General features: G+C 39.7%; 1 protein-coding gene across 1 annotated transcript; it reads right to left on the bottom strand.

Annotated features, from left to right (window-relative positions):
• Positions 1-20,677: 20,677 nt before the first annotated feature.
• got1l1 (glutamic-oxaloacetic transaminase 1 like 1) lies at positions 20,678-69,987 on the bottom strand. Its single transcript, XM_028793364.2, has 9 exons — positions 69,666-69,987; positions 64,599-64,780; positions 53,454-53,577; positions 45,573-45,685; positions 45,380-45,484; positions 41,885-42,035; positions 41,047-41,212; positions 30,495-30,637; positions 20,678-21,969 (listed from the first exon to the last, which is right to left on the bottom strand). The coding sequence occupies exons 1-9, from the start codon at positions 69,781-69,783 to the stop codon at positions 21,800-21,802; spliced, it is 1,272 nt and encodes a 423-aa protein (XP_028649197.1). The 5' UTR covers positions 69,784-69,987; the 3' UTR covers positions 20,678-21,799.
• Positions 69,988-72,089: the final 2,102 nt, after the last annotated feature.

Raw genomic sequence — 72,089 nt, 5'->3', positions numbered from 1 at the left:
TTACTGAGCTATTAGTTGTTCAGTCAGATCAAATCACTTCAAAAGAGCAATGTGTAGGTCAGGACTGGATTATGTTATCAGGCCAGAGCCAGACACTCTAAGGACAATGGTCACTCCATAGCAGATTCTTTTGATGTTTGGATCAGACCTAACAATTGAGGCCAGGCTGCTGCTCTGATCTGAGCTGTCAGCAGCTGCAAAATAAAGAGAACAGCTGGAGTTGCTTTGTTTAGAGAAGCTCACTCTGCAGGTATGTGTCAGTTAAGTATAATATACAATGCCTGCAGCCCATAATAAATTCCTCCACTACTACTGCTTCACCCTTTGATGGACTTTGTGTTAAGTTAAGTGGTAGGTAGTTTGCTGTGAACACATGCATTTCCAGGGTTTATTTCAGTAAACCGCAGATTTAGTTAATTGACACTCTTGGGATCACAACTCTGAGTTCAATAGCAAACAGTACGGTATTGTGCTGACATTTTGATAAAGTTTACTCTGACCTGAGGGTGTCACAAAGTGAAATTCATCACAAGAATGTTTCAGCAAATGACAATGCAAGTCATGGCCTGGAAACAGCAAGACTGGTGGAAGGACAGAGTGGCAGATCAGTAAGACAGCCGCACAGAGAACAGGCTGTCAGACTTGTGCATATTGTGAAGAAGGAGTCTAAATGGGGAGCACAAGGTGACGTTACTGGAGTTTGTCATCCAGTAAATTCTACTGAAGGAAATGGAAGGAAAGGAAAAAAACATCCCACTGCTCCACGAGCACCTGAGTATACCTTTGAACTGCACTTTGTGTAGAGAATCTGTGCTGTAAAGGAGCTTATGTCAGAATACTGTTTGTTGACTTCAGTTCAGCATTTGATACAATCGTCCCTGAACTGTTTTTAACTAAACTTCAACATACTAGACAGAATACATTCATTTGTATGGACTTACAGTTTTTTAAACAAACAGAAAGCAGCACCTCTCAGACTATCTCTGTATCAGCACAGGTCCTCCTCCAGCTGCCTACTCTGTTAACTGTACACCAATGACCGCAGACCACTGGTCCTGCAGTAAATATCATTATGTTCTCTGATGACCCCACCATTACCGGACTTATTACTGATGGTGATGAAACAGCATACAGTAAGGAGGTGACACGTATTTGTCTTGGTCTAGTACTCAATACCACCAGGACAGTGGAAACGGTAATCAACTTTTGCAAAAAGCAGTTACAACTTCTCGCTGTAGAAATTAAGGATTCTACAGTCAATATGGTTTAACCCCTTAAGTTTTTGAGCACAACTATCACAAACACTCAGATGGGACATTAACACTCCTTCCATCACTAAGAAAGCTCAGCAGTGGATTTATTTTTTATACCAACTACAGAAAATGAATATTTACAGTCCATCATAGTACAAGGCTTACTTGAAAATGTGATCCCATTCTCCATTGCTGTCTGGATTGGTTCAGTAATGGTCCCTTCCAAAAATAAATTACAGCATGTTGTGAGGTCTGCTAAGAAAATAATGGGTTGTTCTCTTCCATCTGCTGCAGACCTGTATGCATCTAGTCACTAACCATGTCAAAAGGATCACAACTGACTCATCTCACCCAGGTCATCACTCTTCTACAAACTGCCCTCTGGTAAACACTTCAGGTCAATTTAAACTAAAGCTAACAGACACCTAAATAGTTTGTTTGTCAAACCAGTAATGTAGCCTGTCTCCCTCACTTATTTGTGTGTTCTTTAATGTGTATGTGTATATGTACAGTATATGCATATGTATGTGTGTCTGTGTGTGTAGACACACTATACACACCCTTTCATTTGCACATTTCCTTTTATAATTGCACTATTCTACAACTGTTTATTATGTATGCTGTTTACCTTATGTTACAGTATTTATGTTAGTTGTATGTGATTGTGACCACAAGGGGCTGCCACTGAGCCCCAAACACAGACACATTAGAACACTCTAGACGAGAACAGGCCATTCAGCCCAACAAAGCTCGCCAGTACTATCCACTTATTTCTTCCAAGAAAACATCAAGTCGAGTTTTGAAAGACCCTAACGTCTTACTGTCTACCACACTACTTGGTAGCTTATTCCAAGTTTCTATCGTTCTTTGTGTAAAGAAAAACTTCCTAATGTTTGTGCGAAATTTACCCTTAACAAGTTCCCAACTGTATCCCCGTGTTCTTGATGAACTCATTTTAAAATAACAGTCTCGATCCAGTGCACTAATTCCCTTCATAATTTTAAGCACTTCAATCATGTCACCTCTTAATCTTCTTTTGCTTAAACTGTAAAAGCTCAGCTCTTTTAATCATCCATCCATCCATCCATTTTCCAACCCGCTGAATCCGAACACAGGGTCACGGGGGTCTGCTGGAGCCAATCCCAGCCAACACAGGGCACAAGGCAGGGAACCAATCCTGGGCAGGGTGCCAACCCACCGCAGGCTCTTTTAATCTTTCCTCATAATTCAACCCCTGTAGCCCTGGAATCAGCCTAGTCGCTCTTCTCTGGACCTTTTCTAGCGCTGCTATGTCCTTTTTGTAGCCTGGAGACCAAAACTGCACAATGGAGACACAATGGTACCAAGACAGTCCCAGGTTCAAAAGTAAGAAATGTTTAGTACAAAGGAGGACCTTGACATGTTCATACTTCCAGCACACAATACCAAATGATATCATTCTTTTTCTCACTCCTTCCCACAGCTCTCCAGCAGTGTCATCCTCCTCCTCCTGACTCTGACTCCTCCGATAGACTGTAGCTGAGGACCTCCAGAACTCCATTCCATTGAGGAGGTGGTCGCTATATATTATATGTTAGTGATAATGCCTCGTTACACTCAAGTCAAGTAAAGCAAGTGACAAAAACTTGCAACCTGATTGGCTGTCCAGCAGAGCTACTGAATTGTGTAGCTGCGGAGGTCTGCAGCTGAACCCCATCTCGACTCCTCGATTGAGGTGAGGTGGCCTTTGTTATGTTGGAGTCATGCAGAAGCTCCCAAAAACAGAGAGAACTTCTCCCGGCGGCTGCCTCTGGTGGTACCCAAGGACTCCAACCGGGCTGGTCTTCAAAACTATGAGTCCCTTCGTGTGGGGATTCTGTTTTATTAGGTTTTGTCTTTTTTTGTTCCTGCTTACTTTTGTAACTTTCTGATATCTTCTCTTCTCTTTTTCTAGTTTGACTATAAAGTCAATTGTTGTATACGTTTGACTTGATTGTATGCAATGTTCTTTTCTTCAAGTACAAGTTCTATGCAACCCTGCGGGATTCCAAAATGGAACCTTGGCAGAGGCACACTGTCGCCTATTGTACAGGGAGATGAACTGTCCCTGGTGAACAGACTCCCCCAGTCCATCCATTAATCTTTCTCAATGACTCGGATTACAACTAGGAATCAACTGGGCCTTGTTGCACCTCCATCCAGGTGGTCCTTCCATCGTGACCTCCCAGCCAGGTAACGTGCCACTCTCCATCCCAGTCAAGACGCCTGTCCATCCATTACGGCATCTACAGTGGTAATGTATTCTGTTATAAGCAAGAAATAAAAAATGAATCTGATTCTGATTTCTGAAGCCTGCCACCGAAAGAGACTCACCAAGTCTACATGAGTAACACACAACACAGGACATCATTGCACGTCATCAATTTAAAATGGCAGTGCTGTATTCTTGTATCTTTTGGATACAATTAAAACCTTTTGCAGCCTGTACTCATGTTTGATTTTGCACAGGGATCTCCTCTTTGTTAGTCTGGTGGCTCAGTTTTGTTCAGTTCTTCTGGTTACGCTTCTCTCTTAATGCTTTGGGATTAGTTACCGCTCTGATATTTGAAGCCATGCAAGTAATTAGACTGTTACTTTGAGTCTCCCCAAAAACCTCTTCACATCTTCTGATTTACTTCTTTCAAAAGCTGATTCATGGGTTCAGACTGCCTGTCAGCCACATTTTGCTTTTGTGGCTTTTCTTCATTGACTTAATAACATGACTGACAAAATGGAGGAACATTTGTCAGAGAAAGTAAAAATTTGAAACAGGCTTTTATTTTCCTCTATTAAAAAGACATAAAATATTAGGTTATATTATAAAAACTGTTGAATATCAATCGAGGGACATCATGCTTAGACTACATAATGTACCAGTGAGACCACATCTGGAGTTTTGTGTGCATTTCTGGTCATCACACTACAAGAGAGACAAAACAGCAACCAAGTGCATCCCTGGACTTCAGGACAGACTCAGTGAATTAAACCTGTTTAGTCTGGAGCTGAGGAGACTGCATGGGGATCTAATCCATCATGTACTCAAGGACATCAGAGAAAATTAAGGGAAAGTGCTTTCAGGACTGAAGCCAGTAAGCACTTCTTTACTCAAAGAGTTGGGGGACTCTGGAGCTTAAAGAAGAAACCTTGGCAATTTTCAAGAAGAATCTGGATGAGATTTTGTGACAGCATAGCTACAAGCTAAACAAACAGATGTGATGGATTGAATGGTTTTGCCTAATTTGTTAAAGTTTATATGTACTTATGTTTATTTTTTTTACTTACAATCTTAGCTTACGATTCATCCTTGGAGCCTCCATGTTATTTCACCAAAGACAGTTTGCAATTTCAGTGTGTCAGTAGATGAAGCCGTATGAAATCTCATGCTGAATCTAGGCCAAACACCTGCTACTGTAGTTTGGTCCTTATTCCACCAATGGTCATGCCTTTCTCAACTTTTTACTTTTTTTACTTTCTTGCTTGGCTTATCCAATATGTCCGAATCTGGCCTGCACTCTATCCTTGGTCACAACTTTCCGGCCTTTCTTGAATCACTCACTGCACTTGGTTTGCAATTCACCTAACCACAGCCATGATTATTTTTCTGATCTAAATGGTCAAGCCAGACAATGATCTTCAGGACACATTCTTAATAATGTCACACTTCTGTCAGGATACCTCCTCTGGCTGGTGTCCAAATTCTTCTTTTATGAAATTTTTGGTTCTTTTGTTTATATTAAAATTGTTAATTGTTGAGTTTCTATGTGTCTATGAATCTTCTGCTCTGTTCTTTGTTTTGTGAGTGGTTCTCCAAGAGGTGGGGCCTCCAGCCCATGACTGTCAAGAGGCTGCCCACACTTCCAGTTGCAGTTCTTTAGAATGCGCTTGGTGGTGTTTTAGTGATTATTTTGCGATTTCATGGATTTGTGACCTTTATGCTCCATATTTTTGACCATTCGTGTTGGATTTGTGTTTTTGGGATTTGTTTTCTTTCAGATATCCCTTCAGGCAACTCCTATTATGCCTTTTTTTTTTTTTGCTCCATGGAGTTTTTTTGTTAAGAACAGCATTTTTTGGAAAATAAATATTTAATTCATAAAAAAATCTTTGTCTTCCCTTTATGCATACAAGACGATGGCTGATGAATCCTGCCTCTTGTGGGGGCTTGTTGCTACAGCTTGTCAGGACTTCATTTTAAGGTTCTCCCAAGTTCACAACAAACAAAGGACAGGTGTGCAAGTGTTGGGATTTGCAGCACTGAAAATGGTGAATATGGGTTGTAGGCGTTAAAAATACAACCAGGGAAAAACTAGGGGGCTATTCCATGAAATACGGTTAACAAGTGGGCCTTGGCAAAATCGAGATGTTGGCTTATCTGAGCTAGTTTTAGTTCCACCAAAAAAGATTTGGGCAGTTTGTGTTTGGTAACAAAGGGAGCTAATCGGCATATCTTAGCCTGCTCCGTACCAGGATAAAGATGAAGCTTTGTGGAGTGTTGTGGATTGAGAGGGCATGCAATTCCTGCACCTGGTGAAACAAAGCCACGGAGAAAGGTCCTGGCATATCTATTTTTAGCTTATCTAATGTTGCTGAATTCTTATTTAAAATAATCTTACATGCTCATTACAAAATGGTAAAGCATTATAACCTAAAATATCCACTAAAAATAAACAATTTAATCATTTCATTCATTACCACCTTTTTTGTGTGTGGCAGGATATTGAAGCATATTTAATGTTGCTGCATTCTTAGTTACACTATTATTTAATTGAATCTGCTGTTTGTTGCAAAGCAAAAAAACATTAGAAGCTATACATTTTATTGAAAAACAAGAATTAATAAAATATCATATTTAAATTATTATGCCATTCATCCCTATTGCTCTATCATTAGTTACTGTTTTTTTATTTATTGTTAGTTGCTGGATATACTATAAGGAATTTAAGTTTTATTTCTAGACATTTTAACTTGAAAATGGTGATTAAAAGGAATAAAAGGTCTAATAGGTTCCAGGAATTAATCACAAAAAAATGAAATGATCAGAAACATTCAAAACTGGAAGACAATATATTAATAGAAAAGGTAATTATGCCCCATACTCTCAATCCAGGAGCTGCAGCCATTGAGTTAATTTCACTAATCACTTTACAGTTAAGAAAACATGGAGGGCGGCAGAGGAAATAATACAAATGAATAACAGTGAGTATGACATACAAGGCATAACTAAAGGCTGTATCACATCTGACAACATTTCCAGCAACTGCCAGCCATAGCCGTCATTTACACAATCTTAGTGAGTCAGAGGCAGTTGGTGGCAGCACTGCATATACTACATTAATCACTGAACGGTAGTATAAAAAAACTGGACTCTTTGTTCACAAAACCATATACTTTATTACAAGGACTGTATTGCCCAAACTAAACAGGAACAGAAGAGGATATGGTTAGCACCAGCACCCCCTCTCCACCTGGAGTGGCACTACATAACTCAGATGAGCCCTGAAGGTGATCGTGACTCTTGTCACTGTATTCTTTACATTGTACATTGTACTAACTAAAGGCAAAATTAAATCTGTTTGATCTTGTTTACACTCTATTACACTCACATTATTTCTTCCAGTGAAGGTAACACCAAGTCATTGTTTTCACTACTTAATAATATCACATAACCCCTGGATTCTTTACCTTCTCACCTTTACTCAACTGATTTTTGCATTTCCCTTTCGTCCTTTTTTAATGAAAAAATCCAGAAGATTCACCAGTCTCTCTGTACGGATTCCTTCAGTACTTCATTTGAATTTCACCCACCAACTCACTCATTTTCCTCTTTCCAGCTTCCTACTTTCTCAGAAATCTCAGATCTTGTCTGTAAGTCTAAGCCATCCACCTGTCAACTGGACCCCCTCCCTATAGTTCTGGTCAAAGCCTGCCTCCCCTCTATAATCCACTCTTCTCTCACTACTGGTACTGTTCCTTCATCTTTTAAAACTGTTGCAATAACCCCAATACTGAAAAAACCTGGTGCCGATCCGACTAATTTCAGAAATTTTCGTCCTATTTCTAATCTACTCTTCATTTCCAAAATTCTTGTAAAAATAGTGGCTATTCAACTTCATTCTCATTTATCTCAAAATAATCCATATGAACAGTTCCAGTCTGGTTTTCGTCCATCCACAGTACAGAAACGGCACTTATAAAAATTACTAACGACCCCCTTATGGCAGCTGATTCTGGTTTAATTACTATTCTCGTCCTCCTTGATCTGAGTGCACCCTTTGACACTATTTGTCACACTACTCTTCTCTATAGATTATCTTCGATTGGCATTACCCACACTCCACTAGATTGGTTCAGATCCTACCTCTCAGGCCGCATTCAGTTAGTTCAGCTTAAAACTTTCACATCCCAACCCACCGCTGTTACTTCAGGTGGGCTCTGTCCTGGGGCCCCTCCTTTTAATTTTTTATCTCTTTCCCTTTGGTAATATCTTTTGTAAATATAACATTAGCTTCCACTGTTATGCTGATGACGCCCAGCTCTATCTCACTAGCAAACCTACTGCTTCCTTCCCACCCTTCTCACTTATGGATTGCAAGGCAGAAATCAAATCCTGGTTTTCTTCAAATTTTCTTAAGTTAAATAGTGACAAAACTGAGGTTCTCCTCATTGGTACAAAATCAACATTATCCAAAGCTGATCATTTTTCATTTGTTATTGATAATTCCTCTGTCTCCCCTTCCCCACAGGTTAAGAGTCTGGGTGTCATCCTTGACAGTACTTTATCCTTTCAGTCCCACATCAATAACATCTCCCAGTCTAAATATTTCCACTTGCGTAACATTAATCGTATTCTTCCCTCCCTCACTCCCCACACCACTGCTATCCTTGTTCATAGCCTCGTCACTTCTCGTCTGGATTATTGCAATTCCCTTTTCTTTGGTCTTTCACACAAATCTCTTTATAAATTCAACTGGTCCAGAATTCAGCTGCCCACATCATTACTAGAACCCCCTCTATTCACCATATCACTCCCGTTTTGCAGCAGCTTCATTGGCTTCCAGTTAAGTTCCACATTCAAGTCAAAATTCTTCTGTTAACTTTTAGCGCTATCCACAACCTTGACCCTCCATATATGTCTGACCTCCTTCATGTTGCCATTCCCTCCCGTACCCTTAGATCCTCTTCCTCCATCCACTTGACTATCCCCTTCGTCCGTCTTACCACTATGGGGAGCAGAGCATTCAGTTGCTCTGCTCCCCAGCTCTGGAACTCACTACCATCTGAGCTTAGAAATACTGAATCATTCTCACTTTTCAAATCTAAACTTAAAACTCATTTGTTTAAGACTGCTTTTTCTCTTTGACTACAATTGCTCTGTCTGATTTAAATTTTGTATTTTAGTTTTGTTTATAATCTGAGTTTTATCTATCGTTCGGTGTCCTTGAGTGTTTAGAAAGGCGCCTACAAATAAATAAAATGTATTGTTATTATTATTACTGTGGAGACAGTCACCTAATGTGACATAACCAGTGACTCACTCCAACTAGTCAGCAACTCACTGCAACAAGATCAAACAGATTTCATTTTGCCTTTAGTTAGTACAATGTACAAAGTAAAGAATACAGTGACAAGAGTCACGATCACCTTCAGGGCTCATCTGAGTTATGTAGTGCCACTCCGGGTGGAGAGGGGGTGCTGGTGCTAACCATATCCTCTTCTGTTCCCTCCACAGTGCGGAGAAGACGTCCAGTGAGGGCAGCAGACTCCACCCCTTCCAGTCCCCTGCCTATAAAGCAGAAGGTCGCTGAAAGGAGGCATCACTCTCTCAGAACAGAGCACACTGCAGGACGGAGCTCCTATCTTAGGACTTTGGAAAAGAGAGAACTTCTTAAGCCTAAAATCTCCATTTCTTTTTCTTTCTTCATTAAGATTTTCTTTTGCTTTTTATTAAACAGGGATGGCCAGGATGGCACACAACATTTAACCGCTGGACTTGTCATTTCTCAAAAGACCACACGAGGTATAAGGATCATGCATATTTTGAACCTCACAAATAGAAGAGAAGATCGTCTTTCTGATGTCTTGTGTTTTACACAAGAGAAATAGCATCAAGACCATGGCTGAACTCGCTGTACCTGTTAACCTGTTCACACTTCATACAGCGCTGGCTCTGTCAGACAGCTCATCTGGAAGTTCAATACATAGAATGCAGTGGCGAGGAATAAGGAATGCGAATGTTTTGAACCTCACAAAAAGAAGAAAGACTCATTTGATCACATCTGATCTCTCATGTTTTACATACCATGAGAGAATGGAAAAAAGAAAAAGAGGGCTGCTGAACTTACCACAGCTGTTAACCCTTCATAGAGCACTGGCTCTGTCACTGGCTGTCACAAAACATGCATGACTGTCATTGACGCTCGGTCAGTAAACTAGACATGCCCAGTGATTTTCATTTCAATTGACGTGGTGTAGCATCTGTGTCTGGCAATTCTGACACTAGAAGTCATGGACATGGTTTTGCATATAGTGAAGGAGGAATGAAAAAAATCTATATTAATTCCTTAGGGGAGAAGAAAATTGTCCATTAGAAGTAAACAATTAACATAAGGTACATCTGTGATGGACACATTGAAGTGCCCGGAGATTATTGTGTGCACAGAAAAATACTAGGAGATGAGAACAAGAAAAAAGACAAAAAAAGACACAGTCAGGCAAAACAAGGGTTAAAACTGTGAGATCAAAATTAAACCAGGGCTGCCAAGAACAAAAAGGACAAGACAATACGCGAGAGTCAAAGATAAAGCAAAATAGAAATCAAAAACAAAATCCTATCACTGGGGCACTACTTAGGAAACAAGTTAACTAATGTTAAGATTGTTTTGAAGTTGTTTCATCCACCAAGGGATATGTAACATTTGAAAACATTAGAATGTGCAGAAAAATACAGGTATGTATAAAATGTCTTTTAGTAATAAAGCCATCTTGGCCTGAGAATCTATTCTGAAGACCAGAGTATATTCAGAAATTGAGACGAAAAGGGAACAGAGGGTCAAATGCGATAGGATTTTACACTTAAACAATTAAAAGTGGATCAGGATCGACAATTGTGAAGTTTCTAGCAATACAATTTCCCACTATTTTCAAATTAGACATTTTGTTACAAGCAAACTATCCAATTTTCCAGACCATCTCAAAGAACCTTCCTTTCAATGGTCCTAGGTAACGGTGGGAGAAGGAGTTTTCAATTAACATCTCAGAAAAGTAGTGGAAGGCAGTCATGCATAGAATGCACTCTAGCTCCATATTCAATAATACAAACCTTTCAACAATCACACTTACCTGTTTGTTTAAAATAGTCCAGAATGCAGCCAGGGCAAGATCCATCCTTCAAACTTTGCAATTGCGTTCCAGCATCCATGAGCCACATGTTTTGGGAGGGCAGCAAATGAACATCATTATGGACAACATTCCTAGAACACCTATCAGACACCATTGGTGTCACAACCACTCGTAACCCATTGACAGCTGTGTTTGGTGGACTCCCCGATGGGCTTAAAGTGGAGAAGCACAACTTGATTATAATAGCCAACACCACACTACTAGCACGTAGACTAAGGCAGAGTTTATACTTGACGAGATGCAACGTGTGCTCCAGCAGTCGGTACTGCTACGAAAGCGGTGTACTGTTTATACTTACGTGAAGATGTTACGCAAATCTGGAAGATTCCACCAGGTGGCAGTGCAAGATATCGTCATGGTGTGAAAACATTCAACTTCCCTGAAACATCCGTTATGTTTAATGATTACATCCATCAATCCAGGGATGTGCCCATTCCAGCGAGCATCGGGCGTGAGGCAGAAACAATCCCTGGATGGGGCAGCAGTTCATCGCAAGCTGAATACAAGCACACACACACACACTAGCATCATTTTAGCATCCCCAAATTCCCAAACCTTAATGTCTTTGGAAGGAAACCGGAGTACATTGAGGAAACCCACCAGGAAAAAGCGCAAATTCCAGGCTGGGAACACCAAGAATGTGTCTCCCTGCAATGCAGCAGCGCTACCGCTCCACAACCATGCTGCTGCCACATGTGTAATTATTAACAGTATTAATTATTTAAGTAAAGTTAACGACTTATCTGTACAATGTAACATACTGTACATGCTTTAACACATTTCATCATAAAAGTAATATCAAGTATAAATCTAAGGATTCTAAATATGCAGACAGCTGGAATATCATAAATTTAATGAGTTCTGTGTGGCGATTGCTGCTTGCCGCTGCTGTCAGTTTAGGAATTAAGCCCCAGAAGCACGTAGCGATTCACAACTGGGCCAGTTTTAAGATAACGTTTATGATGGTTTACTTTAATGATAAAATAAACTACGAGATTAAAGTGGACATTTCAAGATTAAAGCCAAAATTTCCACTTTAATCACAAAATAGACCTTTTCAGTCCTAAAATAAAAGAAGATGTGAGACTTTTAAAATGTATCTTGTCATTACATTGGGGAAAATGCAACCCTTGAATATAAAACCATCACGAATGTATTCGTATGTCGGCATTTTGCTTCACCACATCGAACCATTAATTAAACATCGAAGCACGCACATCGATCCTGTACGATCCATAAAGCGGCTTTGTGTCACATGTAGATAGTAAACAGAGACTCTGATGTCACATTCCGACTTGATCACACTGCGCCCCCTGATTTTTGGCTGGTACTGCAACTCGCACACGCATCACGTTAATTTCTGAGCATAGACATATATAGATAGACGCCGCATTCACTGTGTTTCCCAGTCGACACGATACGTCAGCGCGTCCACCTTATTGCAAGTGGCAAAAGTGCCATTTAAACTAATAGAGGTAGATGTGGAAACCGGGTTTTCTGATGAAAAAACAATAATGTTTAAAACAGAATCGTTTACATACAACAAATTTTGGCCAATCATTTAAATGAAATTATTTATATGCTTTTATACACTAATAATGACAATATAATTATAATTGTTATTATTAAATAATTCCTCCTATATATGTAACATTTCTCTGACTGCCTTCTTTCATCTCCAAAACATTTCTAGACTTCGTCCTGTTCTTACGCAACACAGTACTGAAGTATTGGTTAACGCCCGAGTCACCTCACGTATAGATTACTGTAATGCTATTCTATTTGGCATCCCACAAAAACATCCATCGTTTACAACTTCTTCAAAATTCTGCTGCCAGGATAATAACCTGCTGTTCTAAATCCACTGAACCTATTACACCTCTTCTCTCTCAACTTCACTGGCTCCCTGTTAACTATAGAATACAATGCACAATACTGCTCTTAACATTTAAAGCTCCCCCTTACCACACTGATCTCCTCCAGACTTACACTCCTCTCGCTCACTCACATCCTGTAATTTGAGAGTACAGTGGAACCTCGGTTCACGAACGTCTCGGTACACGTACAAATCGGTTTACGACCAAAAAGTTTGCCAAACTTTTGCCTCAGTTCCCGACCACACACTCGGTATACGAACAAGCCAATTTCCCTTTCAGTTTGTACGTGTTCAGTCTCTCCCTGTGCATTTCCTGTGAAGCGAGTGAGCGAGAGAGCGCGACACACACGAGAGACACACACACACACACAGATACGTGAGAGAGAGGCGCACACACAGGCACGGCGAGAGAGAGGCGCACACACACAGGAGCGCGCAAGAGAGAGACATACACACACAGGCGCTCCAGGCTCGTGCGAGAGAGACACACGCACACACGAAAGAGATAGCGATCGAGCGAGAGAGGGAGGGCTGGACGCATAAGGTAGAGAACACTTGCTTTTGTTTTCAGTTCTGTTTACAGCGATCGGTTCGTAGCGTGCATTGTTGCAATGTTACTTTTCCTGGTGATTTATTAAATTACGGATTTTTCAAATGTTCATTTTTTTCCCTATGCTTAAAAGTCATAAAAAAAGTGTTTTTAGCGAGCGGTTCCTAGCACTATTCCTATACACTACTTCCTTAGAAGACTGGCGTCCTTCAACATCTGCAATAAGATGCTGCAGATGTTCTATCAGATGGTTATGGCGAGTGCCCTCTTCTACGCGGTGGTGTGATGGGGAGGCAGCATTAAGAAGAAGGACGCCTCACGCCTGGACAAACTGGTGAGGAAGGCAGGCTCTATTGTATGAATGGAGCTGGACAGTTTGACATCTGTGGCGGAGCGACGGGTGCTGAGCAGGCTCCTATCAATTATGGAGAATCCACTGCATCCACTAAACAGTGTCATCTCCAGACAGAAGAGCAGCTTCAGTGACAGACTGCTGTCACTGTCCTGCTCCACTGACAGACTGAGGAGATCGTTCCTCCCCCACACTATGCGACTCTTCAATTCCACTCGGGGGGGGGGGAAATGTTAACATTATTCAGTTATTGTCTGTTTTTACCTGAATTTTTATCACTGTTTAATTTAATATTGTTTTTTTGTATCAGTATGCTGCTGCTGGAGTATGTGAATTTCCCCTTGGGATTAAGAAAGTATCTATCTATCTATCTATCTATCTATCTATCTATCTATCTATCTATCTATCTATCTATCTATCTATCTATCTATCTATCTATCTATCTATCTATCTATCTATCTATCTATCTATCTATCTATCTATCTATAGCGCAAACTGTTGCAGTGTTAATTTTCTCTGTTGTTCAAGGTTTTCTCAGTGTTATTCAATGTTTTTACATTTAGTTTACTATTACACTGTGCATTCTATGGTATAATTAACTATGTTTGTGCTTAAAAACTAAAAAAATATATATTTACATACAGTTCGCACGGTATAGAATGGATTAATTGTATTTACATACAATCCTATGGGGGAAATTGCTTCGGTTCACGATCAAATCAGTTTACGACCAGAGTTTTGGAACGAATTATAGTCATGAACCAAGGTTCCACTGTATTCAGTCTGGCAATATGGTGCAGCCTTAGTTTGTGGAAGACAGACACAACTAAAGACATGAGCATAAAATGATGGTTGTCCATTTCAAACTGTGTTTCCTCAATGTGCTCCTTGAGAAAAAACATCATCAAGTTTGAGAAATGTTAACAGCTAACAACAATCTACATAGTGACTAAATACGTTTAGCCAAAACGTTGTTTGAAGGCCCACTGGAGCACATAAATGCATAGCTTTGCTAGTTTAGCCTGGCGTAGCTAAAGTAGAGATTATAAAACGGGATTTTCTAATGGCCAAATATAACCAAAACAATTGTTCAGCCTTACCTATGAAATGTAATCCCCCGGGATCTGGTTTGGAGCGTACAGCGGTTTGTAAAATCCCAAGCAGCACATGTGTGAGGCATCTTATCCATTACTTCACTCCACAGCAGTGCCACTCGCAATATGGTGGCGACGTTGACGTACGATTCTGCTGGTCATGAGGCGTCTAGTTATTCTCTGTCTATGTTTCTGAGCATGTGCTCAGGGGACACGTCAAATGACTGCTGGGAACGTGTGGCAGCCATAATGCATGGGCGTACAGTATGTGTTCTGAGCATGAAGCATAAACCGTCCCTTAACCTGCTTAACTGGAAGAATCCCAACCCACCTTTTATAAGTCAGTGGGCAACTGACGTTCTTTCCTATATGAAATTGTAAAAATGGAGTTATTGCTTAGAGGATTACTCTAAAACTTTTTTAAAACATGGCAAGACTTAATTAAAATTTTTTGAATAAGCATGGGGGTTGAATTTTTGTTTTTTTAGATTTTGTTTTTTCTTCTTGTTTTCTTTTTTTTAATTCTCTGGTGGTTTTTTTCTAGATCGATTTTAAAGTTATTTGTTGTATAATCTCCATTATACTTTCTTGAAATAGAATTAATAAAAAAAAAAAAAAGGATTGACAATTGAATGTGAGAGTAAAAGTCTAGCGGCAGCCAATTTTTTAACAAGAAGTGTTCTGTGAGAGGCGGTCAAATACAGATAATGAGGAGGACATGCAGAGAGTGCCAAAGAAGACAAAGTGGCACTCTTCACCGGATGCCCTATACGTGTGGGGAGGTAAAAGATTACATAAATCTTCAAAACAAAGTGTAGTGTAAATTGCCGTTCCTCAGATCTGTTAGTCAAGGAAGTGAGCAAACTCCAGACAAGTCCTGCTGCTTAAGAATGGTCAAAGAGACTTCGGCTTGCCTTTAAGTATTTAAGCTGAGTGCTTTATGGTTTGAATAAAAGGACGAAAGGAGAGCGACTTCTGTCTTTCTTTAAAACTCACCTTGAGACTGTTGAGAGCTCTTGTTGATTGAGATAGAAGCAGTTGTTCCTGGCATGCATTTTTATTATATGTTATATTTGCTATATTTTAAAATGAATAAAACAGTCATAATGTAACAATCATCTTTATTAATTGTTGTAGAATTTCTTTCCAAACAGTTTTAATCTAAAAGTAATTTAAGTCCTCAATTAAGATCCCAATTTACTTAAACATGTTGTTATGCTGTCTCTGCTTGCATCTTGCCAGGTCAGAAATAGAATGTGGTGATGAGCACGCAGATGTGATTGACTTTAAATTCAATTTCTGTCTGCAGAATATGCTGTTATTTTCACTCATGCCGGCTCATCATTAATTGCTTTATTTATTTACTCATTTTTGTATTTCTTGAAGTTGTGTATTCCATTACTGGGTCATGAGGGGCTACACAAGGCAGCAACTAAGCATGGGCAGGAATGTTCAGTGGAGTCCCATGCAGACACCAACAACAGTCATCCATTAAGTTAACAAGCATGTCTTCATTATTTATAAGGTCATCCACAGTGGCACAGGACTGATCGATAAACTCCACACACAATCTGTACTTGGAAACTCCGATCCTTGGAACGGCTTGCGAGGCAGCAGTGTGAACCACTGGGGTGGTCCCTGTCTCTACATAACAACATTATCTTTTTTGCAGATGAAATACCAAAGTAAGCAACTGTCCACTGCTAACCATGACAATTTTTGTAATTTATTAATTTTTATTTCAGTTTTCTCAAGAAACATTTGCTGATGTATTGTTAGTTTGAAGGCTAGGTGGCACCAGCAAGCCCCATACCCCACACATGAACACACAAGACAGTCTCGGGTTCAAATAAAGGGTGTGTTTATTATAAATACTTTGTAAACACAAGGTTCTTCTTCCTTTCTCTTCCTCTCCCCTCTCTACTACCACCGCACTGCTCTCCTTCAGTCAAGCTTTGCTTTCCTTCCTACCAGCTCCGACTTGTCTTTACAAGGCAGTGCAGTCCATTTTATTGAGGACCCGGGAGTACTTCTGGTGTAAGGGCTTCGCTGTTGGAAGCACTTCCAGGTCATATGGAAGTCCCAAATAGTAAGGAGTGTATCTCCCTGCAGTACCCTCTTGTGGCACCCCCAGACCTCAGCAGGGCTGTATTACCGGACTACAATTCCCAGCATTCCCTGCTGGTGTCCGAATGGGCACAGATATCCAGGGCTGCTGCCATCTAGCATCCCTGGGAATAAATCAGCCCCCAGAGACACTCCTTTCCTGTCCTTCCCTTCTATCCCAGACAGGAAAGGTATTGTAGGTACTGTATAACCGGTTCGGACGCCTGTCCATCCACTTGGGGCTTCCTGTCTGGGCAAGGGACCTGCTTCTCTCCTGGACAGGACTCCCATTCATGTGCTTGGGGCTTCCTGTCTGGGTAAGGATTCTTACCCTTTCTTAGCCGGGATGCCCATCCATCCTGTATGATAGTTACATTAGTCATCAATTCACTTTGCTAATCCCCGACAGGGACTCTGAGGGCAGAATGAAGGTGAAAGGGGATGGGAATTAAGAACTCTTAAGTGTCTCAGAGTGCCTGTCTGCAGAGAGGAGCCGGAATTCCAGAAACTAAAAGTGGCTTCAAAAGGGTCAGGAGAAGTACAGAAATGCAAGCTGGCCTTAGAAAGACCTTCTCTTCTAATTACAATCCAGGGAGGGACACATAAAAAGAGCTAATTGGTGACAGATCACTTTGACTTCAAAATGAAGAAGCACTCTGTCTGAAAGGCTGCTCCAGCTACTCCAATAAAAGGATCTACCCAAAGTCTGAAGTGAGGACTTCAAGCAAACGAAGACCTTTTGCTTGGGTCATTAAACCACAGAGCCTAACAAAGTTAAAAATAAGTATCTGTAATGGGGAATAATATCTAGTATATAATTTAACAGTATTTTTTTAATTAATGTCTAATAAAATCATATTTTAAAAAGACAGGGATGTTAATATCTAGTAATATCTAATTTTAAAGAAAAAGAAGCTATTGCAATTTCCTCCCCTAGAGTTTCACTGATAAGAAGAGCACCATGTGTGATGGGGAGAGAATTGACTGAAGTGGGCTAGTTTACAACTTAATTACCTGTATATCCTTTCTTTCTTATTTGTGTGAAACTACATGTCTGCATCCATTTTCACTGTAGAAAATGCTGAACTGAAGAAACATGACCACAATAAGAGGAGGTCTGCATGTTGAAGGACCTCGCTGTGCCATTTTCCATCCTGAGGTGTCCATCTCTCCCAACAGACATATTTAGTCAGGCCATGCTGCCTGTTTCTGACACTCCACTAAAACGCCGAGGGGGTACTATGAACAGACACCAATCAACATTATAAGACAGAAAGCATCCTGGTAGACTTTTAGCAGGTTTTATTATTTTAACCAATACTCACATTTGTACCCTGCTTATATTTTGGAAATATTATCTATAATACATAATAAATAAATATTTACCTTTTGCTCCTGCCTTGTTCTGGTGCTTTGTCTTGTTGCCTGAGGTCATAGATATAAAAGACAGTATAACATATGACGGATATAGCGGGAATCTGGTGTATTTTGTTATGTCTATGTAAAAAAAGAGTATAAATGAGAGAAGAGGATCACCCTAAGACCCCATCACAACAAGCAGCACCTAAGGTATGGCTAGATTTGCAACATAAATTTGGTGTACTCTCTGTCAGTTTACAGAGCAGCCCCTAGTTGTCACAGGATACTGTGATACAGCGGGACTGTGGCATATTCATTTTAAAATAAATGGAGCACTCAGGTTTTTGGGTAGGGCATAAATAGCGTGGTGGAGTGACTCTGGGGCAGATGTGAGAATGGGTGACCCTGCATTCACATGAGCACATATGGGACTGCCCTGTTCTCTTGTTAGGACCGGAGTCATGATTGCTGCACCTGTGTCCCACAGTAGTTTAAAAGGAAGTCGAAGCATGAGAGCAGCGTAGAACAATAATAGAAAGAAAGTTTAGGATTGTAGAGGAGCCGGTGCTGCAGGAGCAAAGACAGGCAGTCAGGAGTAGCCCCGGAAATAGAGTTTTGGTCAGTGGTTGAGGGGTAGAGCACCTTGAAGAGCTGAATGGACCATGTGCTCATGAAGGCTTCTGTGGATGTTGCGGCAAGGCTCAACATGGTGCCATGCAGAACGCCGAAGGATTGGTGGTAAGGGACCTGAGCCAGGATTTATTGGTTGACTGTGCCTGCCGGAAAGACGTCTCCTCATGCTGCCTGGTTCCATTCAGGCTAAGCAGAAGAGACGTTAATATTTAGAGGAGAAGCACAGTGACTCAGATTTTAACCTCAATTTTAATGGATTATTAATTGTCTAATTGTGGACATTTTAACCTCCACTGATCATTTGGTTTTATGGATGGATTATTTATTCATTTATGGACTTGCACTGCAATTTTGCATCTTTGGGTTTTTGAGACTATGACTGCTTGAAAATAAAAGCACTTATTCACCTTTACTAATATCCTTGCTGACTCATTTGCCCAACTTGTCCTTGGTTTCATTATCAATGGTTCCAGGTTCAGGCAGCCAAAAGACATGGAGCTGATCCAGATTGTCACAGATAACCAGTCAAATATGGTTCAAGCAACATTGGGAAGATGAAAATACAAGTTTACATCAATGTGTTTGCTAAAGTTATGTCACTGAGTAATTCTAACCGCCTTGTCTACAGCAATACTGGGACCATAACTGAAAAAGTGGAAATATCAGATAAGTTGATTTGTGTTCTCTATCGATTAAAATGAAATCATATGCTTTGAAATATTTTGTTTATCTTGTTTAATCATAGTAAGCAAGAATTTAGCCATAATCTGCATGCATGACAATACCAATTACTAATATTACATTTACTTATTTGGATGACGCCTTTATCCATTTCTTTTTGTTTTCCAGTTGGAGCACCAGCAGTTGAAGTGACTTGCTCATGGTCACACAGTATCAGTAGCAGAATTTGAACCCATAACCTTAGTGTTTGAAGTCTTAAATGCTACACTACACTGCCTGTATATTACTACTAAACATTTTTTAGTATAGTAAGTCCCCTTAAAGTTAAGAACTTTCAAAGATGTGAATGTGCATGTCCAATAAATTAAAAATTATTTAAATAAATGAAAAATTAAAAATTGAACCATAACTTCAAATTTTGAGGCAGTGTATAAGGTAGGTTGCATGCCTGCCACTAGATGGAGCATAAAACCCACGCTATTATTGCTTACATTCTCAGTCATGTGCGTGTATCTTCTAGAAGTGGTTGTGCTTTTGGCTGTATCTCTGCTTATGTTGAGTTAAAACGCTTTATTTCAAGCCACAGATGTCTGGAATTAAGCGTAAAAGCAATGGTGATGTACTGCTAAGAAGTGTCAGGCGATAACGACAGAAACCAAATTGAAAATAATAGAGAGAGTGGAAGGAGGCGAAAAGATGGTCGACATCGCTTCTTTGTATAACGTGAACTGTTTAACCATCGACATGATTCTGAAGAACAAGTACAAGATCATGGAACATGGGTCATGGAATACCTTTTTCCTACATATGGGTCAAGTCAGGTTGGACATCTGGGAGACGAAGGCAGAGAGGCGAGATTGCTTTGGTTTGGACATGTGCAGAGGAGAGATGCTGGGTGTATTGGGAAAAGGATGTTAAAGATAGAGCTGCCAGGGAAGAAGAACAGAGGAAGTGCCTAAGAGAAGGTTTATGGATGTGGTGAGAGAGGACATGCAGGTGATGGGTATGACAGAGGAAGATGACGAGGACAGGAAGATATGGAAAAAGCTGATCCGCTGTCTGCGGTGGGCTGGCGCCCTGCCCGGGGTCTCTTTCCTGCCTTGTGCCCTGAGTTGGCAGGGATTGGCTCCAGCAGACCCCCGTGACCCTATAGTTAGGATATAGCGGGCTGGATGATGGATGGATGATCCGCTGTGGCAACCCCTAATGGGAGCAGCCGAAAGAAAAAGAAGAAGAAGATGCCGGCTAGCCAGCTGACTGAAAACATGATAAAAAAAAAAAACTTGGTTATTTGTTGTTAAAATGCATTCGAAATCAATACAAAAATACTGTACGTAAATAATATGTTGGTCACAGACTTGCACAACAGATGAGCCCAGATTTCTAAAAAAAACATCAGTTTTATTGTCATCTCAAAGTTATCGAAGCCTTAGCTGTCTCTTCAGCACCCTCAGGAACCCCAGCACGCACGCAGTGATACCGTCGTCATCTTGCAGTCGCTCCCTTCTCAGATTAAAGGAGTAGACAGACTTCATGCATAAGTGTGAAAACAGCAAGTGAACACACGGCCAAGTCAGTGGCTGCTTTTAAATGTCCCCCACATCAACAATCTGAACTTGCAGTTGCATCGGCAGTGGACAAGCAATCCCTGCTTACGTTAACAGAGCGTTGTCGCACAGCGCAGTTGGGGGGTTGTCAGGGTCTCAAAAATCTCACAGTAAAATATTAACTTTTAAAAGCAATTAGTACTGTACATACAGTGCAAATATTATGTTTTTGAGAAGAGTTGAGGAGAGAGAGGTATGCTAGGTCAGCATACATAGGCTTGTTCCCTAGCAGTAAACGAGTTTACTGTACTGACATCAGATGATGGAAAACAGTGGGAATAAAAAATAACTTTCAACTGTCTGCTGTTAAAATGCACTAGAAATCTATAACAAAAAATACAGATAAGAACTTTGAAAAGCACTTTCTTATGTACAAATAGCTGTGCCTGTACATGTTTTCTAAAGGAGCTGAGGGTTGGGGACTGCATTGCATTCATTCAGGCTAACTTTGTTGGACTTACAAACAAATTGCACTTGTGAACACACTCTTGGAACAGAACTCGTTTGTATGTAGGGGACTTACTAGTTGGACATTTTTAAAATAGGACCACAGTAAAACATCTTTCCAAAAGAATAAGATAAACTGCTCTCACTTTCTTCCTTCACACATATATGCGGAAAAGGAAGTCTATCAAGAACAGCTCATGTAGTTAACAATAACCATTATTTGGATTTCTTTAAAAAAGAACATGGAAGACTATATAAACTGTTAGCAATTATCTATTTCTTTCACATTACATTACTGTCTATTTGTACCAGAAATATAAAAAAGTAACATGGAGGTGACTCAAGAACTCTACTTAAGACAAACAATCTCATCTGCAGTGGTGAAGTTCTGAGTGTCCCTCTGGCCTGGTGACTGAATGCAGCTTTACAAGTGAATAGTTGACGGTTTGTGAAGCAGATCTTCCTTTGTCACAGCAAGATACATTGTCTCTGCCACATAGTCCACAATCTGATGGTTGAGAGTGGAGATGTTTATATTCCCACTAGATGGCAGGTAGACATGCTGCCTCCTCACCAAGAACTCCACTTCATCGTCTGATGGTAAAAAAATAAAATTACATTAATTTGCATCAATTCTGAAGTGTAACTGTCAAATTATAGACTTTATTAGTAGATTTGAAGAAAAATCACAGTCCTTTAAAAACAAATTTCTTTTCCCAGTTTTTGATTTTTTACCAATAGTGAAAGATGAGAAGAACACAGATATTGGGTTACTGGCTTGACAGGAACTTCTGAGAAAAACTTGAATCAGCAGTAATTTGAAGATATTGCAATTGAAGAGTATAGCCGGTGTCACGCACATGCTGATGGTGGGACAGTCTACAGGCTCAAATAGTGTTATTTGTCAGCCAGACTGAGGGTTGGCGCTCTGACCTGATCGTCTCTCCTCTTATTTGTCTCCAGCCCAGCTGAAGATCCTGATACTTAATGACATCACCATTGATCCACCCACTGTTGCCATCACTTCCAGCCAGTCCACTACCCAGAATTCCCCTTCCTGCCACATCAGTTCCTGTTCCAGCTGTCTTAACTCAACGTCTTCCTCTAAGTCAAGTCAAGTTGAGGAGCATGCACTGGTACAGTGCGTTGCTGCACCCACTACACAACGAAACAACTCAGGATTCCGGTTTGCAACCCCCCAGTCAGACACACGGTCCAGTCCCACCCTCCGGAAATGACCCCTCTATCTGCCGCAGCCAGGTGTTACGTGGGTGACACCTTGGTCTGGTCCAGCCACTCGGGTCCCCAACAATGAGGATCTTACAAGCTGGATCACCCTTGGGGAAACACGCCATATGGCCACGGTGCCGTAACTGATGCTCCCTCACAATGCAGGTAAATGTGCCTCAAAAAAACAAAATCATAGTCAGAGAACAAAGCAAGGATTCTATTGAACCAGAAAATCAAGAATGCACACTCAACAACAACAACTTTGGGTACCAGGGTGTCTATAGAGCTGACTTTTATGCCTTTGCCCCTCCAATGACGCATGCACTGTAACCTTGGATGTGCCCACAGCTACACCATAGCAGCTGCTACAATAAAGATGGTGGCATCCATGTGAAACAGAAACATGCTCCCAACCTCTCTTAACACAACAGAAACCCAAAATACTAAAAACACAAATGAACTCAGTGGATAAAAAACATCTTTAAGAGGAAAAATGAAAAAGAAATGAAAATAAAGCCAGAAAAAGTGAAATGTGAAACCAGACCATGACATCTACAAAGAAGTCATGAAAGTAGATAACTGAATAATTGTATGGCATCACGGAGACTGACCTGTACCAGGCAGACGAATGCGCAGAATTCCTGGGACCCTGCTCCATTGTATCGTCTCCAGTCGAGAGTGAAAATGGGAGCGAAGGTGCAAGTGATACAGGTCGCGACGGATCGCCGATTTCTGAGGATCATTCGAGACTAGAAAGAGCACTGCAGGACGTGCTCTCACCTACTCATCGCGAGCCTGCAGCGCCTGCTGTAACAGGAGCTGCATTTCCACTCGCGGAGCACGAAAGCTGAAGCGAACTGTCCGAACTGAAAGAGATGATCGCTACACTGGCCACTGCCATGGTTACGGCCATGAATGAGCTTAAGAAAGATAACATGAATGATCTTAAGAAGGTGACCATTGAGCTCAAGAAGGATAACAAAGATAAGGAAACGCGTCTATTTAAACGTTTTGACGTGAACTTTAAAGACATGTTGGAGAAATTAGTGGAACACATTGAAGAAACTAATTCCAAACTGAAAATGCTTGATGACCATATTAATGACGTTTCAGATCAGCTGGAAGACGTTAAGCAGGGACTCACGGCTCGAGTGGAAACAGCGGAACAACTGGCATCTAACGCCGATGAAAAAGCCATAGCTGCGAACTCGGAATGCAAAAAACTTGGAGACAGACTTGCAGCCCTGGAGGATGGGTGCAGAAGAAATAATATAAGAATTGAGGGTATACCTGAGAAACGAGAAAGCTCAAGCCCAGTGAAATTTGCAGTAGAATTACTGTCTAAAATAATTGGAGATGACTTTAAACTCGACATTGAGATAGCCACGGCTTATCGCACAAAGATACCAAGCGCCTTTAAACCTAGGTCTTTTATTGTCCGCTTCGAGCGACTACGATGTAAGCTTGATGTGATGGCACTTCACAGACGCAAGCAAGAGATTATATTCGAAAATAATCTTATTCGTATTTTTCCCGACTTCTCACCATCAACAGCTGCAAAACGCAGATCCTACATCGACATTAAAAAGTTGCTACGAAAAGCCGATATCAAATACAGCCTCTTGTATCCCGCCAAACTGAAAGTGGAAGTTCAAGATCAACATTATATTTTCTTAAGCAAAGAAGAAGCTGAAAAAGAACTAAAGAAGCGGTTTCTGACACTTTTTTGAAAGTTAGTAAGTTGAAAAGTTGAAAGTTAATAAGGAGCCATATTCTATCAAGGCACGGGAAGGACCTATGACCTGCTCTCTGGATCCATGTTTAAAGAGACTGGTATTATAATTATACATCCCTTTTTTTTTTTTCTTTATCTAGACTTTATATGTTTCTGTTTTAATCTGAGTTATAGAATTATAGACGTGAGTGTGAAAATGTGGAAGTAATTAAAGTAGGATTCATTTTTTCTTTTTTTTATTTTACTATACCTTAAAGTAGACTGTTCAACTTCATACCCTTGGTTTATTGCTTTTTCTGCTATTTATACTATTACCATTATACTATTACAGTAGGAATTACCAGGCTTATCCTAGACTAGTTTTTAAAATCATTCCCAGGGTTGTTTTTTTTTTTTTTTCTTTTTTTTTTTCTTTTTTTCTTTTAATATTAATATCTTAACTTAAAAGCACTGAAGATTATTTCAAGCTTAAATATTGTTAATGAGAACATCTTTGGCAGATAGTATTAAGAATTTAACTGCAAAAGATATCTCTGTTTTAATTCTGTAACGCCGCTGCAGGGTGGGGTTTGTTTTGTTTTGGACGTACTCTGTCTCTTCGTATGTCAGAGGACTGGAACATCGTGAAGTGGGATCTAGCCTCATGTGGGGAGGCAAAATGGGGGGATGGGGGGATAAAGGGGGGAGAGAAGGAGAGCAGGTTATATCTAATCTATTCTTGTAATTCTTATAATTATAAATATCAATGCAACAATAGGCTAAAAGGCAATAACTCATGGGGAATCTTGAAACTAAGATTAAACACTGCCATATTACCAATTAAAACTATAAATGACATTAAAAACTCAGAATCAGTGTCTCCATGATGGGACAGTTAACTTTGTGAGCTGGAATGTTAAAGGCCTGAATCACGAATTAAAGAGAAAGAAAGTATGCTCTCACCTACCAGGCTTAAACGCTAAAATAGTATTTTTACAGGAGACCCACTTACTAACCAAGGATCAGTTCAGATTACAAAAAGACTGGACTGGCCAAATGTTCCATTCTAGCTTTATAAAGAAAACTAGAGGGGTGGGAATTCTCATACATAGAACAGTTCCATTTGTAGCATCAGATGTAGTGTCGGACCCTGAAGGGAGATATGTGATGGTCATGGGCAACTTATATAACAGTAAAATGATTTTGATAAATGTTTATGCACCCAATGTTGATGATAAGGAATTCATGCAAAATCTATTTGCATCCATTCCCAATGTGAACACTCATAAAATTATAATGGCTGGGGACTTTAATTGTGTTTTAAATCCACTCTTAGATAAGACTCCTGTGACAGGGGGGACGACATCTAATACTGCAAAGATAATTACACAGTTTTTGAATGATCACAACTTATCAGACCCCTGGAGGTTTCTTAACCCAAACTCAAGAACATATTCGTTCTACTCACCAGTGCATTATAGCTACTCAAGAATTGATTCTTTCTTTATAGATAATAATTTCCTGCCTACAATTAAATCATGCAAATATGACACAATTATTATCTCTGACCATGCCCCTCTAGTCTTGGAGCTAAAATCAATAAGCCCCTCACACTCACCTCGCAGATGGCGTCTTAACCCTCTTTTATTGGCAGACGAGAACTGCACAGAATTTATATCCAAACAAATCAGCTTCTTCCTAGAGACAAACACGTCCACAGAGGTTTCTGCAGGAACACTCTGGGAAACTCTAAAGGCCTTCTTAAGAGGACAGATTATTTCGTATCTTTCCCACAGAAATAAATTAGAAACCAAGAAAGTGTCAGAGCTAAGAAATGAAATTACTAGAATAGATGAAGAACAAGCCAGGCATCCAAATGAAGTTCTCCACAGGAAAAGGCAGGCCCTACATACAGAACTTAACATCTTAACAACTAAAGAAACTGAACAACTTATTTATAAGTCTAGACAGCATTACTATGAACACGGAGAAAAAGCTAATAAGCTTTTAGCTCAACAAATTCATAAACAAGAAGTTCACAATGCAATACCAGTAATCACCAACAAGAATGGAGAAGAAATCATCGACCATAATAAAATAATGCACACATTTAGAGATTACTATAAGTCTTTATATTCCACTGAGCCCAAAGAAGACAACACACAATCTAATGCATTTCTGGATAATTCACAAATACCACAAATAGATGCTTTAAGTGCTGAGGAACTGGATAAACCTCTAACGCTAACAGAATTACTAGACGCTATAAAGTCACTACAAAGCGGGAAATCATCAGGCCCTGATGGTTACCCCGTAGAGTTTTATAAGAAATTCTCCACTCAGCTAGCTCCACTCTTATTGGCAACATTTACAGAAGCTAGAGACAACCAAATACTGTCTCAAACATTTCGACAAGCATTAATCACCGTCTTTCCTAAACAAAATAAGGACTTGTTACAATGTGCATCATATAGACCAATTTCACTCCTGAATAATGATGTTAAGATACTCTCAAAAATCCTAGCTAGAAGGATGGAGAAAGTGCTGCCCTCGGTAATATCACAAGATCAAACTGGATTTATTAAAGACCGACACCTATCTTCAAATCTCCGACGCTTGTTTAATGTTATATATTCACCAGCAAAATCAAACACCCCAGAGATATTATTATCATTAGACGCAGAAAAGGCATTTGACATGATCGAATGGAATTACCTTTTCACTGCATTGGAGAAATTTGGGTTTGGCCCGAATATTTGTGCGTGGATCAAACTACTGTACACCAATCCAGAAGCTTCAGTTTGTATTAATAACATTTGCTCAGACTACTTTAAACTAGAATGTGGTACCAGACAAGAATGTCCCTTGTCGCCACTGTTGTTTGCAATCGCTATTGAACCACTGGCGGTTCACTGCCGAAATTCTTATCAGATAAAGGGGATTGTCAGAGAAGGACTGGAACAGAAAAATTCTCTATATGCAGATGATATGGTCTTATATATATCAGACCCAGAAAACACTGTCCCTGCTGTTTTAACAGCACTAACAGAATTTCAAAAGATATCTGGTCTTAGAATTAATCTGAATAAAAGTATACTCTTTCCAGTGAATTCACAAGCATATAATATTAGATTAGACACCCTACCTTTTACCATAGCAGATCAGTTTAAATACCTAGGGGTAAATATCACAAGTAAACATAAAGCTCTTTATCAACAAAATTTTGGCGTCTGTATGGAAAAAATTAAGCAAGACTTGCATAGATGGTCAACCCTTCATCTCACTCTAGCCGGAAGAATTAACATTGTTAAGATGAATATCCTTCCTAAACTTCTCTTTTTATTTCAAAACATTCCAATATATATCAATAAATCATTTTTTAAACAGTTAGATTCAATAATATCCTCATTCATTTGGAACTCAAAACACCCACGTATCCGAAGAGCGACCCTACAAAGACCTCAGGCAGAAGGTGGCATGGCTTTACCTAATTTTCAGTTTTTTTACTGGGCAGCAAACATACAAGCCATAAAAACCTGGACACAAATAAATGAACATATACAGGCTTGGTCCGCAATAGAAGTAAAATCCTGTAGTACTTCTTTATATTCCCTGCTCTGCTCTCCAATAAATGAAAGTTATCGCAAATATACTAATAACTCAATTGTGCTTTACTCACTCAGAATATGGAACCAAATTAGGAAGCATTTTAAGATGGAAAATCTTTTATCAGTGGCACCTCTGCAAGAGAACCACCTCTTTCAACCTTCGCTAGTATATCCAGTTTTTAATACCTGGAAAAGTTTTGGGATTAAAATGCTCAGAGATCTTTATATAGACAACATATTTACATCTTTAGAACAATTACGTTCAAAATTCAACCTCCCAGCTACACATTTCTTTTACTATCTTCAAATTAGAAATTTTGTTAAACAGAAATTGCCCGATTTCCCCCACCTTGCACCCTCCACAATGCTGGAAAAAATACTGCTCAATTTCGAGGAAACAAACACTATTTCCGCAATATATAAAATCTTATTAGAGTCCCTACCTTTCAAAGATCCAAGAGGACATTGGGAAGAAGATCTCTTAATCAATATATCAGAAAAGGAGTGGAAGGTAGCAAAGCAGAGAATTCACTCGAGTTCTATATGCGCAAAGCATAGAATTATTCAACTAAAAATTATATATCGAGCCCATCTGTCTCGCTTAAAACTGTCCAAAATGTTTCCAGGGCAGGATCCAACCTGCGAACGCTGCAACCAAGCTCCTGCCTCACTGGGTCACATGTTCTGGGCCTGCACTAAACTAACATCATTTTGGACAAAAATTTTTAAGAGCCTCTCAGACAGCCTTAGTATCACAATCCCTCCTAACCCACTAACAGCTGTGTTTGGTGTCCTTCCAGATGGACTTGAATTGGAGAAGGACAAGCAAACAGTGATTGCATTCACTACACTTTTGGCATGCAGACTTATTTTGTTAAATTGGAAGAATCCTAATTCTCCTCTTATAAGTCAGTGGGAAACCGATGTTTTATATTATTTGAAATTGGAAAAAATCAAATTTTCAGTTAGAGGATCTGTACAACATTTTTTTCAAAACATGGCAGGATTTAATCAATATTATTTTAGAATAAGAGAAATAACTATTATTGCATTTAACTCCCTTCTCCATCTCTTATTTACATAGATATTTACTTCTCCCTTTCTTTTGTTTAATGTTGCCTTATTAAAAAGCCTAAAGCAATTTTCCTTTAGCTAAGCTCTCCTTCTCAGGGGTGGGGTTTGATTTGTCTTCAATTTTGTTGGGTTATAAATTGATCTGTTTGTATGGAATGATTACAATGAAAATTAATAAAATAAAAATATTAAAAAAAAAGATAACTGAATAATTAAGGGGGTTGACACAGACATCTGAGAGGAAATAATAATAATAAGAAGAACAAGAAGAAGTTTATTTATATAGCACCTTATCATACATTTTCATGCAACTGAAGGTGCTTTCCACAGATTCCATCCATTATCCAACCCGCTATGTCCTAACTACAGGGTCACGGGGCTTTCCACAGATTAATGAACAAAAACAAAGATATACCACATTTACTTGGATTATTATCATTAAATTATACTATGATAATGTCTAATAAATGTAAGTATACTAAAAACAAAAATCAACCAGTTATTGTTAAGCAGAATTCATCCACTAAAGTACAAAACAAACCTTCACTCTTAAAAGAAAAAAGGTTTTCTACTTAAAATATTTATACATTAAGATTGACAATAGAAAGTCAGATCTAATTAATATATGTTTCTAATATCAAAAAATCCTGTGATGAGACGAGACTTTTTGGAAGATTTTTTCAAGTCCCATGAGATGAGACTTTGGCCATGCGATTTTTTCAAGTCACGCCTGCACTTTTGAACACTAGCTTGTTATTGACTTATATCTACTTATATAATACGCTACTGTGGCTGTTCGTTTGTCTGTCCAGGATTTTAAATCACCTGTAGCTCGCAAACCATTTTGCCTATTGACTTGAAATTTGGTACACATACACTATGTGACGTCTACTATCCGCTTTCAGGGTGATGATTTGTATTACTCTTTTTATTTTATTTTTATTTCATTTTATTGTTGAATCAATTCTTGACACTGCGCAGCAGGGCGGCCGTGCGGCGCATGCGTATGGGAGCCGTTCTCATTCCCCACCACCTTCGCTAATCATTCTTGAGGCAGATTGAAGACTTAAGTGCCAGCTTAAGTGAAAAATGAAAGAAAACGTACTAAGTAATTGCAACACAAAAACTAACTTAATCAGTTTTAACGTGAAAAGATGCCAACGAAAGAAGAGAAGCAGCAGGCCACTAGGGTGGAGAAACGAAGAGTTGCTCAGGAAGCAGCAAGTGCATCAAAGTCTGAGCAAACGAATGGTAAACATACAGAGAAAGAGAATGAAAACTAGGAACGCTCACGTCAAGTGTATTCACTGCACTTTAGCATGCAGTGCGCCATTACTGGTTTTAAATAAAAGCACAGGGGCACTTTTGCACCTACTCCTTCCTGTATCTGTTATGTCTTCATGTTCATTGAAATGAGAGTGATGCCACTGCTGCTAATACTGTATATGGTTTGAGTTTTTATGGCCAACAGACATATATGAAGAACTACTCACCCCTTAGTCCTGTGCAGCAATACAGCCCAGACTGTTGGGAAAGGTGGTCCCAAGAGCCAGGAATGCTCAGCATCCTTAGTTTCTCCTTCAACATTTCACGCATTAACATTGTCCGCTCTGCTATTGCTCGCAACCCCTCTTTCCTGTAAATAAAATATATCAAGATAAAATTAGATTAATAGAGAAAAGTAGATTTAACCTAAACATAATTTTTAATAGGACAGAATGGCAACATGGGAAATGCTTTGGGGGCTCAGATCCTTAAGGAACATTTGACATGCAAGGACACTGGGGTGGGTGGGTAGACTCTGGCCAGGTGTTGATGCTCTTACAGAGGACTGACCACCACTCAGGAAATCAGTGACACCCTTGAAGGTATGTAAAATCCATATCTTACCAGGAAACACTGAATTTGAAATCAAGGAAGGAGTTACATAAATATAACCTTTTCTTGTCCATCAAATGATTTGGTCATAGCTAAGGTGTCCTAATTACCTCAAATGCTAAGTACCTATCTTGCTAATTTGTTCCTGATTCTCCCAACCTTTTTCTACTGGTGCCTTCAAATACGTGGTTCACTATTCACATTCATGTCTCTGGTGACTCTTCCTATGAAGTCAGTAGACGGATTAGGAGAGCATGTGGGGGTCATGAGGACACTGGAAAGGGGTGTGTGGCGCTCTCATTATCTATGTAAAAGCATTAAAGTCCAAGTCTTTATTGTCCTTGTGCTTCCTGTCTTGCTATATGGTTGCGAGACATGGACGTTATCCAGTGACCTGAGATGAAGACTGGACTCCTTTGGTACCGTGTTTCTTCAGAGAATCCTTGGGTACCGCTGGTTTGACTTTGTGTTGAATGAGCAGTTCCTCATTGAGTCCCGAATGAGGCACATTACTTGCATTGTGAGGAAGTGTCAGTTACGGCACTGCGGCCATGTGATGCGACCAAGACAAGGGGACGCCCATATAACAAGTAGAGGGTAATTTCCGGTGCGGGAGACTGGACCGCGTGTCTGCCTGGGGAGTTGCCATCAAGGATCCAGAGCTGTTTTGCCGTGTGGTGGGTGCAGTAACGCAATGTACCAGTGTATACTCCCCAACCTGACCTGACTTGACCATTTAATGAAAATAATTCTTCTGGATCAGCTTTACTGATACATTTGAGAACTCTGAAGACCTGGATTAGGTCCCCACACAGCCTTTTCAGCTCGAGGCAAACCAGGCTAATTCCCTTGACTTAAGGACTCCTGGTTGTTCTTCTTTGCTATGTGTGGTTTGTTGTGTTATAACAATCCCTCAACACAGTACTTCAGGTGAAGTCAGTTTTTTATATTATGTAGTATGAAGGTTGTCCAGGACAAGGGCACCACCATGATTTGGGTTTAAAAAACTTTCATGACAAGAGCTAACATTGAGCCTGTAGATGGGAGAGGAATTGGGGCAAAAAGTTCAACTAACAGCCAGGTTCTAAACAAAATAAAAGATACATATGATGAGAATAGGAGTGACTCTGTGTATTTGGCAGCAAGAAGTGATATATGGGCAAAATTAATCCTTCAAAACCACTTAAAGTCTCCAAATGAAAACAGTGGTGGGTCCATGAAAATACATTTTAAAACATGTTAGTCAGTCACTGGTACATGAGGCTTCCACAAGAGCTTTCCACAACAGGGGAGTCTGCTGCCTTTTTTCCTGGCTGTTGCCCATATCAGGCCACATCCTTTCTGAGCTTTCTCCACAGATCAGTGCCTTGTCTCTCTGGGGCTGCCTCTTGTGGTGTCCAGTGTAATATAACCTTAGGTAAAGCATCCGGTTGCATAAACAGGACGTGGCCCAAGCATGTCCACCTACTCTTCTGGATAACTGCTGGAAGTGGCTCTTCATTGGCTGTCTGGAGTAGGTCTTCATTTCTGATTGTATTTGGCCAGAATACTCCTTTGATGCATCTGAGACATTTTGTCTGAAAAACATCTAGTTTTCGGTCCTTGTTGTCTTTCGGCATTCTAAGCTATAATAGGGGCTCATTTGACTTACATGTATTGGTGTTACAGTATAGGATTTTATTTTTCCATACAGGTTACGGTGAAGCAAATGCCTGATTGCTTTGGTGAATCTTGCATTCCTTTCTTTTTCATATCTCCATTTAAGTTTGATTTTGTAACCTGAAGTACCAACAAGAAAAGCCACAGAGACACAGAAGTCTGTGCAAATCTAAAGAAAAAAATCCCACTGCAGCAGAAAAAGGGGATTTATAAAACTAACAGATATTCTATATCTATTTACTTTACAGTGTATGGTGAATTAGGCATCTATCTATCTATGAATTCTGTAGCATATCAGAGAGTAGTTTGTACTTTTCTGCACCAAACTGCATTTTTAAATGAAGTTACTTCACACCGCGGATGATATTGTACTGTAGCTGCCTGCCTACACTGTGTGGTCAGTTGTATTATGCATCAAAAACATCCATCTCTCTTTTGACTTTCTGGCACAGCTATTCCAGTTCTGGAGCCTTTCCCTGCATCATCAGGTACAATTCAAGAGGAGGAGAAGGACATTCTCTCAAAAGCATACTAAACATTTCATTCAGCCCTGATTCATTTTGGAACAGCCTGTTGAAATGCAAAAGCTGAGGTGACACATTGAAGGATGCTAATGCACAAATGAGAAAGTGGGTATGAATTATCCATCAAACTGTCCCCATATTTAAAAACCAACAGAAAGAAGCTCATTCAGCCTACCATGCTTGTCTGGTTAAGGTAATAGCCAAGGTATCCCAATAGCTCTTCCAGATACCACTGAAAAGATTTCAGAGCCTTAGTTTGAACTACATGATTCATTAGATCATTCCCGATTTCATTAGTTTTTGAATGAAGAAGCACTTTTTGGATTCCATGTAAAATGTACTTTCCCTTAAGCAACAAAAGCATACAGTCAGAGTGGTGCATGTATTATTTATCTGGATTTTCAGAATGCCTTTGATAAGGTACCTCATGAGAGGCTACTGATCAAACTTAAAGAACCTGGAGTTCATGGTATAGGTTTAAGTAGAGGAAGCAAAGGGGTTTTGGGGAGAGAGACTTTGTCAGAAGTAGGTGTTATTAGAAGTGCTGTTTTTTTATTATAAGTGAATGATCTTGATAAGAATGTGAATAAAAAGTTGGTTAATTTTTCAAATGATATGAAACTATGTGAAATGACAGACAACTTAATACCAGTCATATAATCACAGATGAGCCAGGACAGAATTCAGACTTGGGCAGACTCATAGCAGGTGAAATTTAAAGTAAATAAATTTGGAGTATTATATACTGTAAGAAAATTAATAATAAATTTGAACACACAATTTGAGGCCTGAAATTTGAAAGTGCCCTTTATTGGACAGTACTACATGTTGGAGTGGACTTTCTACTGTCCTTATCCAGGCATTGAACAGAGGCGATTAAGAAGGCTGATGGGATGTTAGGTTACATTCTACAATGTATAAAATACAAGTCATGGGAGGTTATGCTTAAACTGCATAACATATTAGTGATGCCTCACCTGGGGCACTACATGTAGTTTTACTCTCCATAATACAAAAAGACGTGGCAGCACTAGAGACAGCCCTCATTCTAAGAGAATGTGCTCAGAGGACACGTCAAAAGAACGCTGGGAATGCATGGCAGCCATGATGTGTGCGCTAAAGCAGTGATTCCCAACCACTGTGCTGCGGCACACCGTGAGAGATCATCAGGTGTACCGTGGAAAATTATCCAATTTCACTTAAATGGTCTGAAAATTATTATTTATTTACTGCAAATAATTTGTCTTCTTCGTCTATACGACAGTGACAGGCAGAACAATTAAACACTCTTCCACTAGGTGGCAGCAGATGGCTAATTAATCTGTGTATCCACCTGTTGCCATTCAAACAGTAGAATTAGTGATGCTTCGGCTGTGACAGCAGTGATAGCAATGAATAAATATCTGAAAAGAAAAAATACACAATGCGACCTGGGTCCTGGAGAAAATTGTGACCCAGATGAAGGCCCTAGTATGAGTAGTGGTCAGAAGAAAGCAAAAAAGGTGACCTCAAGACAATACAATGAAAGTTATCTTTCCTTTGAATTTACTTTTACCGGGGAACCAACCAAGCCGATTCCGTTATGCTTGGTATGTGGGGAAAAGTTGTTCAACAGTGCTATGGTTCCTAGCAAACTTAAACGCCATCTCCAAACAAAACACCCGTCACTTCAAAACAAGAACAAAGACTATTGTGAACAGACTGAAAAACAGGCAGCTTTAGTGAGGAAAACCACAAAGATGCATTAGAGAGCTCTCAAAGCCAGCTACCAAGCTGCTGAACTTGTCACCAAATCAAAACAGCCATACACGGTGGCAGAGACATTAATACTACCTGCCTGCAAAATCATTGTAAATGAGATGCTCGGCCCTGGCGCTCTTAAAAGAAATAGCCCAAGTCCTTCTCTCAAATAATACAATTGCCAGATGTATTGATGACATGTCTGCAGACATTGAAAGGATCGTTTTGGAAAAGTTGCACGTTAGTGGAAAATTTGCACTGCAACTCGATGAATCTACGGATATCAGTGGACATGCACAATTTTTGGCAAATGTGCGCTTTGTAGACGGAGACACCATCAGAGAAAACTTCCTGTTGTGCAAGGAATTGCCAGAAAGAACAACAGGAGAGGAAATTTTTCGAGTTGTATCAGAGTACCTTGAACAAGGAGGACTTAAGTGGGAAAAATGCATAAGTGTTCGGGTGCACCAAAGGATTTGTAAGCAGAGTGAAAGAGCAACATCCAGATGTTATTGTGATGTATTGTGTTCTGCACCGTGCGGCACTCATTTCCAAGACATTACCAGCAGACCTAGCTCTTGTTGTATTGGACGATGTTGTGCGCATGATAAACTTTGTGAAGACAAAACCTGTAAAAAGTCACTTGTTTGCATCATTGTGTGAGGAAATGGGAGCAGAGCATAAAGTGCTATTGCTGCATACGGAGGTCCGGTGGTTGTCCCGTGGCAAAGTTTTAGCCCATGTGTATGAGCTGCAGGAGGAACTAAAAGTGTTTTTGACAAATGAGAAGTGTGATGACGCTAAGTTGCTTTCAAGTGATGAGTGGTATGCATATCTGGCAGATGTTTCAACATTTGAATGACCTGAACACACGGATGCAAGACCAAAATGAAAACCTGCTCACAAGTGCAGATAAAATAAATGGATTTTGTTCAAAGGTGCAGCTCTGGCAACAACATGTGAAAAGTGCCAACCTTGACATGATTCCACACACCCAGAAATGGCAAGGTATTAACATTGCTATATTGTGTGAGACAATAGGCAAGCATTTGAATACTCTTGAACAGAAGTTGTCATTTTATTTCCCTTCAGTTTCCACTGATTGCCTTGACTGGGATAGGAACCCATATAGCTCAACTGCAGTTGGAAAGGACATGACTTTGCAGGAGCAGGAGGAAATAACTGTACTGAGAGAAAATCATGGGTTATGGCTGAGCTTTGCTGATCTACCTTTGCAGAGGCGTAGCTAGGGTTTTCAGTGCCCGGAGACAACTGAAGATTTTGTGCCCCCTCCTGTTTGCCAAAATGCAATGGGAAACATCAATTTGGCGCCCCCTGGATGCTGCGCCAGGGGACAGATTTCCCCCCTTGTCCACCCCCTAGCTACGTCACTGTACCTTTGGACAGTTTTTGGCTGACTGCTACCAAGGAGTTCCACATTCTGGCAAACAGAGCTATTTCAGCCCTGTTCCCATTTCCCACAACCTACGTATGCAAGCTTGGCTTTTCAAGTATGACTGCTATTAAAAACTAAAAAAAGTGAGAGACTCAGAGCTGTTGAAGAAGATCTTAATGTGTGTCTTTCTTCAATTCCTGCGTGTGTATCAGCGTTGTGTTCAACTAAACAGGCCCAGGTTTCACACTGAGTAAGTAAATTGTGAGTAAATTGAAACTAGAAGATCATCATATTTCATTTCATATACTTTTTGTGACATTTTTGTTTGGTGGTGCACCATGGGATTTTTCTAATGTAAAATATGTGCCGTTGCTCAAAAAAGATTGGGAAACACTGCGCTAAAGTGTTCTGAGCGTAAAGTATAAACTGGCCCTAAGACTGCAAGGTAAACGTTACAAGAAAGTTTGAAGGATTAGAACCTTTGTAGTTTAAGCAAACAGAGATTAAGAAGAGAGAGACATGAGTGATGTTTTTTAAAATTATAAAATGAATTACTACAGTGGATCCCAGTTACTGTACTGTATTTACAAATGCAAATCAGTTTTTCAGCAAGAACACAGATAAGCACTTTTGAAGTTTAAATTTGCACCAATGTTAGAAATTTTTTCTTTCCACAAAAAACCATAGACACATGAAATAAATTGCTCAGTAATGTGGTAGTTAGTAGGACATTATGCCCTTTTATATGAGAGTTTACATTATTTTGGAGAAGTTAGATGAATAGGATTGAAAAGCCTGCTCTCGTTGTATTATTGTTCTAATTTTCTCTGGGTATTGTCAAGTGAAGCCTCTACATGATTTATTTTTTAGCAATTTACAATTGTCAGCTTAATTTAGATAATCTTAGCCAAGCCTGTCGATTCCATTGAACGCTTCAACTAAAGAAGTCCACCTTCAATTGTTTGTGAGTTTCTTCAGTCTAGTCCTTTTAAGAATTCTGAAGCCCTCAATTCAGTCCTGAGCCTGCCCTCTCTGATCAGGACTGCAGAGGTTTGATTTCCTTAGTCTTTTAGAGTGGGACATTATTGCAGGGAAACATTTGGTTGACCATTAGAGCTAAAATGTATTATTCATAAAAGGAATTTTTTACCCAAAACAGGCTGTGGGTGAGATGAACCTGCAATCTTCATTCTGGTCAAATAGTTCTTCAATATTTTACAAAGATTCTATAGGCTTCAATTAGATTAGATTCCATTAGTTTAGATTAGATAAACTTTATTAATCCCATGAGGAACTTCAAAGCCAATAGTCATGCATTCATTTTCCAATCCATCTTTTTATCCTACTGTATATGGTCTGTAAAACAATCTAGTCACCAAGTGGGCAAACCAGCCGAACCTAGTGCTGGTCCCAAGCCTGGATAAACAGAGAGGGTTAGTGTCAGGAAGGGCATCTGGCTGTAAAATTTTAGCCAGAACCTTAATGATGAAATCAATCCAATCAGCTTCGGATATGGTCTGTAAAATCAAGCTGTGCACACAATGAAGCATTTCGAAAACTAATTTTTAGAAATGTACACCCACAGATGATTACATTAACAGATTATAACATTACAAATAATTTCAAAATGTATACATATTTTGACATGTAACAATTTTCTCTTTGTGTGCAAAGTAACAGTTGGTTGGGTTGGATTTTTCAGGTTGATTTTAAGCACGGCATCATTGAAGAAAATCCATCTTGTGCCGCAGTCATATTCTTGCAAAGTGTAGGTATAGAAGATGACACAAATACACCTGGAACTCCAGGTGCCTCACTTATAATGTGACAGCAGTATACTTCCATAAATATTCTGGTTGCCATTAATGAGTTTGAACAACACTGACAAAATTCACATGAGCGCTTAATGTGGAATTCACACACTACTGAGGACTGAACAATATTCACACACTGCAACTGGATATGCGTGCTTAGAGCTGGGGCAGAGTACCGATGCCTTGAGCCAGATCAGATTGGATGAATTAAAAGATAATAAAATAAATAAATTAATAAACAAACAGTGGTTTCACACATCACATCTATTTAAACACACAAAGCAGGCCTATACATTTAAAATGCTTTGTAATGGCATTTTGAGGTTCATATGGCCTTTTATGTGGAGAGACGTGACTTAATAATCACAGACTAAACTGACAATCAGCTACAGGTATTGAAAAGTTTGTGAAGTATAAAATGTGATGACAAACCACAAAGCTCTCATTACAGCTCCTACAGAATGAGCTATATAAAATACAGACTTGTTATACCTTTCAGGGATTAAAATTGTTCATCTTGACCTTTATTACTAAACATTACTGTTAGGCTTTCATTGTTTGTATTACTGTGTGAATGGCACTTAGCAGCCTGTACATAACCTACCCAAAATTTCCTCAGATATTTATTAATTTAAGAGTTGATTAAGAACATGTCAGCTCTTTGGCTCACCTGTAATGAGCAAACAGTAATATGGTATAGCTAACTCACTAGCATTGCTGTTCCTGACAACACACAGAAAAGTTAACCACAATTTACACGTGCTAACTCCTTTGTGCATCTCTTGTTCTTCTTTATCTGTTTTAATGAACTTAACTGGAAAATGATACTGCAGTCTGAGGACAGTTCATGGTTGCATACTTGAGTCTGAGCAGTTTTGCAAAGAAAAATTGAAAAAAACTATAACAATAAAATGTGAAAACTTCCAAGGGGGAGAAAACTTTTTATATGCACGATAGAATAGTATTTATTTATGGAGTTACTACCAGTGTGTTTGCCACTCTCCAGCTGACCTGCCAGTCTTATAGATTTTGAGAATGTCGTCAGCTCTGATTCCGGAGTGTTTTAAATCATATCCACTAAGCTGTGGCAGCACAGAATAGAGCATAGAACTGCTCAACATCAATGAGATCAATCTTAGAATCATTGGACACAAGCCTGGAAGCAACAGCGAACAGTGTGCCAGCTTACTGCATGGCACACTTGTGTACTCACTAATACCAGTAATACCAGGCCAATTTATACTTCTGGCCAGGTTTATACTTTACGCGACGCATGCTCCAGCGGATACTCCTGCTATGCAAGCGTTTTACTGTTTATACTTGCACACGTACTTTACGTAAATCTGGAAGAAGAAATATTATCATGATGAGAACAGCTTCAGTTTTGCTGTGCTGTGAATTGCCTGGAACACCCATTAAATTCCGATGACACCTTACTGCAATATCTCTGAAAAGGATGTTTAATGATTAAATCCATCAATCCAGGGATGTGTCCATTCCAGCATTCCAGCTAGCATTGGGCACGAGGCAGAAACAATCCCTAGACGGGGCATCAGCTCATCGCAAGGCGAATACAATCACTCACATACACTGGCGTCATTTTAGTGTCACCAGAGCACACTGTGGAAACCCAGCAGGAAAACATGTAAACTCCAAGCAGGGAACACCAGTGACATGACTCCCTGCGAGACAGCAGTGCTACCGCTCCACCACCGTGTCACCCCCATGTGTGTAATTATTAACAGTATTCATTATTTAAACAAAATTAATGATTTATCTGTAAAATGTAACATGCATACTGTAATGCATTTCATAATGAAAGTGATATCAAGTATAAATCTAAGGATTCTAAATGTGCAGAGAGTTGGAATATCATACATTTAATGTGCTCTGTGTGGTGATCTATGCTGTTTGCCACTTCTGTCAGTTCAGGTGGAAGCCCCAGAAAAAAAAGATGGCACAAAAGACAGTATTGTGAGACTTTTAAAATGTATTGTGTCATTACGATCGGGAATATGCAACAGTTGAATATAAAAGCACCACAAATACATCTGTATGTCTGCATTTTGCTTCACCACATTGAACCATTCATCAAACATCGAAGCGCGCACATTGATCCCGTAGGATCCGCATAGAGGCTTTCTGTCACATGTAGATAGTAAACAGAGACTCTGACGTCACATTCCAACTTTTATCACACTGTGCCCCCAGACTTTCTGCGCACGTGTCACGTTAATTTCTGAGGACCTACTCAGAGGACGCATCAAATGAATGCTGGGACTGCGTGGCAGCCATGATGTGTGTGCGTCCGCAGAGCATGAAGTATAAACGAGCCCTAATAGACCTCACACGCACCTTCACTCCATGTTTGACAGGATTTTCTTTTGGGTGTTCCAGTTTTTTACCCACAATCCAAAGACATGCAAAGGCATTGGTAACTCTAAACTGACCTGGTCAGTCCTGGTTAGTCCCGGTATGAGCAGAAGTGTGCCCAGCGATAGACAAGTGACCAGTTCTGGGCTGGCCTGACTAGTGTCCAGTACTGACTGGAGACTGGATAAGAAGGACACATCAATGGGTGTATCTTGCTTTGGTTGTAGCTCAAGGCTGCTTTATAAAACAATTTATCCAGTCTGTATCTCAGCCCCACGTCTCTTACAGTAATAAAGTGTCAAATTTAGAATTATGAGTAAAATACTGTATTTTTTGGGTAAAATACTTGTATTATTTAATATTTAAATCCTCATTCACATCTTTATGTTAAGTTTAGTTTTTATACATCTTGAAGTGTGTGTGGAAACGGGCGTACACAACATTTCTCTGTGTGCGCACTGTTTATACATTGAACCCCCTGCTCCTCTTCTAGCCTTCAAGCTGAATACATTCACTCACTCATTTCTTGATCAAATGGTTACTACAGTCACAAAGATTAATGAACTTTTCTGGTAATGAATTGAACAAAATACAATGAAATAAAACAAATTCAAAACTATGTATTTATCTTTTCAAAGAGAAAAGTGCATTGATTACTTACCACTCTACCACAAGGGCAGGATTATTAAGTATGATAGTGACCAGCCTTGCCCCCCAACATGGGGGACGAAACCACAATGTTTGGACAACCTTCTCAGCCTGGGACTGAACAGACAAAAAGGTGGGACTGTCCTTGAGCACCAAAATAAGATTTCCAACCCGTTCATCTAAAGAAAGAGAGAAAACAAACAATGAGGCCCAACATATGAGAATAAAATTACATTAGAGAAAAAAAACTGACAGAGGGGATGCAAATAAAATCCCAGGAATATTTGTATTATAAACAAACAAGTATTACTGGATATTTCCTAATGTATGTTTATCTTCTGTATTTATGTATTCTCACACAACAAAATAAAGAGGCAGTTTAAAGAAATACTCCAGCCAAAAATGAAGACAGGACTCCTGACCAATGAATATGACGGAAAGGCAAGTCGTTAGTTCAAAAGGTGGCTCCTTTTGTTACTCTCAAAGGAACTATTAAACAATATTTAATTTGCAATATTGATTTGCACATTTTGAGCATACAAATGGATAACTGACATGTGGATTATGCAACATAAATATCATTAATTTTCTTCTCTCCATTCTGTGTGAAAACATAATGATTAACATTTTTTCTTTGCCACCATAACAAACTTTATGGGTTACGTAATACATTAAAAATATAATTTTTGGGTGGTGTATTCCTTTAACAATGAAAATTATTAACTAATTTGAGTTTAACATATTTGTGTATTTGAGTAATGAAGCCTTACAAAACTCAGGCCTTCATATTACTTCTCGTAATGTGGACACTTGCAGTGCTCTATTGCAGTTAAGCACAGGTGCTTACTTACTATAAAGTCCAAAATTCTGAGAGAAAGATTGTGCGCAGATAAGCTCAAAACCGACAGAAACAAAGTAGCGCAGTGATGCTGCATCTTCATTGGGGTCTCCTGAGCAAAGACCTTGAGACGGCAGGAGAAAGAAAGGGAACAGCCTGTGCCTCTGAGAGAAAGAGAGAAAAAATAAATAAATGAACATGCTGACCTCATCATTTCAATTGAAAATGATTTCATCTCTATTTGCATCATGTCTTGACTGTTCAAACCGAGTGTGTCAGTGAGATCTTTATTGATAAAACTAATAGTAAGTTTTAGACATTTTAAAAGCTTATACACACAATTCAGTTTAGCTCATTCTTATAAAATCCATTTCCACTTATAGACCCAGAGTGCTAATCCAAGTTTTTCTGTAGTACACTTCATTAACGATACACTTTGAAGAGTTACGCAGATGTAGGTAGGGGCAGAGTGGTCATTGGCAGCACCAGGAGATTTCCTGATGGGCCAGCAATGTTTCCAGGCTGGTCAAGTTGCCATGCACACCCTTAAAATCCCAAATTCTCATAAAAATACACATACAAATCCATAAAGAGATACTCCCTCCCCAAATGGTACAATTCTATGTGAGTTAAACTGAAACTAACCATCCATCCTTCCACCCATTTTTTTTAACCCACTCCCCGCATTTTACCATTTCATAATGGAAACTAAAGATCAAGTAAAAAAGAAAGGTGGTGCTGAGAAAGCAAAAATTGAATGAAAAAAAATGGCTCTGGAGGAGGATGCATCATAATGTATGGAAATATCAGCTTTATTTAGAACAGGTGAGAAAAGGTATCATTCGTTAACTTTACAGCATAGCATTAATTCATGACTTCAGCAACATTACATTCTTAAAAATAAAGGTGCCAGAGTGGTTCTTCAGAGCGATGCCATAGGGAAACCATTTTTGGTTCCCAAAAGAGCCATCCACATGAAGGTTCCAGAAAGAACCTTTATTTATTTAGATCCATAGCAGTACAGTAAATAACCATGGCTAGATAGTAAAAGATCTGTAAAATACCAACAGCTGATGATTTTAAAAGGATGCTCGCTGTATGCAATAACACAGGATGAGTTCAGGTTTTCTTAAACTGTTAGTGTCCTGCTAGGTAGCCAACCATACATTAAAGCACAAACAACCACCTTCATATACAAAGAACCCTTCCCAGAATGAAATGGTGCTTTGTCAAGCAATGGTTCTAAGAAGAACCACATAAACCAGTTACACGAGAATCTTAAAATGCCAATAAAGAACCAACATTTTTAAGTATGTAGGTGACAGCAAAGAACCTGGCTAGCTACAACGGCAAATGTGATAGGCCCTATAGTCTGTCATGTTGCCTAAAACGCACTGAGTTTCTAGCATTATTAACACTCTGTGTCTAACTCAATGGGTCAAGGGTTGCCGGTTGCCATCGCTGGGTGACAATTGGCTGTTTCAGCTGCTGTTGACCTCTGAAGCGATCAACAGTGCTGCATTGAGTGCTGTTTCTAACCATGCTCATTTCATGAAGGGGAACCTCTCTCCTGCTCTTCCAAACGCGCTCTTTTTACCAAGGGCGAAAATTCCCTGATTTTCAGTTGCTTCCTGTGGGTCGACATTGAACTTAAAAAGGTAAAACTGGGTACCAAGACCATATAAGGTTAAGAAACACTGGTCCAGCTGACATTGACATGTGGTGCTTCACATGACAACACAGTTAATATCAGTTCACTAAATAATTTGGCCAACAAGAGTAGCTGTAGTTTGCCACTGTTACCCTACTTTTGTTAGTAGCTTTAGTCTTCAGAATTTTGTCTATGTGTAGCGCATTAAAAAAAGGGAAAATGTTTACTGAATTTATGATGCAAGTATTAAACACCCAAAATGCTACCTGCTATGAATGCCCAGGGAGAAGAGAATGCTGTCTGTGATTTACAGTTCTGCTCCAACTAGCTGTTCTGTAGCAACCACTGAAAGTCAGCCGAGTTATGCTGATGAGGCAGGGGCAGCAGGCAGTAAAGAATGGGCAGCAGCAGGTAGGTGCAACATTGTGGGGCTGTGGTGTGATGATTGGGTGTAGGTTTGCAGAAATTTTCAATATTATAGAAAATTGTAAAATATTATTATGATAGCAGGGTATGAAGAAATTATCTATGGAAGGATACAATAATACATTATAGCTACACAGTTATCATGTATTATGCAAAGTTATAATTTGCCATGGTACATAGTAGTACACACTACATAGTAGCAGTCCTAATGATTAATTAATATCTTTGTTACTAAAGATGAGGCGGGTTCCGTGGGAAGGGAGGAAGTTAGTTCAACTACAGAATCCTTTTGTACTTCCGGGTACATGACAGTGATAGCAACAGCTGAGGAGGATAAAGAAAGAGATAACCAGTTTGATGAAAGAAATATAGAGAAGGAAGCTACAAGCATTGATCCATAGTCCAAAGATCTTGATCTGTTTTTCTGCTCTCAACCCTAACAATCCCCAAAACAGAGTGTGCTGTTGACGTGTTAAAAGAGATTGGAATTGTCAATCAAGGGTACAAAGCTCAGGCTTCCTTTGTTCTACAGAAATGCATTGAAAATAATAATATTAATAATAATTCATTACATTTATATAGAGCTTTTCTCACTACTCAAATAGTGGGCCACTTCAAACTCCACTAGTGTGTAGCATCCACCGTATGATGTAATGGCAGCAATTTTGCACCATACATTATCTATTAGGAGGTGAAGTGGTGAGAGAGAGAGATAAGGGGCAGGGGATGATTAGGGGGACAGAATGATTAGGCCGTGCATGGCAATTAAGCCTGGACATCGGGATACCACCCTACTCTTTACGACGGATGCCCTGGGATCTTTTATGACCACACAGAGTCAGGACCTCAATTTTATGTCTTATCCATCATTTTTACAGCACAGTGTCTCCTTCATTGCATTGGGGCATTGGGATCCACATTAAGACCACAGGGCTAGCTCCCCATGTAGGCTTCAGCAACACCTCTTCCAGCAACAACCTGAGCTTTTCCTAAATGGTCTCCCATCTAAGTACTGGCTGGGCCCGAACATGCTAAGCTTCAGGTGGATTACCTATTCTCACGTGCATGCAATATGACCAAAAAGAGACAACTAATTTAGGAGTTGCATGTCTCTTTTCTTTTGTTGGCAGTTATCATGACGGTCTAGTAATAATACCACCCCTCTCCCCCACAGTGGGGGTGGGCTGGTCTGTATCATGTCGGTCCTGGGCTGAGAGACAGTCACACTCCACCCCTTGATGTAGGCATACATTATAGAAACAGAAAAGTGCGTAACCATGAATCATTTACATATGTAAGCACATATACCTATTTAAAGGAGCAGTAACATATCCCTAAACCTGGCTAAAAAGTTGTAGAAATGGGTGTCATGTAAAGTGGGTAAAGGATATTACTGATTGCATTTGAAAATCAACCATTCCATTAACTCACCATCATGACATCAGCAATCTGTTTCCACTGGTCCAGTGTAGGGTCGGCTCCAGTGGGGCAGTGCGCAGAGGTGTACAACACAATTATCGATTGTTCTGGCACTGACTATAACAAGAGACCAAGATAGAAAAATAACATTAAAATGAACAAGGAAAGACCAGCCTTGTGACAGGCAGTGACATCTCTTAAGTACCTCCAAGAACTGCAACATCTCCTCAAATGCCAGACACCGCCTCTCTGGGTCCCAGTAAGGGTAGGAATGAATATCCTTTATCTTTGTCTCTTGTAGTGTGCTCACCACAGCATCTGGAAAAATGAACAACACAAAGCCAGCACAGTAATCAATAAATCTGTCTTGCTGGACTGTGTATTCTAGCTAAGCAATACCACTTCACAATGGAGGTTTCAGTTTGGTTAGTAACAGCTCAAAGATCTACCAGAAAATTTGTCTCTACCAGCATATGGCCATGGAAATTCAATGGTAATGTTATAACAATCATATGAAACATACCAACTGAAACACTGATGCCTCTCCTGAAAAATTATAGATCTTGTCAATGTTATTTTTTAAATTAAAACCTAGAAACATAAAATCCTCACCAAATTAATGACCAAGCCATAAAAAAAAAACAAACTACGAGGGTTTGTGACGATGCGGGTCTTGCTCCATACTCCCATCTCTCCTTTGGGAACATCTTGAACCTGACACCATTGGTAATGTAACTGGATGAGCTGGACAATGAGGACCAAATGAAGCAAGGGGAATGTGCAAAGTGCAAAAGTGCTTTTATTTTTTTTTACCTGGTGGCTCCCCTGCTTCTCCCATGCGGGCCCTGCAACATGGGAGTCACCCTATCTGCAGGTGCAGCTGCCTTTTTCTCTGGTCCGGTAGCCTTCCGTTCCCCGGCTACGTAGAGCTCCAGGTGGACCGAGACTTGGGTTCCCTAGCGGCCAGGGCGCTCACGCTGGGGCTCAAATCTCCCAAGCCTCCCTGACTGCCGCTACTTTCCAAAGTGACTCGTCCACTCTGCTGGTCACTCTAGCTCCTCCAAACATACTCAGCTGGAGCGACCACTTCATTCTACCCCCCGAGTGTCGGCCTAACACTCTTCCTTAGGGGCTCTCCTACCAGCTGCATGCAACTTTCAGCGAGCCTGTTCTCACTTGCTTGCACTGGCTATCCTTCTCCAGCCTTCTTCTCCCATAACCTACATCCTTCTCTTTTTTTAGATCTCCTCTCTGCACTAGTGCTGCCCCTATTTATAATGGGGACATGGCACAGGTGTGGTGATTAGCAGCTCCCGGCATCAATTCTGGACACAGGCGATCCCATACCTGTGAACTTCAGTGTGGAAACGCCCATACCCGCATCTTGCCAGGGAACTGCTCCAGCTATACTACTATGCCCCCCTCTAAGCCGCGAGTGGGGCGATTATTTAAAACTGGCCATTCTTTCCAAGCCACATACCCGCTATATCACAGGGTTCTCCTGCAATACCCCAGAAACACTGCATCCAAAGAAGAGTCAAACAGAATTGAATAAACTCATTAAATGATTCAGTTGGTTCGCTTTTAACAACAAATCAGCAAAGTGGATATTTTTTTGTTTTAAGGTCATTTCATAAACACATAAAAATGTTACATTTCCTATTCTAGGCCATCCAATATAAAGTTACCTACAGTATTAAAATAAAAAAGGAGTGTTTGGAAGTTAATGTGTGACAGTCCTTGAGCTTTACTGATTACAAAGGCAAGACAAACTGAAAGAGCCCATTGCACTAACAATAATGATCTACAGCTCTGTTAAGAAGACAGAAGAAGAGTTTTTGAGATTTAAGGGCTGTTGCAAGGTGCGAAAAAAAAGAATATTTAGTAATGAATAAATCAGTGCTGTCTACGCATTACAGGCAAACAGTGAGTATCAAGTCTGCACTCACTTACTGAAATTTCATCTTATGATTCATTGTGAATGCACTCTGGAGTTGGTGAGGTCTTATGCCTTTTGCTGTGCATTTATCTGGATTTTGACCATTTTCCTCCAGCTTCTTTGAGGTCTCCTCTAAATATCTCTGTTGTGACTTGTTTGCTTTGGATTGACTTTGTGTTACAGGCCATTGCATTTTGCCCTTTGTATTCCACGGTGCCTTTTTCTTGTGCCTCCGAGCAGTTTGTAGAAATAAACCTTTTTATGTTTATAATGATTCTATAAGGCTCTTTTTTTTGTCTAGCTGGCATTTTTGGAAGTACTTTCAGAACTTACTGGGGCTCTCCCAGTTCATGACAGCGTGAAAATAGATTAGTGTCGAAAACGTAATACAAAGCACAGGATCAACATAGTAGTTAGCAAAAGAAGTTCAAACTAACTTGAGTTTATTTTCCCCTAACCAACACTACTATAAAATTTAATTTTTTTTTTTTTTTTTGGAATCCAATACTTGCTGCTGTCTCATGGACTGAATTATAGAATGTGTAGATCAGGGGTCCCCACTGCTGTCCTGTAGGGCCCCAGTGGCTGCAGGTTTTAATTCCAACCCTTTTCTTAAATAGAGACTTGTTTTTCCTGCTAATTAAATTACTTTTATTTATTTTAATTGACTTGTTTTTTTGTAAGATTTGTTCCCCTGAATTTCTTCATTTCTTTTCTTAAATGTCACTCAAACAGAAAGGAAATGATATTAGTGAGCCAGCAGAAGACCAACAAAGTCAGCGTGTTAAACTCCAATCAATTTCACTCCAAGCAGTTGCTTAATTAGATGTTGATTCTTGTTATTAATTCAACCCACTCTTTAATTCCATGGCTTATTGCTGCTCTTATTGGGCAATAGTAGACATTTCTGAAATTGTTGATTTTCCCTTTTCTAAGTGCACTGTTCAAATGTTTTATGGGGACCTGAGCAGATCAACATTCCCGAGACCTTCATCTTTCTTTATTTTCAGATATTGTATAATGGACACAGTTTGCTGGTCATGTTTTGGTTCATTTTGTATCTCATTATTATTTGACAGCTAATTAAAGAAAAAGAAACAATTGAGGGATCTGAGTCTTCACGAACAAGTCAATTCAAATTAATTCAAAAGAAGTTAATTAGCAGCAAAATCATGTAATTAAGAAAAGGGTTGGAATGAAAACCTGCAGCCACTGCGGCCCTCCAGGATAGCAGTGGGGACCCCTGATCTACACATTCAATAATTCAGTCCATTGCAGGGCACATTAAGACAAATACTCCCACTCACTCAGAATGGAACAATTTACTATCACATAGAATAAGGGAGGAAAATCAGAGAACTTGGCAAAAGAAACACACAGAGACACAAGGAGAATATGCAAAAAAAAACAACAAAGGCAGTAACTTGGGCTGAGATTCATATGCAAGACACTTGAAGTATATGACAAGTGGTGTTAACCACAAAGTATAACACACTTAAGCCTGAGCACATAAAGACAGACACAAGAAGGGGTTGTAAGAATGCATATTAAAAAAATAAAAAGAAAAGCATAGAATTATTCAACTAAAAATTATATATCGAGCTCATCTGTCTCGGTTAAAACTGTCCAAAATGTTTCCAGGGCAAGATCCAACCTGCGAATGCTGCCACCAAGCTCCTGCCTCACTGGGTCACATGTTCTGGGCCTGCACCAAACTAACATCGTTTTGGACCAAAATTTTTAAGTGCCTTTCAGACAGCCTTGGTATCACAATTCCTTCTAACCCATTAACAGCTGTGTTCGGTGTTCTTCCAGACGGACTTGAAGTGGAGAAGGCCAAGCAAACGGTGATTGCATTCACTACACTTTTGGCACACAGACTTATTCTGTTAAATTGGAAGAATCCTAATTCTCCTCTTATAAGTCAGTGGGAAACCAATGTTTTATATTATTTGAAATTGGAAAAAATCAAATTCTCAGTTAGAGGATCTGTACAAATTTTTTTCAAAACTTGGCAGGATCTAATCAATATTATTTTAGAATAAGAGAAATAACTATATATATTTATTTCTCCCATTCCTTTGTTTATTGTTGCCTTATTAAAAATTCTCCTTTGGCTAAGCTCTCCTTCTCAGGGGTGGGTTTTGAACTGTCTTCAATTTTGTTTGGTTATAAATTGATCTATTTGTATGGAATGATTACAATAAAAATTAATAAATAAAATTAAAAAAAAAAAAATTTTGGGATATAAGAAAAAGAACTGTTTCCTAGGAAGCACTTGGTAGGACTACTAGACCAGCAGATAGGGATGAAATTTTGTGAACCAAAGAAACTGTGTCAAGGATGCCCTGGAGATGCGGCTTTAATTAAGTGCAATCACACTGACAGAAATCAAAACATCTTGTAATGAAAATATGTTTACTCCATGTTGAAAAAAATGCTTTGTACTTGAGGTTTCATATTTAAATAGAGTCTCATTCTGCTGGATGCAAGCAGACACTGAAAAGAGGGGAACAGAAGGGAATAGAGGACAGTAAAGGAGAGGACATGAACGCCTAAGCATAGCTTATAAATTAAAGTTAAAGCCTTTGGGTCAACAAAAATGTAACCTTTGGGGTGAAAGAACCTTCCCTATCTTTTGAAATACAGCCATTATACCTGCTCAGACAATCAGAAGGAAAGAGACGTGATAAAGTACTGGTAAGTACGGCCACCAGTGGGGCTGCACTGTTAGTTATGCCGTTGTACTGATTGGGATATCTCGGTGAAGACTTCATATCTATGTTTTAAAAAGTACTTACTGTTGATGAAAATGTATAATGGTGCACAGTTTGGATTTACTTATGGAACTAAGTGTCTGACTCTTAAAGAACAAACAAATCCACACGTGAATAACTCAATGTAGAAGTAAATACATGATGGATATAATGCTGCAATTAAGATTTCATTAAATCTGTCATTGAAGGCTTCAAGGCACAAAGCATTTCTGATAAATTTTGGAGCATGGCACCATAAATACAAATGAATACAAGTGCTTTAATTCTAAGAATGTCGCAGGCTATAGGTTTTCTTTTCAACCAACTACTGCTTTTAAGTAAAAACATAAGACATTATGGAGCTCATTCTGGTCCTTTCAGTTTGTCAGGTCATGTAGTTTTCTAACCAGACCGTAGTCATCAGTTGTGAGTGTTGGGGGCTGAAGCCTATTCCAGAAAGCATAGGACACAGGGCAGGAACAAACTCTGGACAGGACACAAGTCCATCACAGGGCGAGTACACATGCATACAAACACACACCCACCAGGGCCAGTATACTGTTGCCAGTTCACCTGACCTGCATATCTTTGGACAGTGAGCGGAAACCCACACAGACAAAGGGAGAATATGCAAACTCCATGCAGACAGGGATGGGACAAGAGCCCTAGACTCCTTACTGTGTGGCAGCAGTGATACCACCGCATCATGTGCCACCCATATTCAGTTTGTTAGGTTACCAAATGGCAAAATTTCATCCAAGTATTTATTACAATATAACACAATACAACTTAGGTTTGCATAGTGCTCTTCACAAGCCCTTATTAAGGGCTACACTGGTCAACAAGCATTTTGCTACTGGGATTCTTTCACCTGCACTTTAACAAATTTCACTTGCTGACTCCAAATCTGAAAGCCATTTTCGTCCAGCACATCCCATTTTTTAGTTATGATGTTCCAGGTCTTGGACAACTAGGGTGACTGGACAGTAAAGGTGATGCGTTTCAGCATTTAAGAAATAAGTTTGGTCTCAAGAAAAATGAAGCCAAAATTAAGGAAGGTGTTTTTGTAGGCCCTGAAATACGTGAACTGATGCTTGATGAGGAGTTCAAAAGGAAAGTGAAACCAACTGAATCGGCACCCTCATTTGTGCAGGTTGTCCAGAATTGTCTTGACAATCACAGAGCAGAGAATTATGCTGAACTTGTGGAGAACCTGCTGAAAGCTTATCAGCTTATGAGAGCCAGAATGTCACTGAAGACGCATTTTTTACATTCTCATCTCGACTTTTTTTCCACCAAATCTAAGCGATGTCAGAGATGAGCATGGGGAAAGATTTTATCAAGATACGAGGGCAATCCCAAAAGTAAGTTCTCCTATTTTTTTAGAAATACAAACAACCATTTATTTACTATAATGTTTACATCATTTTAAAAGTTAAAGACTTATTTGTTTTTCTACATAATCACCATTTCAGTCGATGCATTTTTGTAGACGCTGTGGTAGTTTTAGAATGCCCATGTCATACCAGCTCGCCGCCATGTCCTTCAGGAAGCGTTGAACCTCATCTTTCACCTCTTCGTTGGAGCAGAATTGCTGTCCGGACAAATGTTCTTTCAACTTAGGGAACAGGTGGTAGTCACTGGGTGCCAAGTCCGGACTATAGGGTGGGTGGGTGATGAAGTTCCAACCGCCGATCTTTACGCATGTTTTCCTCAACCTTCGCGACTGTCTCGTCAGAAATTGACGGTCTCCTGCGCGAACTTCGCACTTGGCAGTAGCGTTCAACGGGAGCTCCATTTTCAAGGGCTGCCAAGCCAAGATTGAGCATCCCAGCGAAGCCGCACATGCTTGTTTGGAAGTGGAGGAAGCACCAATCACAACAGTGTGGCCAACAGCCGTACGAACAGTTTCTCTACGTCCCCACCGCTTTGGAGACCTTACTTTTGGGATTGCCGTCGTATAAAGGTGATGGAAAACTGATATCAGGTAAAATTTACTCTGAGCATGATGGGTGACTACTGTTGGTTCTTGCAAAGAGAGACGGATGTGCAGTACAAGCGCAAAAGCGAGTGCTTCAGACAATTTTGAGCACACTGACCTCGCTTTTATATTGAGGTAAATTGACATAAATATTCTTTAAAGTGTCTCTGGTCTCGTCTTCTGGTTTGTTTTCAGAATAAACACATTCAAACAATTTTGGTGGGACAGAATCCAAACTCTAGATATCGTGTTGAAATATTATATTGATATTCAAAAGTGTCAAAACGGCAATGATGTGTATCTCAAAAATCTGATGTGCTAGCTTAATTCCAATTTCATATATGAAATCAGTGTAAAAAACTTAATAAAGAGCTGCTCTGAAGTTCCCAGTAGCAAACAAAAAATATTTTTTGTAGACCAGTGATCAGAGTATCCCCTTCTACCACATGAATACCCACAACACCTTACATGAAGAACTCCCTTAGCCAGTCAGAATAGGACTTGTCCTTTAGTTCAAGAATTAATGTCTATCACAATTAAACTGTTATTCCACAGTGTCAGTTTCTAGTCAAATATAAACCAGCTTATTTAACCTTTTATTAATATCTTTCATTTTATGCACCATTTTTCTGATTCTGGTTGTTAACCTGTCATTTTTATTTGAATTCTTTGAATTAATAAATTGCAGTGGGCTGGCAGGGTTTGTTTCCTGACTTGCGACCTGTGTTGGCTGAGATTGGCTCCAGCAGACCCCCATGACTCTGTAGATAGGATATAGTGGGTTGGATAATGGATGGATGGATGAATTAATAAAACTGCTAACTAACGAGCAAACTAAATGACACATTTCTGGGGTTCTTCCTGACTATTCAGGAAGATCAGAAAAAAGCCAATTAATGAAATAAGGCTGCAGTGGGTTGGCACCCTGCCCAGGATTGGTCCCTGCCTTGTGCCCTGTGTTGGCTGGGTTTGGCTCCAGCAGACCCCCGTGAACCTGTGTTTGGATTCAGCGGGTTGGAAAATGGATGGATGGATGGATGAAATAAGGAGTCTTGTTTAAATGCATTGGTCCAAAAATCCATTGGAATAAAACATGGAGCTATCCATAGATCAAGTCTGCAAACCAAAAGTTTAATACACAATTGGAACAAATGCAAACTGAACGCCCTGTTTTCAGGACAAAAGACACGTCAGGATAAAGCTGTTAAGTGAATGCAGGCCAATGCCAATTAAGGTCTCAACTTCATTAGGAAGCTTTAAGCTTTTGGACCTTCATTAAATCACACAACATCTCATTGCTATATTAGTGAAATATTTGTAGATAAATTTAGAATAGACAAAAAGAGAAAATCAAACCACTCTACCTCAGATAAAAAAAAAATTCTCATCTGGTGTATGAAGTTAACTTACCATCACACTGAGCAGGAACATAGACAACCCAAGGCCGGGAGCCACCTTCATTGTACCAATGCTTTAACAATTCGGCCCCTACACGAATGGCACCAATCCCACCAAGAGTTTGTACTCCCCCTGTCTTTGGGAACAAAACAGACATTATTGTCACCAACATGGTGTGATAGCAGAAGTGTTTTTCTTATTTGACCAGAATAAGCAAACACAGGATGGTAACATAAAAAAACAAAGTAAAGCAAGTTTAAGAAAAGACAAAAATGGTAATATATACAGTACTGTGCAGTATATACACAAGAAAGTTTAATAGGCTGCATTCACAGGCAATCGTTAAACCATCAAAGCCTGATTCAAAATTTCAAAGATGATCTAATCAAAGTTACAAACAGGAAAATATTTGGAACATGTTACAGTCAGGGTTGTTTTGCCTAATATTCTATTCTACTTCTCTGTTTGGTATTGTGCCTGTGGCAAATGGCACCGCAGTTACTTTACCAACATACTGTGCCTGTTCATGGATGGACATGAGAGTAAAGGGGACCCTTACTGTTCACCAGTCACTGACACATGGCCTCTCCACCTCAGATTTCTTTGGTGAATGCAGTTGTGGAATTCAGAGTGTGTGCATGAAAGAGCAAAATGTCCGGAGGAAGAGGCTGCACAAGTGGCTTTAGTCATCACAACTGTGACAGCTGTGTACCCTCCAGTGCACCCTGTTACTAAGCACTGGAATAAAAAGGATAACAACATGGATAGATGGATGTTCTAAGAATACAATAACTTAACTTTAAGCTCAGCAGCGCCACCACTTTGAGTTTGTCTTCAGGAATGCTGTTAAATGGAGTATTTTTTTCTCTCATCTGCTGTCAACTGCCAATATCTCAACTTTTATATTACAATATATTCTTTATATTTCAACCAATGAGACCATTATTTCTGTTTGTTTATTTTTCTTGACTTTTGTATTCAAGTAATTGCTGTAAGATTATGTAGTTTATTGTATCCTATGCAAGCACTTCAAGTCTCATTAAGGATTAACATATACAGTACTTTTAACTGGAATTTAAAGGTACTAAACTTTACATTATTTTACTGACACCCCTTTCCAAGGAGACTTACAATATTTGAGACAGAATTAATTACTTTATTTTTGTTTTTCTAGACAGGTGAGGTGACTTGCTCAAAGTCATATGGTGTCAGCAGTGGGATTTAAACCCTCACAGTTTGAAGTCCAAAACCGTAAGCAGTTCACCACACTACCGTGTTTCCCCGAAAACAAGACCAGGTCTTATATTAATTTTTGCTCCAAAAGATGCACTAGGGCTTATTTTCAGGGGATATGAATGGATCTTATATTTATTCGTCCATCCATCTATCCATTTTCCAACCCGCTGAACCCGAAGACAGGGTCACGGGGGTCTGCTGGAGCCAATCCCAGCCAACACAGGGCACAAGGCAGGAACCAATCCCGGGCAGGGTGCCAACAAAACCACAGGACACACACAAACACACCAAGCACACACTAGGGCCAATTTAGAATCGCCAATCCACCTAACCTGCATGTCTTTGGACTGTGGGAGGAAACCCACGCAGACACGGGGAGAACATGCAAACTCCACGCAGGGAGGACCCGGGAAGCGAACCCAGGTCCCCAGGTCTCCCAAATTTGAGGCAGCAGCGCTACCTACTGCGCCACCGCGTCACCTATATTGATTCATGTACAACAGTATACATTTATCCAAATACAGTCATGTCATCTTCTTCTGGAATATTGTCATAACTCTCCACATTCAAACCCTGAATTCTAGCCTGAATTTCTTGATACTCCAGCCGCTTTTAGGATCCTCCAGGGTCGATGTGTGCGTGTATTCATGTTGCTTTGATATTCAAGCGTCGCATATTCCCCAAAGTAATGACGAGATACATTTTAAAGTCTCACATACCATCTTCTGTGCCGTCTTTTTTTTTTTTTTTTGTACCTTCACAATACCATCAGAATGTTTGGCGGCATATTTGAGCCACAGAGAAAAAGAAAATAAGGACTTTTGTTTATTTTGTGATTAAAGTGGAAGTTTTGGGTTTAAACTCGAAATGTCCACTTTAAACTCGTAGTTTACTTCATCATTAAAGTACACCATTGTAAACGTTATCTTAAAACCAACCCAGTTGTTAATTGCTACATGCTTCTGGGGCTTCCTCCTGACCGGACAGCAGCGGCCAGCAACATCGTCACACAGAACACATTGCATTTATAATATTCCAGCTCTCTGCACATTTAGAATTTGTACTTGATATCACTTTCATGATGAAATGCATTAAAATATGTATGTTACATTTTACAGATAAATTGTTAACTTTGTTTAAATAATGAATACTGTTAATAGTTACACATAGGGGAAGGCACGGTGGCAGAGCGGTAGCGCTGCTGTCTCGCAGGGAGTCACGTCCCTTGTGATCCTGTCTGGAGTTTGCATGTTTTTCCTGGTGGGTTTCCACAATGTTTTCAGTTTTCTATCCAAAGACATGAAGGTTTGTGGATTTGCTGAAGCTACAATGACGCCAGTGTATGTGTGTGCTTGTGTTCACCTTGCGATGTGCTGATGCCCCGTCCAGTGATTTTGTTTCTGTCTTGCGCCTTTGCTGCTGGAATGGGTACATCCCCGAATTGATGGATGTAATAATTAAACATCCTTTTCAGAGATATTGTGGCAAGGTGTCCTCAGAATTTAATGGATGTTTTGGGGACACGCGTCGCATCGCGTGAAGTATAAACCTGGCCTTAGACACCTTACTTTTCTTGACTAGGGCTTATTTTTGGGGAAGGGCTTATATTATAGAGCAGCCTGAAAATCATGCTAGGGCTTATTTTCGGAGTAGGTTTTATTTTCGGGGAAACATAGTACATACAGGCGTCCCTTCAATGTAAGGTTTTATATGGATAATATACTCCTGTGTGCCATCCAGTCGGTGTATGTGTTGAGCATAACCTGTCTTTGCAAAGCTGTTGTTAAGTTCACGTCCAATGTGGTATCTTGTCTCCTCTCTGCCAAGAGTCCATCTTGATTTCTCTCTAGTTTGTGATTGTTATATATAGGACATCAAGGCATGACTGAGGACAGGACAGTTTCCAGTTTGTGAATCTAAGGGTAAATCTCTGCCTCTTTGTAGATGATGATGTCCTCCTTAGCCTCGTCATTCTGTGATCTACAGAGTGCACTGCAATGGTTTGCATCTGTGTGTGATGTGGCTGGAATGGGAATTAGTACCAAAAAAATGAGGTAATGGAGAAAATACCAGCAGACTATCTAAATGAAAAGACTGCTTATCAAGTGAAAAAGAGCTAATAGGTTAGTTAAGAAAGTGTTGAATAAAATGGAAATATGTTGTATAACCCATTTATCTAGTTAAAGGTTGCAGAGGAGAGGAATGAAGGTCAGTAGGAACAAGACAGAATACACTTGTGTGAATGAGAGGAATGTAAGTCGAATGGTGAGGATGCAGGGAGTAGAGTTGGAGAAGGTGGATGAGTTTAAATACTTGGGATCAACAGTACAGAGTAATGGGGATTGTGGAAGAGAGGTGAAAAAGAGAGTGCAGGCAGGGTGGAATGGGTGGAGAAGAGTGTCAGGAGTATTTGTGACAGACGAGTATCAGTAAGAGTGAAAGGGAAGGTCTACAGGACAGTAGTGAGACCAGCTATGTTATATGGGTTAGAGACGGTGGCACTGACCAGAAAGCAGGAGACCGAGCTGGACGTGGCAGAGTTAAAGATGTTAAGCTTTGCATTGGGTGTGATGAGGATGGACAGGATTAGAAATTAGTACATTAGAGGGTCAGCTCAGGTTGGACGGTTGGGAGACAAAGTCAGAGAGGCGAGATTGCGTTGGTTTGGACATGTGCAGAGGAGAGATGCTGGGTATATTGGGAGAAGGATGCTAAGGATAGAGCTGCCAGGAAAGAGGAAGGCCTAAGAGAAGGTTTATGGATGTGGTGAGAGAGGACATGCACGTGGTAGGTGTAACAGAGCAAAATGCAGAGGAGAGAAAGATGTTCCGCTGTGGCAACCCCTAACGGGAGAAGCTGAAAGAAGAAGAAGAAGATCTAGTTAAGGGTTGCAGGGACTGCAGCCAGTTCCAGTTTTATCGGGTGCAGGACATGACCTAGGGTAGGGCACCAGTCCATCGTAGAACATGCTCCACAGAATCATGCCTGGTAAAATGAGAGTCACAAATTAACAGAAATGTTCCCCTCTTCTCCATGTGGCTTTCCTGTCTGTGTATTCCAGATTTTAAGGTTACTGCAGGTTATTATAACAGATACTACTTAATTGCTCCAATATCAGTGAGTGTGTGTTGTGTATGTGTGTGTAAATGTGCCTTGTGATGAAATGGCATCCCATATAGGGTTGGTTTCTGCCTTTTGCCCAATATTGCAGGGGTCTAGCACTCTGTTACTAAGCACTGGAAAAAGAAGGATCACACCATGGATAGATGGAGGTACTAAGAATACAATAACTTAACTTGAAGATCAACGACACCATTATTTTGAGTTTAAGTGAAGGCTCAGAATCAGCAATGGTATCAAAGACGAGAGAAGTACAGAACGACTTTTGAGCAGTCTTTCATTTTAACTTGAAGGAGAGTCACTGGTATTGAAGCGAAAAGTGTGAGGATCAGTATGGTATATGAGAGTGAGAGACGGCTGACAAAGGTGTGCAAAAAAAAAGCTTTAAAGATCTGTGATGAGAAGGTCAAGTGGCTGACTTGCGAAAAGGAACAGACGCAACATAACTCATTAGGCAGCAAGGAGAAGCAGTGCTGTGGCGTAGGCATGTGGGGAATAAGGTACAGAAATTCGAAATTCATTAAGTAATGTCAAGAGGCACTTTCCCTTAATGGCAATATCAAGGTCAGTAGTGAAGGACTGCTGATTAACATGCATTTTAAAAATCATGGTGCTCTGTCATTTATGTGACACTTTTGTTGTGAAATATATGTTATGCACATTATCATATATTATGGTGCAAAAGCCACTCAAGAAAACTATTCTTAAAGTTAGGTAACCAGATAGTAATTGTTAATCTGCTTATGAAAACACCATACAATATTAGAACAAAGTAAAATAAACATTAATGCAATAACAAAGTAATCAGAATTTCTTTTGTTGCCCATTTTGTTGCTCTATTAATATCTTGTGAGCAAAGACGACTAGAACATCTCAGGGTAGCTTTCCGCTGTTTGATGTTGTAGAAGGCTGCACATTTAGCAGCTGTTGCGGAAGAGAAATCAGGGAAGATACAAATGTGGTTATTTTCAAATATAATTTCTTGCTTGTGTCTGAGGAATGCCATCACATCCAGCTTACATAATAATCTCTCAAAGCGGACAATAAAAGACCTAGGTCTAAAGGTATTTGATCCGCGTATGTGATAAGCTGCTGCTATCTCGGTATCTGATTTAAAGTCCTCTCCAATTATTTCAGAGAATAGTTCAACTGAGAACTTCACTGGGTTTGGACTTTCACGATTCTCAGGTAGACCTTCAATTCTAATATTATTCCTTCTGCTTCCATCTTCCAGAACGGCAAGTCTGTCTCCGAGTTTTTTGCATTCGGAATTGGCAGCTATTGCTTTTCCATCAATGGTGGATGCTAGATTTTCGGATATTTCAATTCGAGTCGTGAATGACTGGAAGTAATAGCACACCAAATTGTGGCATATAAGTCATTGTTGTTATGAACGAGATGGCCAAAACCACAAAAAAAAACTCAATAAAGCTACTTACATTTATCTTTAATGCGTGTATTATATATTAATCAAAAACATAGAAAAGATGTCTAAATTCATTAAATTAATCAAATCACAATAAAGAACTGAAAACCATTATGATGGGCTAGAATAAATATAGACCACCCAAAGTGAGTAAAAAATAAATGCGAGGACTGGGTGATAAAGAGCCAGAGGAAAATCCAAAGATTAGCCTTTATCTGGCATGGGTCAAAACCGAAGGGCAGAATGATCTCACAAGCAAAACAAAAATGTAGGCAAAAACTTAGAGGTCAAAAAACAGAAGAAAAAAGGCCCTAACTATGACTAAAATTTCCCTTTCCTAACTAGGGGGGTCTGTCCACTGCTCGCTTTGCACACCAACCCCGGGGCAGGCACTATGCGCTAGCCACTTTGTGGCTCTGCTGCTCATGTATGGGGAAGCGGATGTACAATTTAAACAGATTGTTATTTTCATGGGAATTGTTACATATGCATAATAGAACTATTTTACATTACAGCGAGTAATTAACCATAGTAAAAAAAAAAATAGTAAAACGTAATAAATTGAAAGAAAATTATGTTTCATGTTGCATTAGAGGTATTCATTACATTATATGTTTTCATTCTGTTTGGCTTTGAAATTAGCACGTAAATACTTTTTAAACTTACACTTTTATTGTAAAACTTCAGTAAAAGCAATATTTGGAATTACGTTTTCGTCAATATCGCATTGAATTTTGATTCCGTATTTGGCTTACATTGTGACAACGCAACATATACGTAATATCATTTCTTTCTCTGTAATAAATAAACCGACTTTTTCGAATGTTTGTCCCTATGATTTGTTAATTGTCATAGCAAAAGCTATTCTAATGGGAAACTATAAACGTTTTAATACGAATGGCATATCAATATCTCCTTTGGTGTCTAATGTTATCCGCGGAAGATTTACTACATTACTACATTTAAAAAAAATCAAAGATTCTAAAGTAAAAGTGCACAAAAAAACATAAAATTTACTTCAGAAAAATTCCCAAATGGGACAAATACCGGGCCAAATACATTTAAAATTTACTAGAAAATGGCATTAGAGAGGCAGCTAATAACTTACTAATGCCACTGCAAAAAGCTGAGACTAGCTGAAGACTTTGTAGTTTGTGGAAAAACTAAAAATACAAAATAAAAAGTTAGAAGGACAAACATAAGGGATCAGGAAAAAAACAACATGACACAAACAGAGACAAATAATTGATGCATCCCCTGCAGTCATAAAGAAATTTAAAGGAACTGAGCAAGTTAGTAATGGACACTACAGCCAAAGACCAAGAAGGGGTCCACATCTGCTGAATGGTAATTTAATTGTCACTTCCTTAAGGTGCTAAAAATCCGGCACAAGCTTCACCCATGTGAGAAAGTCTTAAAGGACATGCTGCAGCTACGAAAACTTTCTTGCAGAAAAGGCAACAAGCAGAAGAGATTGTAGTATGTGAAAGATCATAAAACAACGAGAAACAATGGGTGGCAGAAAATCATAGGGAGCAGTGAGTTCAGTTTTTGAATTTTTGGTTCACAAAGAAGTCAGCACATCAAAAGAAGAGTTGGTGAGAAGTATATCAATAACTGTTTGCAGTCTCCTGTGCACTACAGTAGAGACTGTTTCATGGTATGGGGATGCAGTTCAGCTAACAGTGCAGGGGATTTGGTTAAAATCAATTAAAAACTGATTACTGTGAAAAATAAACAGATTTTGATTCATCATGCAGCCACTTACTGGAGAAATATAATTTTTTAACACAATAACAACCCAAATGCACTGTAAACAAAATTAAGACCTACTTGGAGAGGTAGTTTGCAAATGGAACACAAACAGGGCTCAGAGCCCTGACCTCAACATAACTAAAGCCTTTCTGGATCACTTGGGTAGGGAAAAGAACAAAAAAGCAGCCAAAGTGAAAAACTGACTTACAAGAAATCGTGCAAGATGCCTGTAAGAATCTACCACAGAACAACGTTTCGAACATTATACACCAGTGTACCAGCTGTACATGAATTGCATCAGTTTTGCATTCTAAGGTAGGCCACACCAAATGCTAATACTTCAGTGTCCACATCACAGAGGATCCAACCTGGTCCAAGCACACTGACACCTTGGTGAAGGAAGCATGATAACATCTTTCCCATTTCAGAAGTGTATGAGATTTTAGGCTGCCCACCCAGATACTACAGAATTTATATACATCCAGACGGGACGTTTTATTGCCTGGTTTGAAAACAGCACAAAAGCAGGACCGCCAGGTTCTGCAGAGAGTGGTGTGGTCAGCAGAACACATCAGTGGGTGTGCACTGTCTAACCTCCAGGACATCTACACAAAGTGACCAGGGCAAAGAAACTAATAACAATAATAATAATACATTTTATTTATACAATGCGCCTTTCAGAGAACTCAAGGACACCGAACAAACAAACAAACAAACAATAAATAAACAAATAAACAAACAAATAAATAAATAAATAAAAGGCACAATTATAAACAACTTAAAACATCAGAAAATCTAAAAATGAAAACCAAACAAAACCACTGTAATCATAAAGAAAAAGAAAAAGCCATTTTAAACAGATGCGTTTTAAGTTTACATTTGAAGAATGAATATGATTTGATGTTTCTGAGCTCGGTAGGTAATGAATTCCAGAGCTTGGGAGCAGAACGGCTGAAAGCTCTGCTCCCCATGGTGGTTAGACGGGCGAGAGGGACAGTCAGATGGATGGAAGAAGAGGATCTAAGGTTACGGGAGGGAATGGCAACATGAAGAAGGTCAGACAGATATGGAGGGGCGAGGTTATGAATGGCCTTAAATGTCAATAGCAGAATCTTAAAATCAGTTTGAAACTTAATCGGGAGCCAATGAAGCTGCTGCAAGACCGGAGTAATATGGTGAATAGATGAGGTTTGAGTAATGATGCATGCTGCAGAATTCTGGACTAACTGAAGCTTATGAAGAGATTTATTAGGGTGACCAAAAAGGAGTGAATTGCAGTAGTCCAGCCGAGAAGTAACAAGACTATGAACAAGAATGGCAGTGGTATGAGGAGTGAGGGAGGGGTGAATGCGATTAATATTACATAGGTGGAAGTAAGCAGACCGGGTGATGTTATTAATGTGAGATTGGAAAGATAAAGTACTGTCGAGGATGACACCCAGACTCTTGACCCGAGGTGATGGGGAAACAACAGAGTTATCAATAATACGAGAAAGACTAATGGTTTTGGATAATGATGATTTTGAACCAATGAGCAGAACCTCAGTTTTGTCACTGTTTAATTTAAGAAAATTCAAAGAAAACCAGGATTTAATTTCAGCAATGCAGTCACTAAGCGAAGGTGGTGGAAAAGAGGAGGTGGGTTTACTAGTAAGGTAGAGCTGGGTGTCATCAGCATAACAGTGAAAATTAATGTTATATTTACGAAAAATATTGCCAAGGGGAAGAAGGTAAATAATAAAAAGAAGAGGCCCGAGGGCTCAGGTTGGGATGTGAAGGTTTTAAGCTGAACAAACCGAGTGCAGCCCGAGAGGTAGGATCTAAACCAATCAAGTGGAGTGTGGGTAATGCCAATCAAAGATAATCTATTAAGGAGAGTGGTATGACAAATAGTATCAAAGGCCGCACTCAGATCAAGGAGGATGAGAATAGTAGTTAGACCGGAGTCAGCAGCCATAAGGAGGTCATTGGTAATTTTAACAAGTGCCGTTTCTGTACTATGAAGAGTTTGAAAACCAGACTGGAACTTTTCATATAGATTATTATAGAAACTAAACTGAGATATCAGCCATACTCAACAATGGCTTCCTCTCCATACTGAGTTCAGGGAAACACTGCCCACTGCTGAAGACCAGTTCAGAGAGACTGACGAGGAGCTTCTGTCCACAGTCAATCCGCATCCCTAAACGAGAACAGTGCCTAGGGATACATCAGGGTTCTCAAAAATCCAGTCCTGGAGGCCCGCAGTGGCTGAAGGTTTTCATTCTAACCCTTTTCTTAATTAGTGACCTGTTTTTTCTGCTAATTAACTTCTGTTGAATTGACTTTAATTGACTTGTTGTTTAAGATTTATTTCCCTGAATTTCTTCATCATTCCTCTGAATTACTTCATTTCTTTCGTTCAATGGCACCCAAATATAAATGAAATGTGAAGTGAGCGAGCCAACAGGAGACCAACTAAATCAGGGCCTCAAACTCCAACCAATTTCACTCCAACCAGTTGCTTAATTAGGAGCTGATTCTTGTTGTTAATTAAACCTGTTCTTTAATTCTATGGCTCGTTGCTGCTCTCATTGTGTATTAGCACACATTTCTGAAATTGTTGATTTTAACTTGTCTAAGAGCAGCGCTAAAATGTTTTATGGACCTGAGCAGATCAGCATTCCTGAGACCTTCATCTTTCTTTATTTTCAGATATTTGTATGATGGACACAGTTTGCTGGTCATGTTTTGGCTCATTTTGTATCTCACTATTGTTTGGCAGCTAATTAAGGAAAAAGGAAACAATTACGGGGCCTGATTCTTCAAGAACAAGTCAATTAAAATGAATTCAAAAGAAGTTAATTAGCAGCAAAAACAGGTCACTAATTAAGAAAAGGGTTAGAAAGAAAACCTGCAGGACCGGAATTTGAGAACCCTGGGTTACATCATGCCCTATTGTTAATACTCTTATATTATTTATTTATTTATTTATCTTCTTTTATAGCATTAATATAATGCTGTCATTGTACCTACTAATATTTAATGAATTATACAGTTCATTTACGATTTATTATCTTTTTATAGTCATCTAAAGTACTGGCTGTAATTCAGCAACTAAGCATTACATTACATATTGCACTGCGTACAATTGCACGTGATAAATAAAATACCATTTTTTTTTTTTTTTAAAACCCTCTTGTTACTTGTCCGTTTGTGTTTGTTCTAATGCTATATATAGTTTTGATCATAAGCAAATAAACAATACCTGACCAGATAATTAGCTTTAAAAGTCATCTTCAAGGGTCCTTAGGGATTTTAAACAGTGCTATATGTTTATCTGCTTTACTGAAGGCAAGTGTGAATAAATAATTTATTGTGACATACAGCAACAAAATAATTCAGTTTTGCTACATTCACTCTGTATTCACCAATTGAATGACATTACAAAGATATTCAGTTGTTTCATTTTCACATTCTAAAAGAACCAAACGTGGCTTCACTTTCTGCCCCCTGGAACACAAACAGTGCCAGACTGATTGCAATAAAAGAAGTATTTAAGTGTTCCATTGAAATAACACAAACAAAACAAAAAAATATAAAAATGACAATAGGGAAGCAGGTCCTATAAGAGACATTACCCGATTTTGCACAATAGCCGGACTACCCTTGCCCAGCGCCAGCTCTGTTGCACTCCTTGTGAATTCTGAAAGCCCCAAAGGGGGCAAATAACTTGTTGTCATGGTAGGATCGTTCACCACCTGCAGGGCGACTTTTCTAATCACAGGGTGCACAAAACACTCCCCATCTTCTCCCAGGTACTCTGAAAATAAGAGATTAAGAGAAAATATTTCAAATACTGTGCTAAGAAACAGAATTATTTTTGATGAGTCACAGGTTGGAATTCCTTCTGTTATAGGACATTTACAAAAAGTGGTGACTCTGGGACCATAGATGTCATAGTTGTGATTTTTTACATATATTATTTTCTGTAACCGTTTCCTGTTTTGCAGATGATGTCATTTCTGGTGTCATTTTATGTTTCAAACAGACAGATGGCCACGACATTTAGAAGACTATGCAATTTCGATACCTTGGCTTGATACTCTCCTCAGATAGCAATACGTGTCAATATAGCCTGGCTGAAATGGAGGCGAGTCACAGGCGACCTTTGCAACTGCAAGATGCCCATCTACCTGAAGGTGGCACAGTGGTAGTGCTGCTACTGTGCAGTAAGGAGACTGTGAAAGATTGTGGGTTTGCTTCCCGGTTCTTCCCTGTGTGGATAGTGCTTTGAGTACTGAGAAAAGCGCTATGTAAATGTAATGAATTATTATTATTAAAACCTATAAAGCAGTCATTCATCCAGTCGCTCTTTATGGATGTGAATGCTGGCCAGCGAACGTGAAACACGAGCAGCTCCTCCACACCATGAAAATGAAGATGCTCCAATGGTTGCTAGGGCTCACCTGACTTGACTGTGTCATGAGTGAGGGCGTCCGACGGATGATGGGCGTTGAACCCATTCCTGGGAAGATGCACGGGGCTTGGCTCCGGTGGTATGACCATGCCATCCGTAGTGCCAATGACTCAGTAATGGAAACTGCACTTCATCCCAGCTCACGCAACCACGCGGCTGACCAGAGCGCCAGTGAATGGACTGAATTAAGGAAGATATGAAGCACATCGGCATTGTCCCAGAGGATGCTCTTGACCATGCCAAGTGGAAATGTGCTGGACAAAGAGCAAATAATAGTTACATAAGGTATATTTGTCCACTGCATACTGCATATAATTGTATACTGTTATACATTCTGCTCAAAAAAATTAAGGGAACACTTAAATAATACATCGGATCTCGATAAATGAAATATTCAAGTGTAAAATCTTTACTGAGTAATACTGTGTAATTTGCTGAGAACAAAATGGTGCATCGACGGAAACCAAAATCACTCACCCATTGAGGGCTGAATTCATCACACTGAAAATCACAGTCAAAAATTGAAATCACAGGCTGAATCATAACGTGACTCAATAGTGCGTATGGCCCCCATGTGCCTGTATACACTCCCGACAACATCTGGGGACGCTCCTGTGATGGCAGATGGTGTCCTGGGGAATCTCCTCTCAAACTTGGATCAGTGTATCAGTGAGCTCCTGGACAGTCTGTGGTACTACTTGGTGGAGTCGGATGCACCGATACATAATATACCTGAGGTTCTCAATAGGATTCAGGTGCGTGAACATGTGGGCCAGTCAATGGCATTAATGCCTTCGTCATCCAGGAACTGCCTACACACTCTGGACACATTGTCCTGCAATAGAAATCCAGGGCCCACTGCACCAGTGTGAGGTCTGACAGTGGCTCTGAGGATTTCATCTCGGTAGCTAACAGCAGTCAGGGTGCCATTGCCTAGCATGTGGAGGTCTATGTGTGACCCTCCAAGGTTATGCCTCCCCACACCATCACTAACCCACTGCCAAACAGGTCATGCTGGATGATGTTACAGGCTACATAATGTTCACCACGATGTCCCCAGACTCATGTTTGTCACTTGTGCTCTCATCTGTGAAGAGAACTGAGTGACAATGGCGGAGCTGCCAATTGTGATATTCTCTGGCGAATTCCAATTGAGCTGTTCAGTGATGGGCTGTGAGTAAAGTTCTCACTAGATGACGTCAGGCCCTTATGCCACCCTCATGGAGTATATTTCTGACAGTTTGGTCAGAAACATGCATACCAGTAGCCAGTTGGAGGTCTTTTTGTAGGTCTCTGGCAGTGCTACCCCTGTTCCTCTTCACACAAAGGAGCAGATAACTGGTCCCGCTGTTGTGTTGATGCCCTTCTATGGGCCTGTCTCCTGGTATCTCCTCCACGCTCTTGACATTGTGCTGGTAGACACAGCAGACCTTCATGCAATGACACATATGGATTTTCTATCATGGAGGAGCTGGACTACCTATGCAACCTGAATTGGCTGCAGGCACCGCCTCATGCTACCATTTGTGCATATACATTCATCACCCTTCATTCATATGAAACCCCTAAATAAGATCTGGTCCAATGAATTTGCTTCAGAATCTGCATAATTGATTGATCAGGGTTCACCTGTGTGCAGTCAAAGTGTCACATGACGTCTATATAAATAGACCAGTTCTGAAAGGCCCCTGATTCTGCAACACCACAAAGCAAGCAACATGAAAACAGGTCTGAGACAAAATTGTGGAGAAGTATACATCAGGGATATGTTATGAAAAACTACTGAACCTTTGAATGTCTCACAGAGCACCAATAAATCCATTATAACAAAATGGAAAGATTACTGCACCACTACAAACTTGACAAGAGCAGGCCACCCATCAAAACCTACAAACTGGCTAAGGAGGGCATTATTCAGAGATGCAAGAAAGATACCAAGGATAACACTGAAGGACCTGCAAAGATCCACAGTGAACCTACTTTAAGCCATACACTCCATAGCGTGGGGCTTTATGGAAGAGTGATCAGAAAAAAAGCCAATTCTTAAAGAAAAAAATTAAAATAAGAAAAAATGTTTGCCCAGCAGCATGTGTTGGACTTCCCAAAAGCATGGAAGAAGGTTCTCTGGTCAGATGACATTAAAACTGTGCTTTTTGGCCATCATCAGAAATGCCATGTGTGATGCACACTCATTACCTCGAGAACACCATTTCCACATTGAAGCATGGAGGGGACAGCATCATACTGTGGGTATGTTTTTCGTCAGCAGGGATGCAAAATCTGGTCAGAACTGAAGGAAAGATGGATGACACTAAATACAGAGAAATTCTTGAGGAAAACCTGTTTCATTCAGTCTGCCAGAGATTTCTGACTGGGATGAAGGTTCACCTTCCAGTAGGACAATGACCCTAAACATACTGCTAAAGCCACACTGGAATGGTTTAAAGGGAAACATTTAAATTTCTTGAAATGGCCTAGTCAAAGGGTAGACCTCAATCCAATTGGGAATCTGCGGCTTGACTTGAAGATTGCTGTATACCAACACAACCCATCTAACTTGAAGGAGTTGGAGTGGTTTTGCCTTGAGGAATGGGTGAAAATCCCAATGGCTGGATGTATTAAGCTAATAGTCCCCCAGAGACTCGCAGCTGGAATTGCAGCAAATGATGGCTGAACAAAGTACTGACTTTAGTTCCAGGTTGTAATGCGACAAAACAGGACAAACACTGAGCCACTGTAGATAGATTACATAAAATGTCTCAGAATTTGAGCTCTAGGAAGCTAAATGAATGTTAGGATATTACAAGGGTCTTAACCAAAATGTAGCTGATTGCTTTTTTATATTTTGTTTTTTTTTCATGTTTTTTTATGTAACTGTTATTGATGTTATCCTACTTTTTGTTAGTTTAATGCATTCCTTTCTTTGTCCTGTTTAATATATTGCTGTCTTTGGAAAGTAATGAAGGTGAAATTCTATTATAAATACAGCATATTTTTGTTCTGTTGAATATATTGCTGTCTTTGGAAAATAATGAAGATGAAATGCTATTATAAATACTGTACAGCATAAGACAGGGTCCTTATACTTAATTAGAACAGATATTTCATAATGGACTGCAAATAATAAGAACAAGTTTCTTTCTTACTGAGCATCATATATGTACATGAAAAGCAGAGTAAAGGCAAAATATGACAATAAATTCAACCCAAGATGTTAAATAATGCATTATTCACTTAATACAGTCCTGTCAAAATCAGTAACCATATGCTGTCTGTGTGTAGTCTGCATGTTCTCCTGGGACTTCATTTTCCCATTAGGTTAATTGGCGACTCTAAAGTGGCCCATTGGGATTGAATGTGAGTATAACTGGCACCCCATGCAAAACTTGTTCCTTCCCTGTGCCTAATGGGATTGGCTTTGGTCCGCATGTCCCTCAGTTCAAATGGGTAAGGAAATGCATAGATGACAATGTTAAAAATATATACATGATCTTTATACATGAAAATTAAAAAAAGTTATGAGCATTTTCTTCTAATTAGACTATTTCCATGCAAATATCTTTGTTAATTACTGCACAAGAACTTCTTACTTGCATTTCTTAAATTACTTAATAGTAACAAAGATAATGTATACAATATATTTTTAAGGTGGAGGGCAAGCTTTCAAAAAATATTTGCATTGCCTTGATCGTGTCACTTCATCCGCCCATAAATTTTGAGGAGTAGCTTAACCCAGGATATGGTCTTGGGGCTAAAAGCTATCCAGACAGTAGTTGTTAAAGTCGAGAATAAACTGTGAGCTGAACGCCAGTTTATCGCCAAGCACATTCACGCACTAAGCCACGTCACTCGTGTGGTGCGGTACATCCATTACCTTACCGCTTTTACCAGCCCAGACTCGAGGAAAGCTGAGCACATACTGGTAGCATCGGGCGCAAGGCAGGATTCGGCGTAGGACTGTAGTTTACTAATGGGCGACTAACTTGACTTACTCTAACCGGGCTAATTTCAATTATTTAGTTACGTTTTATGGAGGTGGATGGACTGCCCATGCATTTGTTGAGTAATGCTTTAGCGTTTTTGTTAAAAATTTGAACGGTTTTGCAAATAACCGTAATTACTGCTGTTTATGGCAGCATTTTGGGTTCCCCGCTTTTATTTATTTTTTAAAACTCGTATAAAGAAATAAACAAGAAAAGCAACAAAGTTTGAGGGAGATTCTTTTTACCGTCGCCCCAGAGGAACACCTTTCCGGGCTGTCTGTCCATCCCAAAAGCAGCACGTAGTTTGCCATCTTCGCCGGGAATGGCAGTGGGAGTGTCCAGAAACACCGAAAGAGCCGACATTGTCTTCTGCTGGATGCTTGATGTTTATATCCACATAATCTATGACCTTATGACTTAGCCGTTCTGTATCAGTAGTAAGTCTGACACCAGAAGAAGCCTCCCCGAGCTCTCTGTTTACAGCCGTAGTTGCTTGGCAACAGCTACCAGGTAGGCAGCGCGGGAGTAAGCTGAACGGCAAGCAGGCAGCTGCTGTCTGAAAAGGCCGACGAGCAGCACACGAAATGACCAGATAACTGGCCCCCTTTGAGTGCGACAGGTCTGGTGTAAACGTAAGGAATATCACGACAGAGTAATCAGTTGATTTATATAAACTTCTAACCACGGGAGCACTGTTCACGTGATCTCGTGTTCGCATCTTTCAAAGTAAGTTGAACTGCTTAATAGGGAGTGAACAAATTGCTGCAAAAGTGTAGCATCTAAAACTGCTTAAAAAACTACAACGGAAAACTAAAGTCCATAATCAATTGATTAACAGTCTAAAACAAGGGCAAGAATCCCAAAGGGGGGCACCACTACGGCGACCAGAATTAACTTTTGATTTCAGCTACAGCGGATCCATTGATTCCCAGCCATCCATCCCTCCTTTCATTTTCCAACCTACATAATCCAGTTCAGGCGTACAGCCCGTAAAAAGATCGTTGTTTTCTGTTCAATTGTACCTTGCCATTTAAAGTTTCTTTTTATAATAAGTTTTATTTAATTGCACGTTGAAACACTGATGGTCACATATTAACTCACCGAATGTTTAAACTATTAAACTAAAATAGACTAGAACTATCAAAAATAACTGAAAAATGTTTTTCAAATTGAGAAACGGCAAAGTTAAGTTGCTTTTTCAGTAATATCATTGAGCTTAGAGCTAATCTGTAAGGGAAGTAAATTCCATATCTTCTGTGCAGCATATAGTGCCTTTACAAAGTATTCAGACCCCTTTCACAATTTGCTATGTTGTAGCCTTATACTAAAACCATTTAAAATTATTTATTTCTCTCATCAAAGCAATACTTAATATTCCAGAATGATAAAGTGAAATTAGGATTTTTAGAAAATTTTAATTAAAAAAATAAATAAAAACTGAACTAAAACACAAGTTCACAGACCCTTTATACAGCACTTAGCTGAAGCCCCTTTGGCAGCGAGTACAGACTGGAGTCTTCTTGGTTAATACACCCCAAGCGTCACACACCTGCACTTGGGGATCTTCTGCTATTTCTAGCTGCAGATCCTAAGCTCTATCAGGTGGGATGGAGACTGTTGGTGGACAGCAAGTTTCTGGTCTCTCCAGAGATGTTCCTTTGGGTTCAAGTCTTGGCTCTGGCTGGACAACTTCAAAGACATTCCCAGAGTGTACCCTTACCTACTCACGTGTTGTCTTTGCTTTGTGTTTAGGGTCATTGTCCTGATGGAAGGAGATCCTTTAGCCCATTCTTAGGTCCAGAGCCCTCCAAAGGTCTTCATCAAGGATATCTTTGTACTTTGCTCCATTCATCTTTCCCTCAACACTGAGTAGTCTCCCAGTCTTTGCTGCTGAAGAACAATCCCACGGTATGATGCTCCCACCCACCATGCTTCACTGTTGGAATGGTAGAGCACAGGTAATGGATGACGCTTGCTTTCCTTCAGACATGATGCTTAAGATTGAGGCCAAACAGATCCATCTCACTTTTGTCAGACCAGAGAATCAGTTTGAGAGTCATTTAGGTGCCTTTTTGCAAACTCCAAGCAGTCTTTCTTGTGTCTTCTAGCCACTCGGTGGAGTATTGTAGTGGTGGCAGTCCTTTTTGGAAGTTTCTCCCATTTCCACACAGGTTCTCTGGAGTTCAGCCCATATGACCAATGGGTTCTTATTCAACTCTCTTACCAAGGCCCTTCTACCCCAATTGCTCAGTTTGACCAAGTAGCTAGCTCGAGGAAGAGTACCAACATAATCCATTTAACGATTATGGAAGACGCTGTAGTCTTGGGACCCTATGCTACAAAATATAGGTTTTATTTATTTATATAGCACATTTAAAACCACCAGAAGTTGACAAAAGTGCTTTACATAAAAGGTTTTAAAAGAATAAAAGTAATTATTAACAAGAAAAACAAAAGGAAACATTATACATACATGAACACATGTACCAACACACAAACATAAATAGCAATATAAAGATATGCAAAATAAAAATACATACTTAAGATCAACATAAAAAGATTTAACCACTGAAGCTAAAACGCAAGTGAACAAAAGTGCTTTTTTTTTTTTTTTTTTTTAGCAAAACCTTAAAGCTATGAAGTGTGGGAGCCGATCTTATTACGAGGGG

Source organism: Erpetoichthys calabaricus, chromosome 1, assembly GCF_900747795.2.
Source record: "Erpetoichthys calabaricus chromosome 1, fErpCal1.3, whole genome shotgun sequence".
Classification (NCBI taxonomy): Eukaryota; Metazoa; Chordata; class Cladistia; order Polypteriformes; family Polypteridae; genus Erpetoichthys; species Erpetoichthys calabaricus.
This window is presented reverse-complemented; position numbering and strand designations above follow the sequence as displayed.

Excerpts from the sequence above, each read along its gene's own strand:
- got1l1 (XM_028793364.2), bottom strand. The coding sequence starts at position 69,783 with ATGTCGGCTCTTTCGGTGTTTCTGGACACTCCCACTGCCATTCCCGGC. Across the intron at positions 30,638-41,046 it reads CCTGCCCTTGTGGTAGAGTG|GAAAGAGGGGTTGCGAGCAA; the intron begins GTAAGTAATCAA and ends TTTTATTTACAG. Across the intron at positions 21,970-30,494 it reads TTGCTGCACAGGACTAAGGG|ACGATGAAGTGGAGTTCTTG; the intron begins GTGAGTAGTTCT and ends TTTTACCATCAG.